The sequence below is a fragment of the Ictidomys tridecemlineatus genome, chromosome 8 (assembly GCF_052094955.1).
Source record: "Ictidomys tridecemlineatus isolate mIctTri1 chromosome 8, mIctTri1.hap1, whole genome shotgun sequence".
NCBI lineage: Eukaryota > Metazoa > Chordata > Mammalia > Rodentia > Sciuridae > Ictidomys > Ictidomys tridecemlineatus.
Window position 1 is genome coordinate 65,899,676 of NC_135484.1, and position 72,089 is coordinate 65,971,764.

Sequence of the window (72,089 nt, forward strand, 5' to 3'; positions counted from 1 at the left end):
TATTCTTTTCACAGAAGCTCAATCTCATAACTAACCAACTACCACAGTAATAGCAATAATTATTCATCTTTTCAAGCTTCTATTTTCTAATGCCATCACAGTGACAATTAAATTCTGACATGAGTTTTGGAGGGGACATTCAAATCATAGGAATCTCCAAATAAAATCCCACAGTTCTCAGGATTTATGAATGTCTTACACAGAGTATATCATAAACAAATTCAGTGACTCAGCCTTATTCTAAGCCATTATCTCCTTGTTTGTAAATTGAACATTTGGTACCACACTTTTGCACTTGGGAAAAAAATACATGGGCACTCCCCTACTAATGAAAATAAGTGGGCAGCTCTCAGAACCCAGGCTAGCTGTGGGGAATCAAAAGAAGGAATGCAATTATAAATACTTCCCTCCTAAATTGCAAGTACTAGTATTGACATAGATGAATCCATAGAAAATATCTGAAATGCCTCAGAAACAAAGTAGGCTGAGTGATGAAGGCTTTTCTCTTCTGAAAACAGTCAATAAAGACTAGAAACATTGCTTGCCTTTTAAAATTAAGAACAAAAGCAATAATTCATGGAATTATCAAGGCAAATATGCCATCACCACAAGAACCCAATAATTTTACAGTAACAAATCCAAAGAAATAAATATCTATGGATTTCTCAACAAGGAATTCAAAATAAAATTTAGAGGAAGGACAGTTTACTACAAAAGACTACAGATGATCACTCAATATTTTAAGGGGAATATTATAAACAATAAAGATATAAAATATTACAAAAGCATGAATTTTGGAGCTTAAGAATACAATGAATGAAATGAAGACATGCAATATAGAGTTTCAACCTCAGACTTAATAAACACAAGGAAAAATATCTCTGAACTCAGAGGTAAGCCATTTGAAATTATCCAGGTAGAGAGGAAGAAAGAAAAAAAGAAGAAAGAAGAAGAAGATTTTGAGATTCCATCAAGTGAAATAATATAAAAATTGTGAAATTCCCTTAAGGAACAGAGTGAGAGTGAGAGTGAGAGTGAGAGTGAGAGTGAGAGTGAGAGTGAGAATGAGAGTGAGAGTGAGAAAAAAAAGATTAGGTTATTATACTAAAATTTTCTGATCCCCTTTATATTCATTTAATTGGGAATAAAGCTGCCAGTCCAAGGAATGTTTGTATTTCCTAGTAAATATCCTTGGCATAGAATTTATGTTGAATAATAGTGATTTCCATAAAAACCATCAATACCTCACTTCTTCTTAAATCATATTCAGAAGCCTATAATTTCATATTAATTCTTACAAGTGATATACTGCAATTTGTATTTTCAATCAAGTCCTCATACAACTATAATGTTATCAATGATAATTCCAAATATTAAACTTCTTTGAATATAATTTTGACCAATAGAAATCATATGTAGTTCTGATAATCTGTACTACATAGATTTAAATATGAACAAATGTGTTGAACTGATGTTATCTTTCAAACATTTTTCATTTGTTTTACAATAATTTGACCAAGTTTTCATTGGGAACACCTAGTAACTTTGTTTTTTTTTTAATTATTATTATTATTTTTTAGAATGCAAGCTAGAATTTCACTTTTAAATAATCACCAGTTTTAAAACACATGCAACTATAGTTATGAATTAATCAACATTTTAGTCAGGTGTAAAAATAATACACTGAAATTTTTATGATTGTTTTTATTTCTCATTATATAATTAACTTTATCGTATTTCCACTGGGGACCTCATTTCAATCAAATGTCACATTCCTGGGAATAATATAAAATAATCATACTTTATTGGGAAAATATTGGAAGGAATTCATTAATTTTATATTTTAAAGTGAGAATAATCTTCATAACCTGCAAATTTAATATATGAAACTATAATTTGGCTTATTTTTATATCATTGATATAATTATCATGGTAAGTATCCAATATGTCATGTATTTATTGAAGGTAAATCTAGTATGTACAAGGATACCTCAAATTATTTCTTCATTGATTTGGGGATTCCCTAGTTAAGTTACAGCTATGGAGTTGTGTCTCACTTTTGAGGCATACTGGAAGACTATATTCCAATTGGCTCATGCCTGACTAACATCTCCGTAGGCTAGTACTTGCTGGCTTCTATGCCTTTGAACAAAGACATGATTTTATCCCCTTGACCTTTCCTTAACTGTCAAAGTTTTTATAAGTTATCCAGTCATAGGTCTAAAATCTACTCAATCTGTCCTAGCTAAAATTTTCATGAAGTATACTTAGAATTCTAGGCATGGTGTGTCCCTCCAGATGCTTACAAATATGCTCCTACATCAAAATAATGCTGTGGGGAATGGGGAAAACTATTCCAGATAGACTCTACCATTATGTATTCTGGAATTCTGTGAAATAAAATGATGTCAAAAAACTCAGATTATTCATAAGAAACAAAGAAAAAACCACTTCACTTTCTAATAACACAGCATATTTAACAGTTCCATCACCCTTGAGGGATCAAGGCCAAGAAATCATAAAAGGAATGGCTGCCTTCAACTCAGTAATCGTACCTCTGACTTTTTCATGATTCCAATCTCCCTACCTATCACAAAGACTCTGAGCAGGGATCTTCACTTGATTGGAGTAATCTAGTCTGGCACTTGATCTTTTCTCCCCTGTTCTATTACTAGTAAAAGTTGAGTGGTTTACAGAACTCTGAATTTAAATTGGTACAATCACTATAGAAAGAAAGCAGTATGGAAATCCCCAAGAAAACTTGGAATGGAACTAACTGTATGATCCAATCATCCCACTCCTAGGGTTTATACCCAAAGGATGTAAAATTATCATACTACAGCGATGCAGCCAAACCAATGTTTATAGCAGCTCAATTCACAATAACTAAACTATGAAACCACCCTAGGTGCCCTTCAACAGACAAATGGCTAAAGAAACTGTGTAATATATACAAAATGGACTTTTATCCAGCCATCAAGAAGAATGAAATTTTGGAATTTGCCAGTAAATGGATGGAACTGAAGAATATTATGCTAAGCAAAATAAGCCAATCTCAAAGAACCAAAGACCAAATGTTTTCTCTGATATGTGAATGCTATTCACAACAAGGGGGGTGAACAGAGAATAGAGGTACTTTGGACTAGACAGAGGGGACTGAAGGAAGGGGAAGTGGTAAATGGGGGTAGGAATGATAGTAGAATGAATTGGATATAATTACCCTATGTCTGTATATGATTACATGACCTGTGTAACTCTATATCATGTACAACCAGATGAAATAGAATTTTTATTCCACTTATCTGTGATGTGTCCAAGTCCATTCTACTGTCATGTATAACTAATTAAAACAAATTTAAAAATAAAATAAACAAGCTAACCAGAAAATTCCATTTTTTCTTTTTTATATATAAAAGTGGAATGCACTACAATTCTTATTACGCATATAGAGCACAATTTTTCATATCTCTGGTTGAATAAAAAGTATATTCACATCAATTCCTGTCTTTATACATGTACTTTGGATAATAATGATCATCACATTCTACCATCATTTATAACCTCATGCCCCCTCCCTTCCCCTTCAACCCCTCATCCCTATTTAGAGTTCATCTATTCCTCCCATGAGCCCTCTCCCTGTCCCACATGAATCAGCTTCCTTATATCAAAGAAAAATTTTGGCATTTGTTTTTTTTTTGGGGGGGGGGATTGGCTAACTTCACTTAGCATTATCCTCTCTAACTCCATCCATTTACCAGCAAATGCCATAATTTCATTCTCTTTTATTGCTGAGTAATATTGCATTGTGTATATATGCCGTATTTTTTTAACCCAATTATCTATTGAAAGGCATTGAGTTTGGTTTCACAGTTTAGCTATTGTGAATTGTGCTGCTATAAACATTGATGTGGCTGTGTCCCTGTAGTATTAAGTGTTTTGGAAATAGACCAGGGAGAGGGATAGCTGGGTCAAATGGTGGTTCCATTCCAAATTTTCCAATAAATCTCCATATTGTTTTTCATATTGGCTGCACCAGTTTGCAGTCCAACCAGCAGTGTATGAGTGTACCTTTTCCCCCACACCCTCACCAACACTTATTGTTGTTTGCCTTCATAATAGCTGCCATTCTGATTGGGAGTGATATGAAATCTTAGAGTGGTTTTGATTTGCATTTCTCTAATTGTTAGTGATGATGAATATTTTTTCATATATTTGTTGATTGATTGTATATTATCTTCTGAGAAGTGTCTGTTCATGTCCTTTGGGTTATTTGTTTTTTTTGGTGCTTAGCTTTTTGAATTCTTTATATACCCTAGAGATTAGGGCTCTATCTGATGTGTGATGAATAAAGATTTGCTCCCAAGATGTAGGCTTATTCAACTCACAGATTGTTTATTTTGCTGAGAATTCTTTAAGTTTGAGTCCATCCCATTTTAAGTCCTAGGCTAACATTATTCTAAATGGAGAAAAATTGAAGACATTCCCTCTGAAAACTGGAACAAGACAGGGATGCCCTCTTTCACCATTTCTATTTAACATAGTTCTTGAAACAATGGCCAGAGCAATTAGACAGATGAAAGAAATTAAAGGGATACACATAGGAAAAAAAGAACTGAAATTGGCACTAAGCTGATGATATGATTCTGTACCTAGAAGACCCTAAAATTCCACCAGAAAACTTCTAGAAATAGTAAATGAATTCAGCAAAGTTGCAGGATGTAAAATCAACACCCATAAATCAAAGGCATTTCTGTATATCAGTGATAAATCCTCAGAAAGGGAAACTACCCCATTTTTAATAGCTTCAAAATAAAACAAAATACTTGGGAATCAACTTAATAAAAGAAGTGAAAGATCTGTATAATGAAACTTTTGGAACCCTCAAGAAAGAAATCAAATAAGACCTTAGAAGATGGAAAGATCTACCTTGCTCTTGGATAGGCAGAATTAATATTATCAAAAATGACCATAATTCGAAAAGCACTATACATATTTAATGCAATTCCAATAAAAAGTCTTATCTCTTTTCTATGACCCTATATTTGTAATTGAAAATGTTTACTCTGTGCCTTTCTATATTTAATACCTGTAATTTTTAAAAAATTTTCATAGGAGCTCATAATGTGAGCTTGCCTTGAGTCTCAGAAGAGACTGGGCTTGAACCTTTGGGCAGTCTTGGAACTGTTGAGGCTATGGGGATTATTGAAAATTAACTAAATTACATTGTGAGATGGTCATGAAGTTTTAGAGCTCAGGGGCAAATGTTATAGTATGTATGTGAGGTATGCCCCAAATCTCATGACACAATGCAAGAAGGTTTAGGGGGGGGGTTATAGCCTTAACCAATCATTAAATTAATCCCATGATGGATTAACTATGTGGAAACTGATGCAATGCAGGTAGGGTGTAGCTGGAGGAGATGGGTCTGTGGGGATCATACCTTTGGGGTATATATTTTGTATCTGGCAAGTAGAGTCTTTCTCTCTGCTTTCTGCTCATTATGTGAGCTGCTTACCTTCATTAAACTCTTCTGCCATGATGTTGAGCCTAACCAGGAGTCCCAAGGAATGGATCTGGCTCTCTATGGACAGATCTCTGAAACTGTGGGTCCTGAAAGTTATTTTTGTCAGGTCTTTTAGTCACAGCAGCAAAATCTGACTAAAATATCTACCAAGATCATTGCTATATGTTGTCCTACAATAAAGGGCTTCCACTCCTGCTGTATCAAAGTACATAAGTTGTTCATCACCCCCCGGTTTTTTGGCTGCAGCCGGACTGCGGAAGATGGTGGCCCGTACCAGGAGCCCCGGGACACTCGGGGGTAAGTGACGAAAAAAAGCTGCCCATCCCTAGATAGGATGGGAGCAAATCTGCTCATCCCTAGGCAGCTAGAGCAAGAGGAAAAATAGCCATTTTGAGAAAATGGAAAAGATTGATACAGTATATTTGTGTCTTGTTTTATCTTGAATCGGTACAGCAGCTGCCACGTGTGGGAGCCCATCACAGCACAGCAAAAACTTTCCAAGCAATGGCAGCCAGCTCTTCCCTGATCCCTGCCTGGGGAACGGGATGCCACTGCCGGAGCCCAAATCCAGACCTGACCCGGAGGCATGGTCTCACAGGCTCTTGCTCCCTATGCCAGATGGCAGTTTGAGTCCCAGACACTCCCTGTCTGGGGCTGCCCGAGGTTGCTGCAGGTGGAGGACACACATGGTGCCCCTGAAGTTTGATCATTTCCAAGGCCAGTAACTACAATAGTTCTCCCACACCTGGAAGCTAATGAGTAATGAGCGCCATTAAGGCTTATTTCAAATGTAAAAAACCTTGAGATAATGTACTAAATCGTTCAGAAGGTTGTTTTCTTAGTTCCTGCTGGAATACTACAGGATTTTCTTTAGCCAGCATCCGCAGTTCCTGCCTTCTTCCCAGTGCCAGTGAAGACAAAGGTGAAAGAGAACTGGAGGAGACTTCGGATCAAGCTAGCTGCCTGCAGAACTTACCTGGACTATGATTTAAGCTAGTTGCCCGCAGAACTTATCTGGACTGTGATTTAAGCTAGCTGCCTGCAGAACTTACCTGGACTGTGATTTACCTGGACTGTGAGTTAATCTATTGAGACACTGCTTTACCTGGACTGAGACAACAAACTGTAATCTACAACAAATTGTAACTCGGTATCTTTGCTAACGGTGTCATTGCTGGTATAATTTTTCCAAGGGCTTCTTACATGGAGCCATCAATTGGTTTGGTATTGTGGCATTTTGTATCCCCCCCTTCTGCTTGTAACAGATTATTTATGGTGTTTGTGTTTGTGTAAAAACCACTATGGTCGTTATTTAAACTAAACAAAAGGGAGAAATGTTAGAGTCAGGATGGCGCCTGGCATTTTGCCAGAGAAATGTTAGGGTCTGTAAACAAGTCAAGATGGTGCCTGGAAAAATGCCAGAGGGAGTGGTTTGTGAAGTGACGCCAGCTAGCCATTAAGTGTGGAGATTCCTCATTGGTTGACTGCTGTATCTAGTTTATGTTAATTAAGATAAGCTGTGTGTAATGTATAAATACCTCTGTTGTCCTACAATAAAGGGCTCCCACTCCTGCTGTATCAAAGTACACAAGTTGTTCATCACCCCCCCCAGTTATTTGGCTACAACCAGACTGCAGAAGCAATAGAACTAGAAATGGGACCAAGCTAGGGAACTGTTTTATAGATAAAACTATTTTGTGTCAATTATCTGATAAATTATAATTTTCTCTTAAAGATGGCTTATATATTCTTGAAGCTTCATTAATCTAATAGATACTGTTAATAGAATAATTATTTATTAGGTTTGATAAATTAAACATCTGTTCTCTAACAATTAAAGTCACTAAGTGAGTGTTAATGCATAGTATGTATAAAGGTAAATATTTATGAAACTCTGTTTTTCATGTTTCAGAACAAATGAACTGGGTTCCATTTTTGTTTTTTGTTACCTGGAGGCACACATAGTTTAACTGATTTGCTTGTGATCATAAGCAGCCTTGGACTTCAAAGACTTAGATTTCTTTTCTTTATGTTAAATCTCTTGGTGTCTTTATAACTGACTCCACAGAATAACTTGCATCAAATACATGTTGTCAGAGTACAAAATTTAGTTATCCATGAAAGCATTACCATTATTCAATATACAATTTTATACTTTCTAGATCTAATTTGACATAATTTGCTCCAAGTAAAGACTGAGAAATTTACTCATTCATTGTCTTAAAGAGGATCTTGATTCTAATATTTAATAATTTGCTTCATAATATATAATGAGTCTTTTGGTTATAAACAAATTTTGCTATTTAAAGACAGTTGCCTTTTAATCACTAAATATAATTTGTTATAATATACAGAAATGGGTTGTAAAATGGTTGCTCTGAGGCTATAAAGAATTGCTATCATTTCTAAATTATGCAAGACATTTTGTAACCAGAAAGATAAAAATCATTTGGAGAGGTCAGTAACAAAAAAGTTATTTGTAATAGAAAATTTAATATTTTTTAAAGTATATAATCACTCATTTCATTAAAACCATGCTCATTGTCATCTATTTAAATGTTCAGGAGCATAAAATTTACCTTCTAGAATTTTCAACTTTCATTATCAGTTTATCCAAGCAGCTAAAGTTTTGTGATAATTTACTTTTCCTCTAAAACAATGCTTCTCAACTAGGGAAGATCTTTATTCTATGGTACATTTGCCCCAGAATTTTGTTGAATACCTCTTGAGGATGCAAATTTACGCCCAGTTGACAACCACTGGGTTAAAGGGAAATCACCAAGAGCATTGGTCACTGTTAATATTACAGGACAGTCTAAAGCAGAGCAAGGATGACTGTTGTTAATACCATGAATAGTTGAATACAAATTACATGTATATGCATTTTGTCATTGAAACTTAGAGGAAATATGTGAGGCTAGATTAAAAGGGAGGGGAGAAAAGTAGATTATTTTCATGCAAGTCTCTGATACATTCTTGTTTATACTACTTTTCTGAAGAAGAATGCTGAAAGTTTTTGAAGATATTAACTCTTTTATCACCTCCAGTGACCATCCACAAGAGTACATGGGTTCCTTTGCCTTGGCATTAATAAAAATGACAAGTAGAAGGAGAAAATAGAATTGGAATGTCTAGCTCCCGAGCATGAGGAATATTTCTTCACCAAAGACATAAAGATAAAATTGATTTTCAACAACTATAAATGGTGTTTTCCTCCAGTTCATAAAATACTGATTTTTCACAATTTACCACATGTCTAAAAGATCATGATTTTAGGAATCTTTGTAGACTCCATTGGGAAAAGATAATTTGATTTGTTTGAGTTTTTTTATTATCTCCAGCATATAAATATGACAAATCAAATTGCTTAGAAATCCTTCTCTCTCAGCATTTGAGTTAAAAATGTTATGAATTATTGAATATAAACAGATAAATCTCTTTTAAAAGAAAGCTTCATCCTTCCTTTTGTCCTTAAACATAAAGATCTGATATTTACAAGTCTTATTTTTATAAAATTTTTAAATAAGGTAAGTGAGGAAAATGCTTTTTAGTTATAGACTCTTTTATAAATGTAGAAAGATAATATCTATAATCTTTACAACCTCTCACCAATAGACTTCAAAGACCTTACAAATATGCAAATCTCATTTATTTTTCAGTTTTCAGCACTCCTTTTAAAATATTCACCAAGCAGAAGTACAATCAAATGACAGTTCAACTAGTCTGTTTAAAAGAAGTACATGCATCAAAAACCAAACCCTAACAAACTAAATAATATAGCACAAAATAACAATTTTAACTTTGCTAGCCCAGGAAGACACACTGTGCAAGTAAGCAACTATAACAATATTTGCTTAGTTGCATGAATAATACTGTAAAAGACCATGAAACATCTGCACAGAACTACTTTCAGGAGATACCTACCCATGATATTTTACACTTTCTCTTGAGGGTCATCTCTGACTCTGCTTCCATCCTAAATAATCTCCTTATATGACAGTTAATTCCAAGTGTTCTGAACCGCCTAAGAAATCCAAATGTCTGTCTGTGCTTGAAAGAATTTGTAAATCTCAGACACCAGTCATGATGTCTATATAGAACTCTGGTTTATCCAGAGCCATCATCTCTTCCCTTCTTCCTGCAGGATATATTTAGGAACAGCTGCCTGTATGAACCAATAAACCACTCTCCTCCTGCATGCTACCGCAAAACTTAATTTCTCTTTGCAATCAAGACTTTAGATATAATTCAAAGACTGGTTGGTAGCATATGGTTCTATAATGAGTATTAGAACCTGAAAAGTATGTCAGACATTGCAGAGGATCTTGCTTTCCCTTTGTTGCACAAAGGCAGAGTCTGCAGACTCACAGGCCTTAGTTTTATATCGGGAGTTTTAAAACATACTCATTAGCATCTTCAGTGTCTTTCTTCTTACCAGCCTGTCTCAGAAATGAAGAAGGGTGGTGCTGGTTAGGGGAAAGTGGGAGACACAGAGACTAGAAAAGGAAATGGACAGGAAGGAGGAATGCAGCATCAAAAGGTTGCTACCAGGGAGCTCTGCTTTGCTGAGAGGTGACCATGGCAACAAAGGAACTGAGATGATGAGAGAACAAACATGCTCTGAGAATGAGTGTTTTCGTTTTTTATCAGAGCTCTTGATTGCTTTCAGAGTTGAGACAGCCAAGTTCTGTATTGTACTTTCTTTCTCTGTGAAACAAATGAGGGTTTTGGCAGAATTACAATCAAGGAATACTCAGAAAGCCAATAACAAAAAGCAGTGCTCTGCATGATAGCCTGCTGGACTTCTTTTCATGGGTATTTCATTCAACCTGTTTAAAATTACTAACCAATATGAAAATATCTGGCAGGCAAGGGGTATCCGGTGCATCTGAAGCAATGCTATGGAAAGAGCAGGTGTCTGGATTAGCATTAGCTTATTTTCTGGCACCAGTTCAAGCCACTCTGCGCAGATGTTTCAGGGAATGGCAGATCCATTCCTTATTAATGACTTAGTTGCCCTAAATGCCTCACTGATTAGCCCATTCTCTGAAGTACTCTGGAGGGGCAGATGAAAAATGTGGCATAGCTTTCATTGAGAGAAAATACAGTTTGGGAAATACAACTTGTTTAAGACCAATATCTTGTTATAACAAATAGAATGTTTTGTAAAAAATAAATTTCTAATGTATCTTTGTGTTAATAACTTTTTAGAAGTGAATGGTGCATGCACCTCCATGTATGTGTATATATATAATCACAGATATTTTGTGGTCCAATGATATATTACACTTTTTTCTTTTCTTTTCTCCCTGCAATACTGGGGATTGAACCTAGGGCCTTTTATCACTGAGCTACATCCCCAAATCTGTTTATTTTTTACTTTGAGACAGTGTTTAACTAAGTTGCTAAGACTGCATGGGACTTGCAATCTTCCTGTCACAGTCTCCCAATTTACTGGGATGACCGGCAAGCACCATTGTGCCCAGCATAATTACACATTTAAACAGCACTGGGGCTTCTGATAGCACTTGTTTTCATACAGATGCTGAGACAGCAAGTTCTTAAGTCTGGATCACCACTATGAGGTCATTTATTTTTGGTCAGAGGAGATGAAAAATTTTCCTTACAGTGATGATTGACACAATGATGTTTCTCTAGTTGTGTTGATTGTTTTAAAAAATATAACTTCTAATTCGGCAAATATATCACAGGCATACTGATATTATAAAAAGAAGTCATAAAATAGCAAAGTATTTGAGTGACAATTATGTTACAAACACTTATAATTTTGGTAGTTCATTTGGTGAACTTGTTCGTCCTTTCTTCCTTCCTTCCTTCCTTCCTTCCTTCCTTCCTTCCTTCCTTCCTTCTTTCTTTCTTTCCTTCCTTCCTTCCTTCTTTCCTTCCTTCCTTCCTTCCTGTTACCAAGCTATTTTTGTCCTACCTACTCTGTAAACTGAAACCTATACCTGACTTTCTGATTTCAGAAATCATAAGAAAATTTGCTAACTTTAATTCCTATTTCTTTTTCTTCTCCTCTAACCATATCATAATTCTATTGTTGTTATATGCTCTACTTTTCTTTAATCCATGGTTTTTATGGAGATAGAGTTGGTGATATAAATAAAATGATATGTTGGGGAAAATGAGCGTTGGGAAAGTTTGCATTCTTCTGAAGTCTCTGCCTCTGAGAATGGATACCTGAAGTTAGTTACGTAGCTTTGAAACACCTTTTAGGGAAGTGTTTCCACCTCTCCTACAATGTGATAGGTATGAGTTATGGGTGCCAACCAATGTTTCCTTTATAACCTCTGTTCTGATTTTCAGCATGATGTTACAGTAGTAGGTGTTTATGTAACATTTTTCTAAGTTACACAAAGGTTTTTCTTGTCCATAACCTCTATTCCTACCTATATAGCAATAACAGTTACATAATTTCCGTGTCACAGAGAACGAATAGAAACATATTTATAAGATAATTTATCTATCATCATAGTGGTAACTGAGGCCTGACCCTCATTCCAAGTCTCTTACTCTTTGTTCTATTATGCAAACCCTTTGCTAAGAGAGTAATGAAGAGGGTTAAAGGTGAGAAGAAAGCAGAGCCAGGAGAGAGGATGTGATGGTATTGATTAAATGATATTCTGGTAGGTGTCTCAGGATGCTTTCATAAAATATCACCCTGACTCAGTGGATGCTCCTGGTCTGAAAAGACATCATAGCTGTACTTTTTATGATGCCAATGTACCATTCCTAATGTAGACACCCATGCTAGAACTGCAAAAAGTACACCTTGGTTTCCATCTTTGAAATTCTGTTGTGAAACTGCTAATACTGATTCCCTCCAGGGAGGAAAACTCAGTGAAAGGATGACTTCTCACTTCATATTGTTTTGTATCTTTTAAACAGTCAACTCTGTGACTGACACCTATGTAAAGAAATCATTAGGAAATATATTTTTTAAGTGTGTTTTAGATATGAAAATTTTCAGCTTCCCATACAGTCAAGATCTTGTTTGAATCACTAAAAAGGATTTCAAAAGCCGGGCTCTTGACTCAAAATTCATTGCTCTTTAAGCACTTCCTATAGTATTAACTTCAGCTTATAATTTTACTGGGGGATACACAGACAGAAATGTTCTAACAAACTGGCACCACAAAGTATACGAGGCATGTCAGAACCATTCATAAAACCCGTTTCCACCAGTGGAATTCCATGTTCTCCAACTCTGTAATTTACCCTCCCCTTTTGAGTCCTTCTCCCAAGCCCAGAGGGAAAGCCCCTTAGAATGCTATGGTGAGTGAGGTCATCACTGCTAATCAAGGTCTTGTGGGAACTTCTCTTTGAAGAATGTTAAGTTCTAGGCACAAGTGGACTTTCCAGCATGGAGTAAAAAAGAAGTCATGTTGGAGTAGGAAGGAAATACAAAAGAGGAAAGTAAGGACTCTGAAGAAAAGGTGAATTCTAGATTCATGTTCAAGGCAAAGTCACAGTCCTGAGAAGTGACCCGCAGACACCACTGAAGACATGTTTTCCCATTCTCTGTGCTCAGAGTATATTCTCCCCACTAAAAGTCATAATAGCTCATGTAAGTTCCCACTGCTACTGTGCAGTAAAATGTAGGATTGTTCCTGTGTTTTATTAACATTCTTGATTTTGTTAAAAATAACAAGTGCTTCAGGGAATAAGAATTTATGCCTCCAGCCTACCAGGTGAAATATCTGTCAGCAGCCACAGAGAAGATCTTTATTTATATGCATTAATTTTTAAGACTTAAATTGAATTTTCAATGTTCATTTAATTTCAAGTTGTGTTTCTAACCAAAACCTCTCCTGATATTTATTGGTAAGAGCCATAACTCCATTAGGAGACAGCATAAAGCATAAAATTCTGCCCTTGATGTATTTTTATTTCACCTTGTTTTGATTTGCAAATCCTTTATAAATGTGTTTCCCTCATGTTTACTGCCCAAGGAAACCGTTTGCCAAGGTGTGAACAGATTCACACTGTACGTTGACAGAGCTTGGCATGTCAGCAGAAAATTAATAGCTGCTTGTTTTTACTGCTGATACAACTGACTTTATGAAACTATTTAATTGTTTTCTGTTCATCTCAGAGTCTCACCACATTATTAACTTCTAATATTTCTTTCATTTTAATTATAAAGTTGGACAAAATCTATAATAATCATTTGTGTGGAACTCTGTTACAGTATGTTTGTATTGAGACATTATTTGTGTCCTTCTCATGCCTTCATCATGGAAATATATCCTAGCACATTTTTTTTGTTATAGATTTCTATGCTTATAGTACACAAGATATCAAAACCCTAGCATACACAAAATACTATCCAAATCATCTCTTAGATCTTTTTGGACATCACCCATTGAGAGAAGAAAATAATCCTGTACAGTGTATAAATTGTATAGAGAATATAACTGAAAAAAAATTACATAGTTCAAGAGAGTCTCATGTTTTTATCAGTGAAAATTCTTAGTCCAGAGACAATTTTATTTCTATCTTTCTGCTTCATGTCTCCTAACTTATTTTAAGATGATCTCTTGTATCTACCATTCTAGAGAAAGTTGACAAGGGGAAGGGCAATGTGCCAATTAAAATCATCTCTTCTCAAACCTTAATGAAAAGTTGGCAGTATTGTCATTTTTCTTGGGGTTCATAGAATTTGGTCAATATTCTCTAGACATAATAACTTTTTCTGTCCATATGATTTTAAAAAATATTCTTCAATCTCTTAAAAATAATGAAGTGTGTGTTGTAAATTAAGCAACTTCTGATTAAAGATGGTTATATAAGGATTTTTTTTTTAGTTCTATGTTTCTAAAAAGCCAATTGTCGAGAAAAGATGAACTTTCTCTTCATGGAACAAGAAAGTAGCTATGGCTACACAGCAAAGTTCTAAGTCCCACTGTGAAATATATTGATGTTTGAATGGAGGTTAGGAAGGATGCAAAGAGTCAATAAACCTCCAGCTGCAATATGTTACATATTTCATAAAACTGTTCTAAACCATTTGTTTAAACAATAAAATGACAAAGAAAATGTGGTGATAATTGAATTAAATGAGCTCTTCAAAGGTAAATAAAATGTTGAAAATGTCACTGAGGAAAGGGAGAAACAGTTTTAAGAATTTTGAACCGTCTGAGACTTGACCCTACTTGGAAGCTCAATAATCTTTCTGTCCAAATTCCAAAACAGAAAACATGAGACTTTCAGTTCAGAAACAAAAGAGTTTATTACTCATGGCAATAGTGGAAATCAGAATATCAACTTTTCTTCAATAATCTCCCTAACTTCGTTTCTATGGGTGACTCTAAGAGGTAATACCTGTGAATGTAGTAGCTTGTATTACAGAAAGGGAACTCTTTATTTAATATACAAATGTTTTTTAAATGGGAGATAATCATATGCTGGGTTTTTTTTTAACTTCTGGAGGGAGATACTATCTTTGTCTTATAGAACTTTAAGCAAACCTAGCCTTTGTTCTAAATACAAAAACTATCTTTATAATCCCAGATTGTTGGAAGTATGAACATTGGTAAAAGAATAGTCTTAATAAAAGGAATATCAGTGTCTTTCTTACAAGATATGAAATAAATCAGGAGATCCATAGAGAAATTATCTCAAAAATGACCCAATTATTGTTTCTACAATTCTTGGGATTCTGATAAAATATCCCAAATACTTTACTCTGTCAGTTACTCTGATTTGTGACTGACAGAGGTGGCTCAAATTTATGAAATTTGAAAATACCATCTGCATGTATTCTTGTCACTAGCCAGGTTGAGTTAATTGTGCTATGGAATGATTGAACAAATGTTATAGAAATGGGGGATAGAGAAGATATGCAGGTGCTTTGCATATCCAGGAACATATGCAGGCACATGCAAAACCCAATACTAACCTTAGACCTAAGATAGACTTCTCATTAAGGTTAAGAAGGATGGAAATTAAATTTTGGTCAGAGCTGTTTGGCAGAAAATAGAAGACCCAAAGTCAGTTAAAGTTAACATGTTGACGATAGCTTTGGAAAGCCACACAGGCATTTCCTTCCTGAAGATAATGCTAAGGCACATCCACAATGTTCTTCCCTCCCTTCACAGGTGTTAGGGTTATTATTGCCTCTCCACTGCCAAAGAATAGGTGTCTCTCATTCCAGAAATGGAACTTCACCTTTTTGCTGCAATATTCTCCTCTTTGCTTCTTTTGATAAGAAGAGCTAGATGGAAGAGAGAGAAAATGGTATAGAAACCTATAATTTTCTTTACTTCAATCCATGTGGACAACCATAGGGGAATACATTAAACTCTTCTAAGTGATCATAATGCTTAAGATCAAGGACCATGACATCCAACATGAGAATTCAGGTGACTTAAATAGAATTAAGCTAGAATCTTTCTGGCCCTTTTTTTGAAGTGTGTATAAAAGTGTGTCCTAAAGTGGCCATTAAAGGGGAAGGGGTGTCATGCCAAGAATCATGGGGAAAAACCTTCAAATTTTCAAAGTATTTTCATGTGACTTTCCAACCTCTTCCAACCCAATCAAAACCCAGGGAGTGGCTAAGGTAGAAAATTTCCTCCTGGAGCAGCCACAGTTAGTGGTCAAACTATCTTTCTAAAGTATACAGACCAAAAAGAGATTATGAAGGTAAGCATTTTGAGATGATTTTTCAATCAACCTTTTCCAACATTCATTGATACCAGATTTTGTGTATTGAAGGAGATAGGAAAGGTCCATCTAATAATTTGTCAATATGTAGCTTTATAACATTTTCAATACAAAGTGTATTATTGTTACAATGAAAATTATCTGAACAGCTGAGGACATGACACAGAGTAGTTTCAAGTTGATATATAAATGGATCAAAGATTGATCCTAAACATCAACTGTTATTTTACTTTACAGAAGGCTAGGATCATTTTCTCAAAGTTAGCCAGTGGAACCACACTCGAATTCTAATATATCCATTTGCTTTATATTTAGCTCAAACAAGCATATTTAACCTATTTATTTAAGTTGCCTGCTTTTCATATTCCACAAAAATCTTTCAACATATGGTAATCACAGATAAGATAAATCCTGGAATTATAGAAATACCATGTGATGGTTAATTTTCCATATCAACTTGACTGAACTATTAGGTGCCCAAATATTGGGTTACTAATAATTCTGGGCATTTTTATGAGGAGTTTTTTAGATGAGGTTAACATTTTAATGGATAAAATAAAACACATAGCTACCTTAATATATGTTGGCATCATCCAATCAGTTGAAGGAAAGCCTGAATAGGGGGATAGAAAAGACTCACCTACCCCTCCCTATCTAGGAGAAAATTTTCTAGCACATTGTCAATAGAATGGAACTGCAGCATTTGCCTTCCTGTGTTTCAAGCCTGACAGAAATACTGTTGAGGTAGAAGTTTAATGCAGGTTTCTTGATTCAGTATGCATTTAACCAATAATTTAATTACCCCCCAAATTTTATGAGTATTTCTTTTATCAAATACATTAAATTAGTCTCATCTTGTTGATATCTTCAATGCTGGAAGATAGAAAACCAAACTAAATATATTTTACACTAATTCAATCCCAAAATATTAAAGGAAAATTTACACTAAAGATATTGAATTATTAAAAAGTTATTTGGCCCGAAATTTTCATAAATTTAATAATTTAATTAGATAATACAAATAAAATCTTACTTCATTGGTATATTATTCTCTCTGAAAGAAAATCTATCAGTCCTATTTTTTATAATAATAGTCTTTATTCTCTAATTCCCAGTTCCAGAATATGTTTAACTATAGTTTTCCTTGTATCTTCTTTGTCTACAGTATGCTTTGTAAGAAGAAACCTAACTCTGATGGAACTTTCTGAAAGCTTAAAATGTACAATAATGACAAAAAAATCATTTCTAAGAAAAACCTTTTAATAAATGGAGCTCAAGATAATGTAACTATTTATAATAAATGTTCATTATTCTACAATATATGGCATATCCAACTGTTAGCAGAAAACAAAATGATTCAAATCCACCATATATTCTTTTCTCTATATGTATCTGTTCAACCACTCTTGATTTTCTAGTGTTACTCTAAGTTGTCATTTCAATCATTAACAACAATTCTAATACTTGGCCAGTAGACGTATAAATGATAAATATTATTGCAAACACTTTTTGCTAATTTAATTTGTAACTATTAATATTTTTATTCTTGTTATCTTTGGAGCAGCAGCAAGAAAAAACTTGCCTGTTTGAATCACAGACATTTAGAATATTTCATCAACTGAGCATATATTATCATTGTGCAGAGAGTTGAACCATTCTTTCAGCATGGAAGAAGAGTATGGCCTTAAGGACAAATAGGAATAGGTTCAATCTAACCCCAGTGTTTCCAGCTTGTAATTGTATTAGTCTGCACCCTTTTCTTTTTAAATTACTTTGTTTGTATGTAGTGGGGGGTAGAGACTGGTGCTAATGATTGAACCTGGGAACTTGTGCGTGCTAGGCAAATGTTCTACCACTGAGTTGACTTCCAGTCAGCCCAGGGCTGCCACAACAAAATGCCATAGAAAGAGTGGCTTGAAAACAGGAGTTTGTTTCCTCACAGTTTACAGGCCAGAAGTCCAAGATCAAGGTTCTGGCAAGGTTTTGAGAAGAGTTGTTTTGTATTAAGTTTTGTGTTCTTGGTTTACTGATAATCACCAACTCACTCTGTCCACACATGGCCTTTCCTTGGTGTGTGCACACCTTTGGTGTCTCTTTTTTGTATAAGAAAATCAGTCCTATCATACCAGGGATCCCACCTCCCCAGTAATCTCATTTAATGTTAATTATCTCCCTAACTTCTCTATCTCCAAATAGTCACTAGGTGTTCAGGATTCTCATATGAATGTGTAGGAGTATAATTCAGTTCATAACATTGACCCTAAGTAAATAATAACTGTGATCCTCAGTTTCTCTGTGTTTAAAGTAAAAGTGCTGATGATCACCCTTAATAACTATTCTGCTTAGTAAATGAGATACTATGTATCAAATTCACAGTATTCCATCTGGAGCTGTAGCTCAGTGGTAGAGCACTCCCCTTCCACACATGAGGCATTGGGTTGGATCCTCAGCACCACAAAAAATAAGTCAATAAAATAAAGGTATTGCGTCCATATACAACTAAAAACATTTAAAAATTCATGGTATTTATGATTAATGAACACCATATCTATAATGGACTGTACTTCAACCCCACCACTGAATCTCCATTACCTATTGTTCGTTACATAGGTATCAAAAAGCAAGGATAGGGGCTGTAGTAATCAAAATAAATCACAGAATTGCATTAAAATTAATATGAATCTTCTACAAATTAAACAAGATAAGTTTGGTTGTGGATTAGGTCTCATTTTGATGTCTGTAAAGATTTTAAAATCAACTCACTTCTGAAGTTTTCCTAAGTCTTTGTTCTGTTTAAAGACGGTAATGTTATGTAGCATATCCTTTGCAAACAAATGGGATGAAATAGGCTGAAAGAAAGATAAAATAATATATTGATGTAGTTTATTTGGCTTAAAACATCATGTAGAGATTCTAGCCTCCACATATAAAAGAACCTTTAGGTTAATTGAGTTTCAGGGTAAGATTGCATGGCTAATTTGTGACAATAATGAGACAACCACTTAGGTTTTCAAATTTCTTTCCAAATGTTCTAAAATTTGCTTTAATTGTTTGCCTTACTAGGTAAGTGATTTTTGAGTCTAAGTCCAGTTTGTTCTTTCATTTGTACAAGAGTGATAATAACAAGAGTGATCAATAACATTAAATTTTCATGATAATTTTACCCAGAATAATTAATTTACCATTATCTCCTATTTAGTGTTTTTCTCTCATGGTACAATTTATCACATTTAATTCTTTGAAGTAATTAACTACTTAATATCTCATTTCTTCAGTTGTACTTTTGAAACTCTATAAAACATGACCCATTTTACTCACTTGGTAGGCATTCATGCAACATACCAACTTGAACCCTGACTCTATTCATTTTTCCCCTCACCAATGTTATCACTGATTCTGTATAAGTCTCACTCTTAGAAACAGGACCCCTGGAAATGTCCCATAGAATTCTAATCATTTTAAAGGTGAATATCAAGGTTGCTTTTCCACTGGCCCCTTCTTTTTTTTTTTTCTTTTTTTTTATTGTTGGTTGTTCAAAACATTACATAGTTCTTGATATATCATATTTCACACTTTGATTCAAGTGAGTTATGAACTCCCATTTTTACCCCATATACAGATTGCAGAATCTCATCAGTTACACTTCCATTGATTTACATATTGCTAACCCTTCTTTAAATATTGCTATACATTTCTATTTTTCTGAGCTAATTTACTTTCTTATTCTATTTTAGTCTACTTCAGTTGAACCTGTATTCCATCATTTATCTCACATTCTCAAATAGAAATCATGTCTCAAAAGACTTTAAACACTCTTTTTGAAACTTAGCAGTCAGGTGAAAGAGTAAGAGAATGAGGTCTCAGCTAATGGAAGTAATGTTTTTAAAAACTCAAAAAGTTCTTTGAATAAGAAATATTTGAACATTTTTGGGCAACTGCAAGTACTTTGATATGGCTAAAGCAGAGTTCAGTGGCAAATATTGACATTGGAGTGTTACACATGGCAATGAATAAATCTATAACCCATGCTAAGGATGGGCATTTAGGGCTACCAGAAGGTTTTAAAGTAAAGGGATACTTTAGATTTAAATTCTAGTAAGATTACCTTGACTGAGGCATGGAGAATGATTTAGAGTTGTTAAGGAAGATAAATTTGTGAGGAAGACAATGGCATTACTCAAGGGCTCCTCCCTGATTTTGACTGTCTTTGTCATTCAGGGTTTAGCTCAAGTGTCATCTACTCAGACAAGGTAGAAAATCTTCTCATTTCCAATTCTTTTTTGAAGATCAGTTAGCTTGATTTTATATATGGTATCCACCAATACCCACACTTTCCAATTTATGTATTAATTGTCATCTTGTATTTAAAGGCAGATAATGAAAACAAAGACTGTATCTGCAAAGCAGTCTGTTCATAAACATAGGCTGAGATTTAGTAATCACCAAAGCTTTATTATGGAAAAAGTGAAACAATCCTTACCAAGTGTGATAAAACTAAGTAGGATAATGAATGGGCAGGGAAGATGGAGAGACATTAAAAGTTATGTATTAGCAGATAGACTCATTTATCCCCCCAGCTTTAGAGATGCTTGAGAAAATATCTTTTAGACAAGCTTCTAACAAAATCAACTAAAAAGATGCATTCCTTGATGATAAAAGTATCTTTTTTTGAGGTTCTTATGTTCTTAATTACCAATTCAAGGATGCTCAAACACGCTGCATCAGGTTGAGAAGATTGTTCATTTTGTATCTCCTAATCTATTGCCCGTAACTGAAATTTAAAAATCAGGATAGAGAGATGTGTAGCTCTCAGTGCTAAGTAATTAACAGTTCTTTTAAGGTGAGAGATTCTAAACCCTGGAATTACCCTTCAATGACATAGCCTGTTTCTTTTTAGTGTCTCCTTTGACCAAAGTACCCTCTAAGGTTATCAAGCAAATAAAATCTGCATAGATTTGTTGTAGCCTTTGTGATGCTGTCATTAGGCATCTTCCTGGCTTGTAGTCATATCACTCAGCAAATGTACTAAGTTTACTTATAGACTAGATTCAAAATGTGAACTTGAAATTCCATTCTGGTTGCCTTACAAAGAAGCCTGGATAAAAGAAACATTAAAAGGTAAAATAAATTGTATTAAAATCTGTATATTCTTCTTAATGTGTTCCTTTTCTTACTAAGCACTCTGTCACTTCCCTGGTGAAAGTACTCAAATTTTTCACATGGCTATTGTGATAGTCTCCTAACTGGTCTCCCTCATCTTGCACTTTCCCATTTAGTTTTCATTCTATTCTCACCCACAGAGTTAATGTCATTCCTCAACTCAGAATACTACATGGCTTATCTCACTCAAATTAAAACCCAAAGTGTACTTATCATGGCCTACAATATTCTACATGATTGTGCTTCCCAATCATCTTTTACTCCTTTTATTCTCCTCCTTCTTTCTGCTTGTTTGCTATTCCTTAGAATATCAGGCACTTACTAGCCTTGTTCCAGACTCTGGGATTTAGAGGAGTAGAAGAGACAAAAATTACTCTTCTTATAGATCTTTTCTTTTGGGAGGTAGATGGAGTTTGTTTTATCTATCTATCTATCTATCTATCTATCTATCTATCTATCTATCCATGTATGTATCTATTTTTAGAAGAATTTTTATGAGAGTGAACTCATGCAACTGTGCAGGCAAGCTGAGGATCACCCAACACTGAAAAAGTAACTCAGTTAATGTTCAAAGGCCTGAGAACTGCGGTTCCAGTGTTCAAAGAGAGAAAAAAAGTATGCATTCTAGCTCAAACACAGAGAGAAAATTTGGCATTCTTCTGCCTTTTGGTTGTCTTCTGTTTTTATGGGGGATTTTTGTTTGTTTGTTTGTTTTCTGCTGTTGTTTTGTCCTAATGCATTGGACCACATCTTCCCACATTGTCTATTGCAATCTTTCTTCCTCCATGTATGAATTTAAACGTTTGTTACTATCTTTCAGAAACAACCTTACAAACATTCCCAGAAATAATGTTTGACCAGCTTTCTAGGCATTCCTTAGCATAGTCAAGTTGACAAATATGATGAGCTATCATAGCATTGTAAATCAAGGAGAAATTTTAAAAAGTTATAGAGAAATGTACTCACAGATAATGGGTACTTGCATACCAAAGTATTCCTCTTGGATTTCAGAATAATGCAGTGGGAGAAAAACCTGGAAAATTAAGATGTAATTAAGCTTTTATAATTAAATTTTTGGTATAAAATGACATATTTATAAGTTGATTTCTGATCATAAAATGTGTTGGACATCTACTCAGCCCAGCATTTTATAAGAATAAAATTGTAAGTAAAACAAATAGATTCTGTATATCAGTTAAGTTTATGGATACAATGAGAGCTTGGTAACAATGAGAACAGTAAATGGAAAAATATATAACTTATTTGAAACTATTTCTAGAACACAGCTATGTACCAGTAACTTCTACCTGTTATTTCTAATTTTAAATTATGAGGAAACAAAATAAATGAAATAAATTCAGAATAAATAAAAATGTTTAATATATTCACTGTAGCTTATCATTTCATTTATTTACTCATTTAAAATATAATTGATGAATGCCTATTCTGTTTAGCACACAGTACTGCAGATACCAAACTAAAGAAAGATCTTATAAATCTAATGGGTAAGCAAACAAACAAAGAACAAAAAAATCCCAACAATTACAACAATGTAGTCAAATCTCCAGGAAAATGTCTGTGTAGAAGTTTATAGAAAGACTGTGAAGGATAGTCACAGTTTCCTGATATGAAAGAGTGAAGGGTATTCCAGAAATAGCTTTATTGAAAGAAGAGAAGCAGAACATTTGGAAGCAGGACAGATTGTAGGCCTGTAGTGCATATATTTTATGGCTCTCTTCAAGAAAAAATCACACACATTTGAGAATAAAATCAGATATAAAAGTGAATCTTTATTTGAAATGAGAAGTATAATCCCACTAATTTGTTTGATATTTAGGAGTCTTATGTGAACTCTTCAGGCAATATATCTGTAGTAGTAGGGAGGCAGAGATGGAGAAAGGGTTGCCAATACATACTAGGTTGTTGGTTGCAGAGGAGAAATAAGTTCTGTTCTTCTCTTACATAGTAGGGTTAGTACAAATAATGATGATGTACTATATATTTTTTAAAACACTATAAATGTTTCTGAATCATTTCAGGACAAAGAAAATGATAAACATTTGAGGACATAGGTTTACCCAGAATTTAACATTACACAATGTGTACATGTATAAAAATATCACATGGTAGCCCATAAATATGCACAATTTTATGCATCAATTAAAAAGAAAGAAAGAAAAAAATAAAAGAAATGTTCACATTGAAATGCTTCTTGATTGCAACCTGATTTCCAGGTCTTCACTCAGAACTTGAGAATTCTGAGCAAATTCCAGCATTCAAGGGCTTGTACAAGGACCGGTATATCAGGTTCATCAAGTTTATGATAAATCTACCCATGGATTGGAGTGGAAGGTTATATATGCTGAGAAACAGGGAGGGAGGGTAGGAGGTGTAGGGAAAGAGAGGTTACAAAAGATAAAATTGAAATGGGGAAAATGAGGTCAATCATTGGATACTTTAAAAGCCATATAAGTTATTTTGGTTTTATTCATCAAAGGAGCCTAAAAGGTATTTGAGGAACTGATCCATATATTTAAGGACTTATTTTCTTAAAATATAAAGCACAATGAAAATGATTTTCAGAGATATATCATTTTCTCTAGAGTCAAAGTGAAATATGCATTCATATAGGAATTGATTTGACCTCCACTCCAAACTAATGTGTGCTATTTATAGTGAGATGACTTATTACAGAATCTCAAAATCTATCTTCAGTGCTCATAAAAATGTATTTATTTTCATGCCCTAAAAAATCCACAGGTACTCAGCAAAAATAAATCTGATAGAATTTTTATTATTTATATTTCTTTAAAAGTAATTTTGTTTTAATGGCATTTAAGAAAATAATGGGATAAGCAAGAGAATTTTATCATGATAATTTGATGGAGGCAATTGCTTTCTTACTAAGCTCCTATAAATAACAGCAAACAGTAACAAAAGAATGATGAAATTTCATTTAAAAATAGCTTTCTTAACTATAAAGAAATATTCCTGAGAGTACGAGTTCATATTTGGGGAAAATGAAAAATTAAAGATAAAGCTAAGCAAGCCCTATTTTCTCTTACTTCCATCTTTTGTTAGAGTCCCCATTTGTACTCTAGAGGACAAGGATGATAAGCCCTACAGGATGACAATTACCCTTCCAGGTGATCCCTTAGAGGGGCCATGTATCGAACTAGATTTGGCTTCTACCAAATAAGGATTAACCATATTCCATCAATATAGTATGTTTCTATGTAAGGAGAGTGGGATGTTTGACAAGTATAGTGAGGTGTTTTCATGTTTCCATAGTCGGCTGCTGCTTTAATCCAACTATTCAATAGCAAATATTCACCCATTTCTCTGCTCTACCTCTGCTCCTCTGAGCATCACACTCACCTTTGTGTTCTGATAGGCTGCTTCTCTTATGCTTGTCTTGTTTCATGTAGCATAATGACCCCAGTTCCATTCATGTAACAGCTGAATGGATTATAATGTGCATATAAAAATATACTACAAAATTAAAGCAACAATAATAGCATGAAACTGGCATAAAAATAGATGCACAGACCAGTGAAACAGAAAAAAAAAGATTCTTGAAATAAATCCAGATATTTGGAGCCAACTGGCTTTTGATAGAAGTATCAAAAACACACACTGGTAAAGGTCAGTCTATACAATAAATTGTGCTGGGTAAACCAGATATGAACGCAGAAAAATGAAACTAGATACCCATCTCCTACCAGTTAGCAAAATCAACTCAAAATGGATTACAGACTTAAATTTAAGCTTAAAATATTAAAATACTAGAAGAAAACATTCGGCAAAAGCTTGATGACACAGAACTAGGCAAGGATACTTTGGATGCGACTTCAAAAGAACAGGATACAAAAACACAAACAGAGAAATAGGGTGACATCAAACTAAAAAGCTGCTGCTTTCAGTTAACAAAGAGATAATGCATAGAACAGGAGTAATAATTTTCAAAGTATGTAGCTGACAAGAGGTTAACATCCATAGTAGCTAAGAAACACAAACAACTCAGCAATAAAACAAACAAACAAAAAAACCCCCACAAAAATCCAATTAAAAATAGGCAAAAGAGCCAGAGATGGTGGCACATGCCTATAAATCCCAGCAATTTGGGAGGCTGAGTCAGAAGGGTCAGAAGTAGAAGCCAGCCTCAGCAGTTTAGCGATGTCCTAAACAACCTAAACAGATCTTGTCTCAAAATTTAAAAAATAAAAAAGTTTAAAAAATGCTGGGGATATAGCTTATTGGTAAAGTGCCCGTGGTTTCAATCCTCAGTGACAAAAAAAACTAACAAAACAAAAAACAAACAAAAAAATTGAAAATATTTTAATAGATATTTCTTAAAAGAAGTTACACAGACTAAAACAGGGATATGATAAATGCTCAAGAGCAATAACTCTGAGGAACATACAAATCAAAGCCACAGTGAGACATCACCTTACCCAATATAATGGTAATGTAAAAAAGACAAGAGCAATAAATTCTGGTGAAGATGTGAAAAATGGAGAATTCATGCTTTTGATTATAAATGTTAATTAGTATATATTTTATGGAAAACAGTACAGATGTATCTCAAAGAACTAAAAACAAAACTGCTGTTTGATTCAACATCGCACTGAGTATATGTGTCAAAGAATTATCTGCATCCTCATATTTACTGCAGCACTCTTTATAATAGCCAAAGCAAGAAATCAGCCCAGGTGTCCATCAATAGATGAGTGAATGAATAATGTGGTATATGTATACAGTAGAAAGTTATTTAGCCATGAAAGAGAATGAAGTCTTGTGATTTGTAGCAAAATAAATGAACCTAGATGACATTATGTTAAGTGAAAACAGCCATACCCAGAAAGACAAACATTGCATTCACTCAACCATACATGGAATATAAAAACGTTGTATTTATAACATTAAAAGAGTAGAATAGTGGTTACCAGAGACTAAGGAAAGAAGGGAGCAGGAGGCAGAGGGAGACACTGTTTAAGAAGTACAAAGTTAAGGTTAAATGGAGAGAATAATTTCTGGTTTTATTACACAGTAATAAAAATTTATATTTCAAATTATCTAGAAGATACTGTTTTGGATGTTATCACTCAAAGAAATAATAAATATTTGAGCTGATGAATATGCTTAGTTGCCCTGGTTTGATCACTATATAATGTACTCATGTAACCAATTATCACATGGTATCCCACAAATATTTATTATTATTATTTATAAAAAAATTCTAAATAGAAAATCCCAGCAGAAGACTAAATGCTAAACTCATAAAGTACAACTATAAAAGTGTATTTTATTATAGCACCTGAAAAGAAAATATTTTGATGAGGATGTTGTCAAGCAATTAAGAGTTTCATATTTGATCCACCCTGCAAATGTCTATTTCCAATATCTATTCCTGTGTCAATCCATCAGAATATATTTATTCATACTTATCCTTTTCAGCCCCTCATCTCTTCTTTATAAGCCAACAGCTAGAGGATAAACCAATACATGATGGAGCACTTATTTTTTTTTTTTTTTTTTGGTAATGGTGGTTCTGAGGATGGATGTCAGGTGCATGCATGCAAAAGCAAGCACTCCACCACTGAGCTACAACTCCAGTCCTGCTTTACAAAAAAATTATACAGGTGTCTCACAATTACCATAAGATAAACTTGTAGTCTTCCTCCTCATTCTCCTAAATAGCTAAGGTTATGGGCATGTGCTGACTCAGGTTTGGCTGAAGTTCAGTTATTTTACTCATGACAAGTAGCTTAAAATTTTCTATGTGTTGGGAAACTCTGACTAAAAAGGTAGGTTGATGAGGTATGAAGAGAGCTTCCATGATTGATCAGCATACTGATTTAAGTCATCAATATGCTAAGATCTTTTTTTTCCTTCAAACATGAGTTTATAGATTTGTACCTGAAATATTTACCTGCAGAAAACAAAACAAACAAAAAAAGCCAGAAGGAAGGTATGCTCCCTTTAGCCTCAGTACCACATGTGTGAGTTGCTATGAAGTCACATAGAAAATAATTTCACAGGAAAGAGTATAAAGGTATTGTAAGAAAAATAAGTGTATTTCACAAAAACAGTGATTCTAGTTCTTCAAAGACTTGCCTAAGAAAAGTTGTTTAAAAAATGGTGGACCTAAAATCACATTGAAGAATTTTGATAAAACTGCTACAAAGTCTGGGGAAAGGGCTGTAAGAATAAGCAATGAGGGGACAAAGGACCAAAGCACAAATTCCAGCAGGCAAATAACTTCAACAAGAAGAGAACATTCCAGCCCATAGAAGTGATGAATCAGTACCAAGAAATCCAATTGGGATGACTTCAAAAATAAGAAGAAAGAATTGAAGCCTAGCAGATGATTCAGTGACAAAACCAACTACATCATCGTCATTGGAGCAAAGCTGACTTGGGAGATCTTAAGAAGAAAAGACTGTGATCAAAAAAAAAAAAAATGAAGTTGATGACTGAATTGCAGAAATTGATTCAAGGGAAGATAAAATCTCTTGCTTTTTTTTTGGTACATGATTCAACTCATGTGATCCAGTGCTATATACAGTATGGTAACTAAGAACAGAGAAAACAGGCCTTTGAAGAACTGTGAGATGGTATGGTTGAATTAAATAATGCTAAATATTTCAGAAATGTTGTTAAGAAGTTTCTCATATATGGGAGTGAACGACAGATTACAGAGATCATCCGAAATTTTAAAGGCTATGCGAGCACGGTGTACTACACAGAAGGTCGGCCTTCCTGGAATACGCATGTAATGACAAAGCCATTTTGAGCAGAGGAAGTGCTGACAGAGGAGCTCTATAGTAGCACAATTCAGCTTTACAAGTCAGCATATCACCCGACTGTGGACAGAATGTTAGAGGTACAGCCAAAAAATTAGAGCTATATATTATGGATGAAATGAAATAGACTCTAAGGGCCCAAATGGAATTGTGATTAAGCACTCATTAGTCTATAAAGTATTCTTGGACTTTTTTTTTTTTTTAACTAACATACCCCGCAAAATTCAGATTAGAACTGCGTGAAACCATCCCCGAAGCAGTGGTATACCTGGCACACATACACCTGATGGCACCCGAGCAGCCAAGCATTGTCTATTGAAAGGCATACCCAATGAGGGTTTATTTCAAAAGGTGACTAAAGACCAGTGCTCTATTCAGTTTCACTGGATGCATTTGATTGTATTGACTATTCTAAGCTTATGAAGCACATAATCATCTCAGAAATTATCAGTTTCTTGACAAACATGGTAAACAACAAAAGTGGAACAAAGTTCTATTGCCTTTACTGAGCGCTGGAACTCCTGCATATAGGATACAAGAAGTCACTGAAGTAGTGCAAAAAGGAAATAATAATGCACACAGTAAGAAAGAGATACACTGTTGTGGTGTAAACTAATCAATAAAATCAGTAGGAGTATAAATTATAGGTTATAGATTAGTAAAAATATATATTATAGATATACAATTTTGATAAATTATAATTATAAAGCAAGAACTGTCACAGTCATGCCTAAGACTCTATTTTGTTACCTTCCATAAAAAACTGTTATAAGAGCTGTTTCTGAGAACTGGAAATGAAAACTGTTTTCTTATAATATATTGTCTTCTCTACTTTGTACCCCACAAAATGTACTCAACCCAGGATACAGTTGTCTAACACCTTCTTAAACCCACGATGTGATTGTCTGAGTTGCTCTGTTAACTGCTGTTTTAGCTTCTATGATTGGTTTGCTTGCATGACAAGAAGAAAAGTCCCTGAGCTGTATTTTTCATCCTTAAATTCCCAAGACACAGACCAGGAAATTGCTGTTCTCCTACAGAGCTTCAGTCTCTACGGGTGGTTGACAGTCCCTGGCCAGGTAAATAAAGCTCTCTTTGATTTGAATTTGGACTCAGAGTGTTTTCTGAAGAGACACCTCATAACACTGTTGTGAACTCTTACAATCTATTTCTCCAATTTTATTAAATTACCTGCCAGGACATGCCCAAGAGGTGGTTCTATATAAATCTGTATGGGCTCTGGTATCTAACATTCTGCAACTGGAGACACTCATCTGGTCTAGTGGATTCCATTGCAAGGTTGGAACAGCAGACTAATCCTGGTGGCAAGGGCAGAGAGCCTCAGTTACAGAACATGAGTTCTGGCCAAGAGGTTGTAAAAGAAAGTCAAGCTGGGCTGGAAAGCTGGATTCCCACATTGAAAAAAACAAAAATACCAACAAAAGAATGGAAAGTCTACCAGAAAAAAACTGATAGCATAGGTGGAAACAGTTAAGAAAAGAATGAAATATTTTCTCCCATTCTCTGTTCTCCCAACACAAAAAATGGAAACAGTCCATTTAATTGCTAGTTTAGGAGCTTTGTACTTGTGTTTATAAGAATCAGTTTATATAAAATTATTTCTAAAAATGGTAAAAGAAACAAACGACAATTAAAAAAAAACTGCCAACAGGCAGCCGTATTGCTGTTTTACTTTGTTTGAAAGGCAAAGAAGTGCTAAATTCATAGGAATTCATATTTTACCTCAATATACGAAACTTAAGAGCTAAAGCTGTCTCCAAAATGAAGTAGCATAACATAGGTACTAAGAGCACATACTTTGGATACAACTGGATTTGAGTTCCTTATCTTTCAACTCCTCTTATTAGTTTTGTGACCTTGAGCAAGTTAGTGAACTGTCGGAATTTCATATTTCTCAAAATGACAATGATGTTCTCTTCAAAAGGTTATTGTGATTAAGTATAATAATTATGAAGTACTCCATCCAGTACCCAAGGTAAGTGACCACCTTCATAAATGGTAAACAACTATGGAATGGTAAGTAAATGGTAGCAACTATGGAATGTTTTTTACATAGTTTCTAGCAGAAGGTGAATTACCAAGCTTGCAGATACGCTGTAGAATGTGAAATGAAAGAACTGCTGTCTATTTCTTTTCTATGAATCTTAGACCTAGAAAGCCCTGTGTTTTCTCTCTCCTCTACTTAGATGAAAACCACTTGAAGAAAATAGTTACATAGGGGAAAACAAAATTACTTTGATTACAAAGTAATTTTAAGATGCAGTTTTGGTAGCTTATCTTTTAGGAATCCATAAAACAAATCTTAAATATTCTCTTCCAACAGTAACATTTTTTTCTACTATGAAGCTCTTCCACATTTAGACCACTGCTTCTTTAATGATGTTTCCATCTCTCACAGCAAAATTCAGACATGGCCATGAATCCACACTCACACATACTATAATTTGATGTTTTGTATAAATCCTGTGAAGTTCATGGGGCTCTGCCTGGGTTGGCATCAAATGTGCCATGGTCTTTAGAAAAGAGTGGCCTTTTTCTATTTCAACATAATTTTCAGGATGTAGCTTTTACTTCTGCTATTTAGGTGATGGATAAAATATTTTAACAATCTGACTAGTTATTTCCTACCATTATCCAAGACATTGACATTTGCAGTCCTATATATATACTTTAACGTAATTTGTTAAACACTCTGTAGGAATCCAATAGGTGAAAATCTTTAAAACTCTCCTCAAAAAAATGTGATTTTAAATGAACAAAGAATAAGTGAAAATCTTTTTTAAACGTGGGAAAGATATTTTTCTTTTATGAAACCATATCCAAGACATTAACACAATTTCAAAATATTTTCTTGCTTTTGATCACAAATTCCACATCTTGTTTATCAGTCCTATGTACTCTTTGGCAAAACTGGTGTTAGAATAACAGCAGAAAGAGAATTTTTAAAAGTGAACTTTTAATATTTATTGTTTGTGGAACTCTTCAATTCCTGGCCAAGTAGATTCATTATTAACAATTTATTTGTTTTATTGTTGCCTGCATTTTCCTTCACAATGGGTAAGGGCCTTTTGGGAACCTCAAATATCAATACAGTAGATTCCAGCCAGATATTTACGGAGTCAGTGATCCTGGCTCTACAGCAGCATTCCAAGAAATGACTCAAGCAGACACTTGTGGGCATTCAATCAGTGTCAGCGGCTTTGGAGGCATTAAATTTTGACAATCAATGATGTTAACTCTGGATGGTGCTTCCACTTTGAAACCTGCACAGCTTTGTCCATTCCTTCCTGAGAAAAAGAGAACAATTGTATGCTATGTTTCAAGAAATCACAAACCAGTATTATAAATATATACAAACTACATTTGTATTTATATGATATTACAAGGGGAATACTGAGTCAGGGAGAAAAAACAACTTGAACTTAAGACCAAAATTCACAGGTAGAAATCCTTGTTTTCCATTTATTAGCTGTTATATTTTAGACAGCATAGATTAATGGCTAATGATTCCATTGGACTTACTTTGTAGCAATGAATCTTCTAAGAATTTCATATACAATATATTTATGAATATTTCATTGTCTTAATTTTACAGAAAAAGGAAACCAAACCAAATACAGCATAAATCCAAAGTAACTCAACTTATGTGAGAGGGAGCTGAGGTACCAATGGAGGCCGTCTGGCTCTGGGATCCTTATTCTTAACAATTATATACATACTGCTTAACTTTATCATTCATACATTACATAAGCAAGATGATAATATCTTTGACACTAACAGCCTAAGATTATCATTTTTCTCAAACATAATCATTTGGTGTGTTAATATTAGTGCTCTTATTAAACCCAAAGGATCTTATTATATAGAATTATGTAAAAGAGAGGGAAGAAACTACTGTTATTATTATTATAAGACTAGATACTTAAAATATAAATTTGCAGCATCTGTGTAGTTAAGAATTATAGCATTAATTCCATTTTACAGATGAGGAAAATAAAATTTCTGAGACATTAAGTAATTTGTCAACTATTCCACAGTCAAGGAGACACAGGCTGAGAGTCAACTTTACATCTTTCTCACTCTCAGTCCAAATTACTTTAATTAGATTATATTGACTAGTAATTTTAAAATATTTTAAAAACCTTTAGAATTTTAACTTTATGCTCCCATTTAGAACATTTATTCATTGAAAGTACATGTGTCTCTGGAAAAGTATATAGTAATTCTCTAAATTATTGAATATAATTAGGAGAAATGAAAACAGTTTTATTTATTCTGTTATGACTGAAATTTCTTAGGAACACAACACAATTTCTTAGTTAAGAACATTATAAAGTATGTACCTTAATTCAACTAAAAGTTCAAATTGATATTTTTGGCAATTATTGGAGAGAAAATAACATATGCATAAGATGTCTTCTCCATAAGGTAGACGATTGATTTCTGTAATTATAAATAACAGTTGGACAACAAACCTTTATTAGCTACATGAAGTCATCTTGAAAGAATCTTTGCCCTGTGCTCAAAAGAGTGCTTTCTTGTTAATTGCAAATATGTGTGTACATAAAGACTCTAATAGAGAGAGGGAGAAAAAAGAAACCCAGACATGGTGCAGAATCCAAATTCAAAGTTTCAAAAAAAAACTGAATACTAATTCTTCACAGGGCCATTGTTCCAAATCATGTCAAAAGGGTCATCAGTAACATATTCAGTATGTATAAATACTGCAGCAATTACTTTTTATAAGGTCAATTGGAGTCACATGGGTAGTTTAACACCTTGTAACTCCCTTAATACTCATCGAATAACATACTTGACTAGAAATTACTCAAATCAGCCTTAAATCAAAGTACTATTTTAATAGCACAGAAATCTAGGGGCAGAAGGTCATGAGAATCTGCTGTTAACTACTTAATTTTGCCACATTTATTATATCAAACTGGGTCTTTGACCGCAGTAGCAATAATAGAGTAAAACCAGCCATGGTTGACAATACCAATATTTCAGTTGTATAATTTATGAAGTCATGGCAAATAACTAGCAATTATGTCTAAAATCATTGGGGTGAAGTTGATTAAAGTGGATTTAAAATGACATTAGAACACAGATGTAAAAATAGCTGAGGACTTGCCATTCCTTCATATAGAATTCCTTAAAGAAAAAGTAGGCCCAGAAAAAGTAAAATCACCACTTTACTGCAAGTGGATTTTTTTTTTTAAACTTTCTGAACTCGGGGTTCAGAAGGATAATTTTTTTTCTTTTTTATTGTTGGTTGTTCAAAACATTACATAGTTCTTGACATCATATTTCACACTTTGATTCAAGTGGGTTATGAACTCCCATTTTTACCCCCTATACAGATTGCAGAATCACATCAGTTACACTTCCATTGATTTACATATTGCCATACTAGTGTCTGTTGTAATCTGCTGCCTTTCCTATCCTCTACTATCCCCCCTCCCCTCCCCTCCCCTCCCCTCTTCTCTCTCTACCCCCTCTACTGTAATTCATTCCTCCCCCTTGTATTATTTTTCCCTTTCCCCTCACTTCCTCTTGTCTAGAATCCTCTGTAACTCCTTGGTAGGCTAACTAGAAACAATGAAGCAGATTCCTAAGGTGAGTCCAAATGGGCCAAAACTGAAGCTCAAAGATCTTTTCAGCTTACATTGTTTCCAAATCCCAAACATGATTGCAAATTCCAATTTGAAATAAAAGTAGATCATTTATACCTGTTTAAAGAATGCAAGAAAAAGTGAATTTTTCCCAATGTCAAAGATAAAGCTGCTTTGATTTCCTGACAGATATTTTCAAGTCTTCTAATCAGTCTCTCTGAGTTATGTGGGAAAAAAAAGGATTTAAAGTAAAATGCTGCTAACATATAATCATTTTAAAATACCTCCCCATCAAACCATTACAATATTTTGAACTTGAAAAGTTTTAATAAAAACCCTCTTCTTGCAGATGATGTTGGGACTAAGTGGCAGAAGCAGGGAGCTGATAAGAACCTAAATGTCCTCCTTTAAGGGACAAAAAAAAAAAAAGACTTCCTTTGACTTTTCCATGTGTATTTATTAACCCATGAGGAAAGAGGGTTAATAATAAAAATCATAATTTGCCAGAAGTTGATTCAAATTAATAAATTTTCCCTGTGGGGAGACAATCACACATTATCAAAACTGCTTTTTGCTAGCCACCGGTGGGCTGTGTGTGTGAGCTATGTGCAATTTAGCATATGAGGGGACTGGTCTGTCATTGAGCACTGATTCGGCTGTGCCACTTAAGTGTACCTTTCCTCTAGCTCTGCCTATGATCCTACAGAGCAATATGCTTAGATGGGTGTGACTTGCCAAGATGTCAATCAATCTGCTGACCTCAGGACATCACCAAGAAAGACTCCACCTTTTAGAAAATCTATCCCTTGCCTTATTTGGGTGGAATGTTCTATCGAATGTCTACTCCCCAATAAATAGGGGGGTTCCATGTGTGCTCTCTGTCTTGCTTTTTCCAGTGCTATACAGCGTGGAGCTGACCCTTGGATTCACAGAGCAGTGTTAGTATTTTGCATGGTTTCTTTGCCGTTTTCTCAGTTTATTGCTGCAGTCAGCTCCTTTGAACCCAGCTCATCTTGCCAGCCTGGCCAGCTGGCGACTCCTGCTCACAAATCGTATAAGCACTGCACTACAATTCTTTTTTGGATTTTTGAATTGGAAAATTTATTTTTTTTTAATTTTATTTCCAGAGTATTTGAAGTAGTTCAGGAAAGTACACTAGGTTTACTCAAAATTTCCCGTAAGCATAAAACAAAAAAGTATCCTGAAGATAACTTCAGGATTCTCTTCTGCTCAACTAAGCTTCAGAACAAAATTTTTCTGACATATACCAGGGACATTAGAGTTTGAAAATACTATCAATCATGTGTACATAGCAAGTGTGTGGTAATGATGCATAGCAGGTAACAAAAGACAACTTTTGCAGATAGATTTTGTCCACCCGCAACAAATTTGAAATTCCCAATTTGAATTTTTTTCCTTTTTTTTTCCTTTTCTTTTTTCCAGAATAGTTGCCTTTCCTCCCTTGCTACTTATTCTACATAGCTTGAGCCAGATGGGTCTTATCTGCTGCAGCAACCAGAACCACCTGTCACTGAAACATGTAGAACTTCTCTACCCCAAATTGAAAATGTTTCACCACATTACTAATGGAGTCGATAGTTCCAAACATACCCATGGTTGATAAAGCCAATAAGATATTCAGATACTAATGCTACGTCAGTAAGATTTAGAATACACCAGCAGTAGCATCAAGTCATTATAGCAGTTTAAACTCAAGGTATCAATTTCTCTGTAATATTATTACTCAATCAGAAGTAGTAATGTTTCCAAAATGCTAATCCTAGATTGATTTGTTAGCCATAACACATAGCAGAAAAAAAGAATATATAAATATATATATCATTGTGGGTAAAAGCAAGTGGAAAAAAAGAAAACAAAATTATAGGGAAAAAAGATATGTTTATGGGTTTTATCCTCTAGTTTGTATTAATTGAAGATAGTAGTCAGATACCCACATTTGCAAACTTAAATTGCAATCAATATGCTTTCTGTTTCCTGGAGGAAACAAATTTTATTCATAAAATTAAGAAAATAAAAGCTAAAACACTTCCATAGTTTTGCATATTAAGACATGTGCATCTTAGTCCACTAGACTTTGCCTCCTAGTTTCTTTTTCTTTCCCCACCCTTCTTCCAAGTCTTAGTAATTTGAAGCCCCTGCCCCTCAGCACAGTCCTGTTTTCAGAACACTTTAAATACTTACCCTGTAACCTGAAGCAAATTACAAAAGTTTTCTTAAATTCCAATCATTCATCTAATAAAAGAGCATAGTAGTAACACTCTGCCTTACACAGCCTGTTAATGATTAAATGAGGTAATGTAAGCAATATGCTTAGTGCAGTGAATGCACACAGTAGGTATAGGACATGTTTTCAATAGGCCAGTCTCCAAACATATTTCCTGACTTTGAGGGTCTCCTCCTGTTGTCATTTTTGATTCTCTGTCTTCAGCAGAGGCAAAGGTGACAGACACCACAGTTGATGAAAAGAAATGACATGAGCTTAGGAATTATGGAAATATTTAATTTGTAGCATCATACAGAGTAGTAAACAACAGTTGTGCCATATGTTGATGCATTCTGCAATGATTTCCCTTTATCGAAAACTCCTACAATTCCATGCAGCAACAGGTACTGAGATTCTATTACACAATATCTTGGTAATTTTTCACACTTATGTCTGTTGTTTAACTTAATAACATTGGAAGTACTTTAATAAGACTGGAAGCTATTTGAAGCCAGGATCCTAGCATCTTGACTTCTTTGTTAATTTGTACTTTTAGTATATATCAGAGTACATGACATTTAAATGTTCATTTTCTTGATGTTAATTAATGGGGAAATCAGATATGGTTTTGTTTCATCTCTGAACTATTAAATGACAGTTGAGATCTAGTAAAGAGAGGACAGACACATGCTATAAGAAATGGTGAATTCAATGCATCATGTAATTGGTTTAGAATAGCACTAATGTGACACCGTTCACACTTTCAAACTATTTTGGAGTTGGTTTTTAGATATTATTATAGAGTCATAATTTTATTTAAAATAAAACTTCAAACAAATTACCCAATCAATAAGTAGGCTAAGAAACTGAACGGAGAAAACAGTTGGAAGATACTTGTAATTAAATTGTTATCTTGAAAGTCTTCAAATTTTATCTGTATGTTTGAAGGGCAATAACTTGACTTGGAATGTATACAAATGAATGGAAGTAATACTTCCATGACATATAGACCTATTGAAATGCTATTACAACCATTTTTTACTAGTTATGGATATGAGTTTTTAAAGCATTCACATCATAAACATGTATAGGGATACTTAAACATAGCTTTGGTAAATATATTTAGGCAAGCCTAAATGGAGATCTCTCCCAAAAACATTTTTATAATCTTGTAAGTTGCTAGGCAAAATTCTGTGATGTTAACTTAAGCCCTTTTTCAAGGGATATTTATTTTTGTGATTTTTTTTAGACCAGCCTACAATCAGTACAATGTTTTAGTGTTGATATTAGAAAACTTAGCTCAAAGAAACCAATTTCTTCAAAGTTTGGTTATAGTAAACCAAAGCATAACCACAAGAAGTCATCAAAGATTGACAATTATTGAACCACAAGGGAAAATCATTTTCCATTTTATTGAATATCTAATTAGAATAACAATGAAGGATAATATGAACTGATGTGGCTACAGCTCACATAATAAAAAAGAAAAAGAGGTTTCATCATAAATATAAACCACTTATGAAACCATAGTGGAGATAAGATGGTCACCCCAGCTATCCTTGAAAATTTGCATACCTGTAGTCTCTGGATAAAGCTGAAAAAAAAAAACTGAATGTAAAATAAGGGTTTATCAAGTCCTTTCTGTTACTTCAGACAAAAAGATAAGCATTAAAGATTGTAGATGATGTGAGTGCCCTAAGAATAGGAAGGTCATTCAAGGAATATTAACTTACCTCAATATCATATGTGCTTGGTACATTAAAGTTGTCATATATACAAGCAATCTGCATTTAATTTTTTTTTAATATTATGCTGTCAAAAGAGGACTTGCAACATGTTTCAGATATTTCCAAGAGTATTAAGAAAAACTTATAAGTAATGTATTATAATATATATTATATTAAGAGTATTAAGAAAAATATATAGTATATTTGTATTAATGGGTGATTCTGGTGGGAGCTCAGAAAACCGGAATACCATTAGGACTGTGCACAGTAAAGACTGGACTCATGAGATTTCAAATGAGGAAGAGGACTATAATGGATCTTGAAATAGAGGCCATTCATGTTTCACTTAAGAATTTTTCTGTATTTTGCCCATATCCTGAGACTTTCTGTAAGATTTAATTGATAGGTGATAGACTGCTTAATCTGGTTGAAGAAATTTCTAGAGAGCATAGTATTCAGGCAGTGACATGGATATTGCTGATGGCTTTTAGCTAAGTTTATTGTTATATTCAAGAGCAGAAAGCCGAACAGAAAGATTTGAAAAACTTGGACTTGAAAGGTGGGAGTAAAACTGGGGCTAAGGAGGTGGCAGTTCTTAAGGACATTACCACCGCATAAGAAATGCTAGAGACCTTGCCTGGATACAATAAGAAAAATGAGTTTAGGGCATCTCAGAAATTGGCAAGAACACACTCATCTCAGGCTCAAGGGAGTAAAAGTGAAAATTCCTTTGAGAAGAAACCAATGGGGCACCCTTCTTGCACAAGGGGGCCTAAAAAGTTTTTTCAATGTGTTCAGCCATGCAGACACTCAGAGGCTGCTGCAGCCAGGGTACCCGGAGGCTTGGCTATTGCTTGATAGGGTGACAGACCTTCCTGGGAACCATGTGGTGCTGGTTCTTCAGGAATGCAGGACACTGGAGTTAGGAGGTCATGAAATGTTCCACCAATATTTCCTTTTATTCTTTTAATATTTTTTTAGTTGTAGTTGGACACAATACCTTTTTAATTTATTTATTTATTTTTATGTGGTGTTGAACCCATCACCTTGCACATGCTAGGCAAGCACTCTGAGCCACAATCCCAGCCCCTCAATGAAGATTTCAAAGAAAGGCCTTGGAGGCCAGCAAAATGCAGCATGGTCAGAGTTCATGTGGGTGGCCCCTGAGAGGGCAATGCATGGAGATGTGAGGAATAGTGGAGACCCCCAAGATTAAGAAATGCCAGTACTGAAGGACATCTGGCAAGGAAAGCTTCAGGATTGATCAGAAACAAATCAAAAGAAAGCCTATATAGCCTGCAATCTGCAAGACTCCATGGGGCAGAGCTGCTCAAGCTTTTTGGAGGGAACATGTGGATGCCCTGTGACCTAGATGCTGGATGAGAAGCTACAGGACTTGTTTGCCCAGCTGTATTTTGGTTTTGCTTTGGTCCCATCCCTTCTTTCTATGCTCCTATTTTTCTAAATAGAAATGTTTATCTTGTACCTTTATATATTGCATGCATATAATTTGCTTTTGTCTTTTCAGTGTCTCAAGATGTGAGTTTGCCTTGAGTCTCAGAGGAGGTATTGGACTTAAATATTTGTGCAATGTTGGAACTGTTGAGACTATGGGAACTCTTTGAAAAGTACTAAACATATTTTGCATGGTGAAATGAGCAGGAGCTTTTGGAGGCCAGGGGCAGAATGTTATGTTTTAGATATGAGATGTCCCTGCAAAGATCAATGTGAAAATGCAAAATCACTGAGAAAATGCAAGAAAATTCAGAGGTCAAGTGATTGGGTTATGAGAGCTTTAACCCAGTCAGTGAATTAATCTTCTGATAAGGATTAACTGAGTGGTAACCAAAGGCAGGCATGTTGTGGCTAGAGGGGTTAGGCACTGGGGACATGACTTTGGGGTGTATATTTTCTATTTGGTGAATGGAGTCTCTCTCTTTGCTTTCTGGTGTGATGTCATAAGCTGCTTTCCTCTACCACTCCTCCTGCCACATTGTTCAGACTCATCTCCAGCCTGAGGAATTGAGTTCACTATCTATTTCCTCCTTTAATTTTTCTTGTCAGATTTTGGAATACAGAAGAGAAAAAAAACTCATTAAAGTACATATATATATATTTAATCATATATTTATTTTGGTATATTCATACATGCACATGGCATAGATCAGTAAATTTTATTCTCTAGTACTTCCTCCCTTCCTAGCTTTCTCTCATCCCCTTCTTCTGCTTTATTGGTCTCCTTTCTAATTTCATGAGATTCCTCCCCTTTTTAAATTCCTTTTATCCTCCACCCCCAAACCCTTCACATGAAAGACAACTATTTATCCTGAATTTTTGAGTCTGGCTTTTTTCACTTAGCATTATGTTCTCTGTTTTAATCCATTTATCATCAGATAATGTAGTTTCATTCTTATTTATGTCTGAGTAAAACCCCATTGTGTATATATACCACATGTTCGTTATCCATTTATCTGTTGACAAACAAGCACCTGGCCTGGTTCCATAATTTGGTTATTGTGAATTGCACTACTATTATCATCTGTATGCATCTGTCAATACAGCATAATGCTTTTAGTTGCTCTGGGTGAATACCAAGGAGTGGGACAGCTGGGTTATATGGTTGTCCCTTTATTAGCCTTTTGGGGAATCTCTACACTGCTTTCTAAATTGGTGTGTTTTTTTGTTGTTGTTTTTAAATTTTGTTGTTTGTTTTAAAGTGCTTAAATACTTGAAGATCAGGACAAGTAAAAAAAAATCTTTCTAATTCTGTTATTTGTAGCTTTTAGTTCATATATTTCTTAAAATTATTAATCATGTTTTCTAGGGTTATATTTAATGTTATTTATAATAAGATAGTCCTAGAATAAAAAATCATTAATTAATCTAAATTGGACACTTTCTGATAAATATCTAGACTATGAAATAACCAAGGACCAGTTATAGTTTTCTAATATCTGACATGAAGTAGATGAAGTGCACAATAAGATGTGCTACTTTTATGAGAAAAATATAGTAATCTTTTTTGAAATTAAAATAAGAAAAATATACAAAAATATTTTTAAGAGGAGATCATTATTTTTTATTTGTTCTAATTAGTTATACATGAAAGCAGAATACATTTTAATTTATTGTACACAAATGGAGCACAACTTACTATTTTTCTGGTGGTATGTGATGAAGAGTAGCACCATAATGTGGTATACATGAACTTAGGGTAATGATGATCATCTTATTCCATCATCTTTCCTGTCCCTATGACCACTCTCCTTCCTCCCTCCCCTTTTCCCAAAATTCCTCCACTCCTCCACTCCCCATTATGTATCAGTATTCATTCATCAGAGAAAACATTTGGTCTTTGGTTTGGGGGGATTGGTTTACTTCGCTTAGCATGATATTCTCCAACTCCATCCGTTTACCTGCAAATGCCATGATTTTATTCTCTTTTAATGATGAGTAATATTACATTGTGTATATATGCCACAGTTTCTTTATCCATTCATTTATTGAAGGGCATATACATTGGTTCCACAGTTTAGCTATTGCAAATTGGGCTGCCATGAACATTGATGTGACTGTGTCACTAAGTCCATTGGGTATAGACCAAGAAGTAGGATTGCTGGGTCAAATGGTGGTTCCATTCCAAGTTTTCCAAGGATCTCCATACTGCTTTCCAGGGTGGTTGCACCGATTTGCAGTTCTACCAGCAATATATAAATGTACATTTTTATCCACATCCTGGGCAACACTTATTATTGCTTGTATTCTTGAAAATTGCCATTCTGACTACAGTGCATTTCTCTACTTATTAGAAATGCCGAACATTGTTTCATATATTTGTTGATCAATTGTACATCTTCTTCTGAAAAGCGTCTGCTCAGTTCCTTAGCCCATTTATTAATTAGGTTATTTATGGGTTTTGGTGTTAATTTTTTGTATTTCTTTATAAATTCTGAAAATTAGTGCTCTATCTGATTTGCATGTAGTAAGATGTTCTCCCTCCCGCTCTGTGGGCATTCTCTTCATGTTATTGATTGTTTCCTGTGCTGGTTTTTTTTTTTCTTTTTTCTTTTTCTTTTTTTTTTTTTTTTGGTCACTGTGACCAAAAGACCTGACAAAAACAATATAGAGGTGGAAAACCTTGCTTTGGCTTATACTTTTATAAGTGTCAGTTCATAACTCCATTATTCTTTGTCCAAGAGGAGGCACACCATCAGGATGGAAAGATATGAAGAAAGCATCTCAGAATATGACATCAGGAAGCAGAAGAAAGTCTCTTCACCAGGGACAAAATAAAAATCCAAAAGGTACACCCTCGATGACCTATTTCCTCCAGCCACATACTACCTTCCAAATGGCTCTGGCTCAAGTTTCCCAGACCATTTTGAATGGAAGTGGTAATATCATCCTTGTCTTGTCCCAATTTTTAGAGGGAATGCTTTCTTTCTTTCTTTCTTTCTTTCTTTTTTTTTTCTTTCTTTCTTTCTTTCTTTCTTTTCTTTTCTTTTTTTTAGAATGATGTCAACTTTGGGTTTGGCATAAATTTTCAATAGTGGGTTATGTTCCTGTTATCTCTAGTTGCTCTAGTATATTGAACATAAATGTGTGCTGTATTTTGTCAAATGTTTGTTTTTTTCCTGCATCTATTGAGATGATCATGATTCTTGTCTTTAAGTCTATTGATGTGATGAATTGTGTTTATTCATTTCCATATGTTTAACTAACCTTGAATCTCTGAGATGAACTCCATTGATCATGGTGCACTATCTTTAATGTGTTTTGTATGCAATTTGCCAAAATTTTATTGAGAATTTATTAAATCTATGTTTTTCAGGAATATTGGTCTGATGTTTTATTTACTTGATGTGACTTTTTCTGGTTTTAGTATCAGGGTGATACTAGTCTCATAGAATAAATTTGGAGGCGTTTCTTCCTTTTCTATTGCATAGGATAATTTTAGGAGTATTGGTATTAGTTCTTCTTTGAAAGCTGTGTAGAACTCAGCTGTGTATCCATTTGGTCCTAGATTATGCTTGGTTGATAAGCTTCTGATGGTGTCTTCTATTTCATTGCTTGGTGTTAATTGGTTTTTGAAGGTCTTGTAGAACTTGGCTAAGAATATGTCTGATCCTAGGCTTTTCTTGGCTGGTAGGATTTTGATGGCATCTTCTATTTCATTGCTTGAAATTGCTCTGTCTAATTTATGTATGTCCTCCTGCTTTCATTTGGATATGTTATATGGATCTAGAAATTTGTCAATGTCTTTGAGATTTTTTATTTTATTAGAGTATTCATTTTCAAAATAGTTTTTAAACTTTCTGTATTTCAGTAGTGTCCATTGTGATATTTCCTTTTTTATCACAAATTTTAGTAACTGGATTTTTATCTTTTTTACTCCATTAGCATGGCTAAGTGCTTACCAATTCTATTTATTTATTCAAAAAGCAACTTTTTATTGTTGGTTTTTCAAAACATTACATAGTTCTTGATATATCATATTACACACTTTGATTCAAGTGGGTTATGAACTCCTATTTTTACCCCCTATACAGATTGCAGAATCACATAGGTTACACTTCCATTGATTTACATATTGCCATACTAGTGTCTGTTGTATTCTGCTGCCTTTCCTATCCTCTACTATCCCCCCTGCCCTCCCCTCCCCTCCCCTCTTCTCTCTCTACCCCCTCCACTGTAATTCATTTCTTCCCCTTGTATTATTTTTCTCTTTCTCCTCACTTCCTCTTGTATGTAATTTTGTATAACCCTGAGGGTCTTCCATTTTCATGCAATTTCCCTTCTCTCTCCCTTTCCCTCCCACCTCTCATCCCTGTTTAATGTTAATCTTCTTCTCATGCTCTTTGTCCCTACTCTGTTCTTAGTTACTCTCCTTATATCAAAGAAGACATTTGGCATTTGCTTTTTAGGGATTGGCTAGCTTTACTTAGCATAATCTGCTCTAATGCCATCCATTTCCCTCCAAATTCTATGATTTTGTCATTTTTAATGCAGAGTAATACTCCATTGTGTATAAATGCCAAATTTTTTATCCATTCGTCTATTGAAGGGCATCTAGGTTGGTTCCACAGTCTTGCTATTGTGAATTGTGCTGCTATGAACATCAATGTAGCAGTGTTCCTGTAGCATGCTCTTTTTAGGTCTTTAGGGAATAGACCGAGAAGGGGAATAGCTGGGTCAAATGGTGGTTCCATTCCCAACTTTCCAAGAAATCTCCATACTGCTTTCCAAATTGGCTGCACCAATTTGCAGTCCCACCAACAATGAACAAGTGTACCCTTTGCTGTGTCAAATTTTTGAATTGTTTCTTTTGTTTCTATATCACTGATTTCAATTTTGGTTATTCCTCATTTTCTACTGCTTTTGGTGTTGATTTGTTCTTTATCTAGGGCTTTGAGATTTAACATTAGATCATTTATTTGTTGACTTTCTATTTTTTAATGAATGAGCTCAATGCATTAAGCTTTCCTCTTAACATTGCCTTCATAGTGTTCCAGAGATTTTGATATTTTTGTATTGGTGTTCTCATTTACCTCTAAGCATATTTGTTTTATTTCATCCCTGTTTTCTTCTTCTTTCCATTCAACATTCAATCATGTATTATTTAGTCTCCAGGTATTGGAGTGTTTTCTATTTTTAATTTTATCTTGATTTATAATTTCATTCCATGATGATCTGATGGAATGCACGGTAGTATCTGCTTTTTTTTTGTATTTGCTAAGAGTTGCTATATGGCACAAGATATGGACTGTTAAATTCACCAGTATTGTTGTGCTGTGTTCTCTTTGATTCTTGAAATTGGGAAGGGTTTGTTTCATAGAGATAGATGCTCCATTGTTTGAGGAATAAATAGTTATAATTGTTGTCTTGTTGACATATGATTCCCTTAAGCAGTATGAAATGTCCTTCTTTGAAATCCACTTTATCTAATATGAGAATTGAAACTGCTGCTTGTTTATGCCATCCATGTGAGTGATATCGTTTTTTTCATACTTTCACCTTCAGACTGTGCATTTTTTTGCCTATGAGGCGAGTCTCTTGGAGACAACATATTGTTAGGTTTGGTTTTTAATGCTGTCTTCCTGTCTATGTCTTTTGGAACAAACTATTGACAAAGCAAAAAATTGTTGTGGTTTAAATATTAGGTGTCCCACAAAAAGCTCATGTGTAAGACAATGTAAGAAAAGTTTAGAGGTGAAATGCCTGTGGAGGTGGGCCATTTGAGGTGTGCCTTTGGGTAAATATTTTGTCTGTGATAAGGAGAATCTCCCCCTCTCTCTGCTTCCTGGTATCAAGTCCTTAGCCACTTTCCTCCACCACATTCTTCTGCCATGATATTCTGACTTACCTTGAGCCTTGATGATTGAAGCTGGCTCCCTATGGACTGAGGTCTCTGAAACCATGATCCCTCAAATAAACTTTTCCTCTAATTTTTCTTGTCAAGTCTTTTGGTCACTGCAGTGAAAAGCTTACTAAAACACAAATATTATGTATTTCATGATTCAATTTATATAAAATTGTTTAAATGACAAAATTATACAAATGGATACCTGATTTACTATTTGAGATTCCCAGCAGTGGATGGTTGGAAAGCTAATGTGACCCAAATGGAAAATTTCTGTGGTGATAAACAGCTTATAGTTTGATTGCAGTGATGATTTAACAAGTCTCCATCTTTGAAACAGTTACCTAGAAGTAAACCCCTATATTGTACCAATGTTGAATTTCTAGTTTTGATACTGTAGTTATACAAGTCTAACCATTTGGAGAAACTGGGTAACAGGTTCATAGAGATCAACTTCAGAATGTTTGTAACTTCATAGAAATTTTCATAATCTGTATCTACAAATAGAAACTTCACAAAAAGCTAGTGTGAAGGATGTGAAAACCTGTAATGATCATGATCATTATGAAGGTTTTTAAGGTAGACTTGGAGTAAGCACTTAGCAATGGAAAGAACTCTATTAGTGAAATAATTGGTTCCACCATAATGCTCTGACTTCCATCCCCAGTACTGCAAAAATTAATTAACTAACTAATTAATTAATTAATTAATTAATGACTAAAGCTAAATGCCAGTGAGGATGTAGAGTAAAGGGAATGCTTGCAAACAGTTGGTGAGAAGGTAAATTAGTAGAGCAATTAAGGAAAACAGTTCAAATTTTCCTCAAAATATTAAAAATAGAACTACAATAAGATCCAGCAACCCTAGTCCTAAAGGAAGTCAAATCAGTGTGTCAAAGAGACTGTTTTAGTCAGCTTTTTCAGTATTGTAACCAGAAGAACTGACAAAAAAATTTAGAGGAGGAAAAGTTTCCTTGGGGGCTCACAGCCTTAGAGGTCTCAATCCACAGATGGCTAAATCCATTCCTCCTGGCTCAAGCTGAGGCAGGACATCATTGTGGAAGTGTGTAGTGGAGGAAAGCAACTCTGATCATTGTACCAGGAAGCAGAGAGAGATCTGTGCTCAACAAGGACAAAATATAAGCTCCAGAGGCATGCCCCAAGGGACCCACCTCCTCCAGTCACACCCAACCTGCCTGTAGGTACCACCAAATTAATTCCTATCAGGGGAATGATGCACTGATTAGTGTAAACCTTCTATAACCCAATCATTTTACCTGGAAACTTTCTTGTATTATCTCACACATGAACTTTTGAGGGACCTCTCATATCTAAGCCATAACAGAACCATCAGCAATCCCATGTTCCTTCTTGTACTCTTAAAATAGCCAAAAAATGGAAATGACCTAAGTGCTCATCATCTAATGAATGGGGAAAATATATATAATGGCTTTGTATTCTGCCATCAAACGAATAAAATCATATCATTTTCAGAACATGGGTGGAAATGAATATCATTATGTTAAGTGAAATAAGTCAGGCACAGAAAGGCAAATATTACATTATCCCAATTATATATGGAATCTAAAGTATTTCATCTCATAGAAGTTGAATGTAGAATGGTGGTTACTAGACACTGGAAGAGTAGTTTGGAGGGAAGAAGGGCAGAAGTGGATCAATGGGTACTATATTATTGTTAAGTAGGAGTAAAAAGTTCTGATGCTATTGCACCTAGGATGATTATAGATAATGATAATTGCACTATGCATTTCAAAAAGTTAAAGGATTTTGAATGTTTTTACAATAAAGAAACAGTAAGAGTTTGAGGAGATAGATATGTTTAATCTGATTTAAATATTAAAATGTACACATGTATTCAAATATGTCACCACATTAATATGTGCAATTTTTAATTTCTATGTATCTGTTCAAAATAAGTTTAAGTGAAAATTAAATAAAGTTAAACAAAAAGATAAACAAGCAGAAGCTATCGATAACTGAGTACACAAAACTCAAGTCGCAAACACTCAGTTTAACTATCTTACATAGCCCCCATGAAACATCAAAGATCACTATTCACTTTCTCCTCTCCTCTGTTGTGAAATCAGTACTTAATTTAGCCCAACAACATACTGTCCTTGAACATGTGTGCTTAAGCTCTGCTTCTGTATTTTTCACTTATAATATTCTGTCCATCTTGAAAACCCCCTCTTCTTTTTTCCCCATTTTTTATGACACTAGCATACATATTTTGAGTGCTCAACTAGTACCAGTACATACGCTAAAAGTTTATAGTATTTTCTCGATTTTAATATTCACAAAGACACTTTCAAATAGGTTCTTGTTATTATTGGGCCTGTTTTACTAATAAGAAAACTGAGACACACAAAAATTAAGTGAAATTTCCAAGGTCAGGCAGATAGTGCTATAGCAAAACAGGAAATAAGATGAAAATCCACATAAAAGAAGGCATATATGGACTTTTCAAGGAGACCCAAGGAAGTCATTATCCTAAAAGTGTTTTGAATTTTATAGATAACTTTCATATTCTCTTTATTTCATTTTATTTCATTTTCCTCAATTTGATATCAGTAAAAATTGATATCTAATAAAAATGTATCACAAATTTTAGAAAATATTATATTAAAACTGAAAAATAGATTTTTCAGTTTGGACACAAAACAATAATACTATTAGTTCATTTTACTGTTTTAAAACCATACAAATAATAAGGCAAACTGCTAAAAGTCTAAAAAGAATTTCATTGGACTTCTGATTTTCTTCAAGAATGTGTAGAACTTTTGATATTTTGGACATTTTAAAGATAAAACCCAATGTTCAGTTGAACATAAATCCTGTGACAGGATATCTTTAATTGCAGGGTGCATCTGGTGGTTTGGTATTATTAAATCTTATACATGTATGTGTACACATATATTTTTAGTTTTATCCTTCAACTAGTTGACTAGGGAAGGCTTTCAAAAGATTTAAGAGGTCTTTGTTTGTTGAACAAACGTTTTTTATTCACTGTAGGGAAAGAGGTTAATCCCGCTGTGTCAATTAGCTTAATTGATGGGGAACTTCAATGGGTCCTGGGGTGTGTTAAATTCCTGAGGTGAACCTATTGAGAGAATTAGTTAGAGAAACTTTCACAGTTGGGAAAGCTTTTAAATGCACTTGACTTAATCTGAGATGAGTTAGCATACTTTCACACATATTAAATGCCCCAAATCCTCCTTCCTTCAGTGCCTTTGATGTCAGGACAAGCTCTGGCTGTCCTCCTACAGCTTTCTTCAAATGCCTTTCACTTAGACAAAAAGCACATGGTTTGTCCTCATGAATCCATGGGGTAAAATTAAGAACAGTGTTTGGAAATTATTGTCATGCAGGGAAGAACATTCTCCAGGTGGGCTCTCAATGATAGCATGTAGACTCAGACCCTGGGAAACAAATTTGAGATCCTGGCAGGTGAAAGATGTTGTGAAACTCAGTTAGGACAGTAGACATGCTTTATTCAGAGGTGGCATCAGCCCCCTGAGTCTTTCCTTAGACTTATTTTACGTGTAGGCAAAACAAAGAAGGCACAGTACCAATATCTGCTCACAAGCAGATACTTATGATCTTGAGAACACATGCTGAATTAGGGTGTTTATGACCTTCATTACATACTAAAAGCAGCTGGCCAGAAGTCTTGGTGAAGGAGCCTAAGTATTGCCACTTGGATCTGCGCCACATATGCCTCTGTATATTTAGGGGTAGGGGTTCATCCACAAACCAGTATAAATTCAAGTGGTAGCTGTAGAGACCTATACATTATTTATTTCCATCTTACAAAGCAATGAACCAGGCTCAGAAAGGTTAAATAGCTTTCCAATTTGCAAAGCAGAACCAGGGCTTAAAAACTTCAAAAGCTATGTGTTTTAATAAGCTTTGCATTACTGTGGATGAAATTCCTGATAATAATTTAGAGGAGGAATATTTGGGGCTCATGGTTTCAGAGGTCTCAGTCCATAGAAGGCTAAATCCAATGGGCCCAAGTGAGGTAAGACATAAAGAACACAGGACAGACTTGAGGAAAACAGCTGACCTCTTGGCATCCAGGAAACAGAGTGAGGAAGAGGGAAGGGACCACAGGGACAACACATCCTTGGAGAGCCTGTCCCCAGTGACCCACCTCCTCCATCCACACTCCACAGGCTTAGAGTTAGTCCATTAAACCTAGGATGGATCAATTGGTTTACAGCTCTCATAATCCAATCATTTTACCTCTGAATATTCTTGCATTAATACTGAAATTTTAGGAGAACACCTCATATACAAATCTAACAGTGTCCTTTTCTCTAAATCAAACTGAAAACATTAAAGATAGCTTAGAAGGCATATGCTAAAAGGAAATAAAGTCTTTGTTGTTGGGGAGGATTTGGACAAGGGTCTTCACAGTGTCTTGGAATGACTTAAGAACATATTCATTTTCTGAAGTGTTTGAAAATTAATGAGATCCATAAGTATCCAAGAATGCCTCTCTCTTTCTCTCCCTCTCTCTCCCTCCCTCATCGCCCGCCCTTCCCCCTTCTTTTGCTTGCCAGGATGTCTGGTGCACACAGGGCAAACAAAACAATGAAAAGTCAACTTTAAATCTCTGAAGCCTAAATTGTTCTGCATTTTTCAGCTAATTGACAGGACTCCTCTCAGCCATCCTTATTATCTGTGCAAAGGGTTGGTAGCTAGAAGAAAACAGAGGTGAAATGTTCCATGATTAATCGGGCAAAGATTTCCTGGCAATAACCCCTAAACCCAAGAAACAAAATAAAAAATAAACAACTAGGAATACATCCAACTTATAGCTCCTACACGACAAAAGAAACAATTAAGAAGAGTGAGAGACAACCCATGGGTTGGAACAAAGTATTTGCAATTAATATGGCTGATAAGGGCCTAATATACAAAATATGCAAGGAACAACTCAATAGAAAATAAACAACCCAATACAAAAACGGCCAAAGCAAATAGACACATCTCAAAAGAAGACATAAATAATCAACAGATTTATGAAAAAAAATGTGCATTGTCACACAAATTAAAAACACAATGAAGTATCACCCTATGCATGTTAGAATGACTGTTAAAAGACAGAGAACAAACGTTCATGAGGGTGTGGAAAAAGGTCATTCTTGTGTTTTGTTGGTGAGATGTAAACTAAGGGTCATTATAGGAAATAGGACCAAGTTTAAAAAAAATACAGTATAGCAACTCTGATCTAGAATTGTACTGCAGGGTACATAAACAAAGGAAATGAAATCAGCATGCTGAAGCCGTATCTACATTTTCACTGCAGCATTATTTACAATAGTTAAGAAATGGAGGTAGTCTAGGGTGTCTATTATCCAGGGAATAGACAATATTGTATACATAAATAATAGAATATTATTTTGCCAAAAAAGGAATAATTGTTGTCAATTATGGATGAGCCTACAGGACATTATTCTAAGTAAAACAAGGGAAGCACAGAACTGCAAATAAGCACTGAACATCATTCATATATAGAATTTGACAAAGTTGAATTCATAGAAGTAGAGTAAAATGATGATGACCAGAGGTTGAGGGGAGAGATTGTACAGGGAAAAGGAAGACATTGATTGAACTTACAAAGTTTCAGTTTGGAGAAACAAACTTAAATAATCTATGGCACAAGAATTGTAAATATAAGGGGAAAATTTACTGCATGTTTTAAAATTACTGGAGAAGTAGATTTTAAATGTTTTCATGACAAAAATATATATACGTGAATTGATGGAATCAATCAACATGATTTAATCATTCCACAGTGTAGGCATCTAACAATATATCACATTGTATTACATAAATATATATCACTATTTTCCCATTCAAAATAAAAGTACAAAACCAAAAAATGATCAAATGTTCCAAATACAAATAATAACATTTTGCTTCTAATTTGCTCTTTAATTCTCCAATAGGACAGACCCAACAAGAGCTTTTGGGTTTACCTTTGTCTTCTATCATTTGGTAAACTTCAGATTATATAATCTACAATTAGCTTAAATTAATGGGACTTAATCTCCTAAATATCTTCAGCCTCATTAGCTTTTCTTTTTGCTCTGACAGCAGACTCACCTCTTTTCTTACCAGATTTAAAGTAGTCACCTTCCTCAAGAGCTACCATCATAAAGTAGATCTGACAATATCTCTGCCATGCTAAATATATGTAAAATAAATAATAACTTTATTTTATGTAATCTCATTTGAAATTGTGGATTCAAAGACTATTGATATTTTAAGATGTGGAAATAAAACTTGAAAGTACACAAATATCTTTCTCAAGGTCACACTGTCAGTAAATTGCATAACTGAGTACCAATCCTTTCTTCCTACATCCTCTTTGTATTATCCCTGGGTCCACTGAAGACTCCTCTTTATATGTGGGTTAACATGAACATTCCTTCAAATGTGGCTCTACCTTGTTTCAAACCTACACATTTAATTAATGCCTTTTTTTTATTTTACCAAATGACTTGTCATTTCTTTCAAAAGCAAATCTTTAAAAATTTGCATATACTCACTTGCCCTTCTCTAATTCTCACACCTTTATTAATACTATTTAAATTGGGATGATTCAATCATGCACTGTGTGTGTGTGTGTGTGTGTGTGTGTGGTTACTATAAGAGCCTAATTCTCCAACATTATCTCTCGTCTCATCTCTTAGGACTTGGGTTGCTTTAGATTCTGTACATTATGGTCTCTGACTTCAACTCCCTTCCATCTTCATTTTCTGAAATATTTTTATTGGATTGCTTTCAGTAGTTCCATGGCAAATACCAAAATTCACATTTATGTCTTCACCATTTTCAGCAAATAGTCTTTTCTGCATTTTGCTGTATCCAAACTCCAGATTTCCACTCCATCTGTGGTCCTATGATAATTTGATATGTTTTTACCTACATGCCTCCTATCACACATTTTGGAGGTGAATTTGTTTCCTCTTTCATCCTTATTGCATCCAGATATTTTTTTGCTTTCTTCTTTCTAATCTGAATTTCACTAACAACACTAGTTTGTCACCACTTCTGCTGCCTTGCAGATTCCCTCCATTCCCCCTGATCTCTACTCCTGCCTCTATGATGCTGGCACTGGGTTCACTACCAGTCTCTCCAACATCACTTCTATTACAACTCTTACATTTCACTATCCATACAGATTCTGCCAACATCCATGTCTCTAAGCAACTTCAGCTCCTTCATTCTACCATATACTCTTATTCTCATGATTATATTCTAGTACTTTTTGTAACCAGTGACTACATAATCTCTCTCCATAATTTCAACATCTTATCTTCCACTTCTCCTTCTGGTTCATTCCTAATACTCCAACTTCAGATCTCCTCCAAAACTCAGGACATACTTGAATCTATGACTTATTAATATTCCTTAGCCCAATATTCACTTCTCTCTTTACTCATCATAAATTCCATATTCAATTATTATAATTATTTTGCTCCCATTGATACACACACACACACACACACACACACACAATCTTTTTGTACTGTGTTTTCAACCACACAAATAAATGTGTCTGGATGAAAGTACACAGATCATGCTGACTGGACACTCTTTATAATTATAATCATTAACCTGAAATTGTTTCTTAATGTGGCCTAGTAATATTTTATTTTGCTATTCCCATTCATGCTTTGCAGTTTCTTCTATATTAAAATTTCCAAATCCCCTTCCTTATTTAATCTCCTAATGGATTGTTAGCTTACTCTTTCAGGGTTGGCTCCATTATTTGGAGGACCTGGTACAAAATAAAAATTCAGTGCCTCTTGTTTAAAATCAGGGAAAAAGTGCCTTTAGAGGCATTAAAATTTAAAGATCTTTTCTTCCATAGTCTTTCTCTTACAAAATAGCATGATTTTTTAAAATTTAGGACTTAATCTATTCTAAGTAAAGAAAAATTAAATATGTAAGTTATTAACATGGATTCTTATTTTTATGTTGTAGAATGCCAGTTTGAAATGGAAATACAAGAACATTTAACACATATGAATAATTACCAAAATCATATAATTCATATTTTGGATCTCATGTATGCATGTGTGCTATTCCTACTACAACGGTGGAAATGCTGTACAAAATTCAACTGTTTCTTTTTCACTTTTTAATGTTCACACATTCTACTTTAATTCTACCTTCAGCATGCTAATGAAGAAGAAAGGACTGAAAGGAAATGGAGATATGTTGCCTTTTTATTTCCTTTTTTAGTATATATCATGGTTTTTAGTGGAAAATGTCAACTAAGACAGGGAATTAACATAAAAAAAGATATAATAGAATTTCTTGATCATTGTTTCTCAGAACATTACTGTCCTTTTCTGAGTTGGAAGCAACCTCTTATAAAAAGTGTGGCTTCTTGTAGCTGTTGATGCCTCAGGTGTGGTCATAAAATCATTTACCTGGTACATATTTTGAGTTGTGACTTCTCATTGTGGGTCTGCTTGAATTCTGTGTTCAAGGGCATCTTAAAGGCTGCATGTGACTGAGTTGGTTGGCATGGGAAAGTAATCCACGTGGTGGGTGTACATCTTTGCTCACACACATGCTCTTTTCTTTGTGCTTTACAAAAGTTCAAAGATATAATTGTTAATAATTTTGTAACATAAACAGGAGAAAATTAAAATTACTAGGAAGACCTTCTGAGTGGACCCTATGCAATGGCATTGGCTGCTCACACATGGAGCTAGCCTCATTCCATTTCCTGAGAACTTTCATCATCTACTACCACACTGTGATACCAACTTGCTTCTGTGCCCATATCTTCAACTCACCACTTATTTTGATGAACAGTGCATATTTCTGTTCATATTGAATCCTTCCTATCTATACTGAATTTCTTCCTTTCCAACTACTCAAAATATATTTCTCCTTTCTCTGGGGCTAGGTTATTCTCATCAGTAAGTATTTTGTTATTTCTCCCTATTAAAAAACAACTTTCTTAATCTTTCTATTCACTTAAGATTCCATAATATTAATCTTTTTAAAAAAATTTTTCTTAAAATGTTTATTTAGTTGTTGATGGACACAATATCTTTATTTATTCATTTTTATGCTGTGCTGAGAATCAAACTCAGCACCTCACATGTGCAAAGCAGGTGCTCTACCACTGCACTACAGCCCCAGCCCTATTTATCTGTTTTTAAAAGAAAAAGTCCATGGAAGAACAGTTTGTTCTTATTGTATCCAATGTTTTTCCTCCAGGTCTTCTTTGAATTTCTTCAGTTAGACATCACCATCCATGTGATCCTTGGTGGCATTGTTTGGCTAATTCAAGTGTTCAATTTATGCTTAAATCCTTAGCTCTTATTACTTTATCTATGGCAGCACTTGAAAAAAAATGATCTCTGTCATCTTTCAAACTCTATTGCATTCAGAGATGGTTAATTTGTGTGTTAACTTCACTAGGCCATAGATGTTTAATTTGTGTGTTAACTTCACTAGGCGATAGTAACTATTTGATCAAAAACAAGCCTATAATCTGGGGATGGTGGCCCAGACTTGTAATCCTAGCGGCTCTGGAAGCTGAGGCAGGAAGACTGTGAGTTCAAAGCCAGCCTCAGCAAAAGCAAAACACTAAGTAACTCAGTGAGACCCTGTCTCTAAATAAAATACAAAATAGGTCTAGGGATGTGACTCAGCGGTTAAAAGAGACTAATATTTAGTACAGCAGACTTTGAGTTTGGCAGACTACCCTCCATAATCTTGGTAGACCTTATTTAATCAGTTAAAAACTTAAAGAGGAAAAAAATTGAGCTCTGATAAAGAAGAGAAAGTTCTGCTTCCAGATTGCCATCATATTTGACCTATAGCAGCAAGTCTTCCCTGGGTCTGTAGCCTGATAGTCTACCCCAAAAAGTGCAGATTTCCCAACCTCTAGTTGTGTGTGAACCAATTTCTCAAAATAAATTGTTCTTTCACTCTCCTCTCTTCTCTCCATATAATACATGTATACACACACACACACACACACACACACACACACACACACACACACACACACACACACTATTGGTTCTGGTTCTTTAAGAACCCTAATACAGTTTCTAAAACACCAAAGTCAATGCCTAGCTTTTCTCTTAGCTCTCAAACTACTCCAACTGAATATTTCCACCACTTATTCTCCATTTTCCAATCTCCAAATTCAGCAGTATGTAGGATTTGTCCTTGGTATTCATCTTGTTGCTATTGATGTTCACTCTCTTGCTGATCTCAACGAAGACCTATAGGCATACTGGTGACTTTCTCTAGCATAGTCTCTCCTAAACTTCAGATTTTGTACAGTCACTTATTTTGCATCCCATGTGAATATCAAATGGGTGACTCAAATTTAACCTGTTTAATGATGAGCTCTTGACATATGTCTTCCCTTCAAATAACTGCATTTTCCTGGGCCTCTTCTGCCTCAGTAAATGAGGGCTCTGTGCTCTGATTGCTCAGCCCAAAACTGTGGAGTTATCCCTGACTCCCATCTTTCTTTAGTATTCTACATGAAATCAACAAATCCCGTTGGGTGTATTTTCAAACTAAAAACTATATCCCAGTAATTTTTTCACTGGACCATACCATCATCCTCTCACTCTTAGACTATGGAAAGAAACTGCTAATTGGTGACCCTGCCCCCATCACTGGCTTATACCCACTACTTTACTAGTCTCCCCTCCTGTCTAATTTCAATGCAAGATTCATCCTATCTGTCCTAATTCAGATCATTTTTTTTCTTTAAATTCTCATCTCCTCCCCAGAAAAAACTTGAAAGTCATTTTAAGACCCCACATCATATGAACCCTTGTTACCTCTATGTCTTTATCCCCTTAGTTGTTCTGCATCTCTCTTCTTTAAATGTATAGATTGCACTAGATCTTCAAGTCTTTGCATTTACTAGTCTTTGTAACAGCAATGATATCTGCCTGACTGGCTCACTCACCTGAATTAAGTCTTTATTCAAAATGTTGCTTCTTAGGGAATCATTCCTTGCTACTCCAGCCAATGACAAGCTTTCTCCAACCAAAATAGTGCACTTAACCTGCCTATGATTTGATGTTTTCCCTGACACTTCTTATTAGCTAATATGCAATATGTTTTACTTACTAATATTTATACTCATTTATTTTTCAGTTCTATGAGAGCAGAAATTCATAGGTGTTTTTCTTCACTAAGACACCTCTGGATCCTTAAGCAGTGCTTGATACATGGGGAGCACTGTAAATTAAATGATATAAGTAAATTAATTTACTGTAATGTAAATGATATAGTTAAATTAATGTAACTTATTTTTAAGACTACTTTTTCTTTTTCTTTTCTTTTTTTTTTGGGGGGGGGCAGGGTACTGGGATATAACCCAAGAATGCTTACCATTGAGCTACAATCTTTTTAAAATTCTATTTTTAGAAAATTCCCTGCTGTCTTTTACCTTAGTTAACAGGTAGTTGATTCTTGTCAGTTTACACATTTTATTATCCAGTACTATGTGAAATATTTTGTGTATGATTCTTTTATTTTCTGACACGTATACATGAAACAAGAAAAAGCATTTTCATTTAGAAAGTTGACTCCAACCAAAAATGCAAAATATGTTCCAATGGGTTTTGATTTCCTGGTATACTACTTCTAACTCTAAGGAAGAAGAAATGCATTTTCCACTTACACAACCACATTTCTGACACAGCTAAGTGATGGAAAAAATCTTAGAATAATCCCAAGTAAATATGGAAAGCCACAGCAGAGACAGATATCTAAGATTTCTTGAAAACATTGTTAAGTGGGAAACCACTAATCCTGCATTTCTGTGGGGTTCTTGGTACAAGTCCAAACCTCTCAAAGCTCTTCAAGGTATGGGCTACACAATAACAGATAAAATAGTAAGTCCAGTAGCGTGTAAATAAGAACCATGCAAATAATGGTAAGAGAAAGTCAAGGACCAGATGATGACACAACCCTTTGTGCTCCATAGTTGGAATAAGTAGTAAACCCTACATAATTTTATGCTTCTTGGCAGATGCTTGCTCAAATACAGTACATACTCTGATGCCTTTGGTTTAAAGAACTTTGTGTTCTGGGCACTCTCCTGGGTCCATGTTGAGTCAAAGGAGAGGGTGTCTTGATCTATATGGTGGGTGTATTTGTTATGACCAGGACATCAAGAGTTCTCAACCTGTGTGACTTTAGGAAGAATGTTTTTGTTGAAAAGATCCTCCAAGGTAGATGCATTGAAATCTCTCTTGAATACACTCTCATCCTTTTCCATGAAAAAGGAACCCAGGTGACAGTACTTGTAACAACTTGTATTTGCCCTTAACAGCTTTATTAGTAATGACTTTGCCATTTGCCTAAAGTTCAGCTTGCCTCTCTTCCTCAGTCAAGTTTTTCATGGGTTCAATTTCTGCTGTCTTTTTTTCAAGTGTTTCTCGCTCTTTTCTCCCTCTTGATTCTTTTTCATTCCCAAACTTTTGCATGCCTCATATTTCTCCTCATCCTTTTCATCATCAGTATTGAATGCATCCACTGCAGCCAGGGAATGCTGTTCTCCTCCAGGTCTTTTTTGGTCTCCTCTTTTACAATCTAGAATGTGTACATTCACTTTCCTTCAGCCATGCATTTTGCTTCCTGCTCCATCTCTTCCTGTTTCAATGCTTCAGCCTCATGTTTTTGAACTGTCATTCAGTCCTACTTTTGAATGAAGACTGGCTTAGGTTGAGGCTCTGTTATGATTTAGATGTGGTGTCCCCCAAAAGCTCATGTGTAAGACAATTCAAGAAAGTTCAGAGGAGAAATGATTGGGTTGTGACAGCCTTAACCCAATCAGTGAATTAATTCCTTAGTAATGATTAACTGAGTAGTAATTGGAGAGGTAGAGTGTGGCTGGGGATGGTGGGAATTAGGGCATGGTCTGGGGATATGGAGATAGATATATATATATTTGAATCTGACAAATAGAGATCTCTGTCTGCTTCTTGATCACCATGATGAGAACTGTGCCACACACTCTTCTATGATGTTCAGCCTCATCTTGGCCCCAAGAAACAGAGCCAACGTTTTATGGATTAAGACCTCTGAAACCTTGAGCTCTCAAACTTTTTCTCTTCCACAGTTGCTCTGGTCAGGTCCTTTAGTCACAGTAGTGAAAAAGCTGACTAAAACATGCTCCATCCAACTCATGTTCACTGTCCATGTACTCTACTCAGACACTGATTCTGTCTCCTCCTCAGATTACCCTTCATTTTGCACCTCTATGATATCCATCTTTTTGTTTTTGCTCTCCTGTGCTCACTGATACTTAATTTTTTATTTGGGGACAGGGTCTTGCTAAGTTGCTAAGGCTAGCCTCAAACTTGTGATCCTCTTGCCTGAGCCTCCTGAGTCATTGGAATAATAAGCATGTGACACCATGCCTGGCTTAAGACTACTTTTTTAGACCAGTTTGAGGTTTGCAGTAAAATTAGGAGGAAGGTACACAGATTTCCTTTATACTGCTGCTATCACACATCCATTTGTTACAACTGATGAATTTACAATGATTGACATCATTACCCAAAGCTCACATTTAAATAAATGTTCACTCTTGGTATTGCACATTCTATGAGCTTGTACAGATATTCAATGACATGTATTCACCAGTACTCTATCCTGTGTTGTTTGTTTTTCCCGTCCTCTTCTCAAACTCCTTGTAACCACTGATCTATTTCCATACTTTTGCTTTTTTCAGAATGCCATACAATTGGAATCACACAGTATGTAATCTTTCCAGATTGACTTATTTCACTAAGTAATGCTCAATTAAGTTTCCTTTACACGTTTTCATGGATGGATAACTCCTTTCTTGTTAGCAGGGAATACTATACCATTGTCTGAATGTATCAACATTTATTATCCATTCACCTACTGAAAGACATTTTCTTGGTCTTTTCAGGCTGCACTGACAAAATGACATAAGTTGGATGGTATGGAAACAAAAGAAATTTTTTTCCATAGTTTGGAGGAGGGAAAGCCCTAATTCATCAAGACACTGGCTGATTCAATATCTGATGGTTGCCAGTTTCGTTTCATGGATGGGACTTCCTTTTTTAAAACTTATTCTTTTTATTTTTCCCACATCTTTGCTGGTGAATTTTAGTTCTGCATAATGTTATAATGTGTTGTTACAAATTTGTGCATGCACACAATATAACAGTATAACTTGCCGATGTCACTCCCCAGCAATTCCTTCTTCTCTCTTTGTCCTCTTCCCTGACGTCTTTCCTCTCACTGAATTCCCATTGATTTTTTTGAGACTCCCTTTTCTTTTTCCTTTCTAGCTTCCACATATGAGAAAACATGTGACACTTGGCTTCTGAGTTTGGCTTATTGTACTTAACATAATTATCTCTAGTTCCATCCATTTTTCTGAAAATGACAAAATTTTATTTTTCTTTATGGTGGAATAAAACCCCTTTGTGTATATACACCACATTTTCTTTATAAGTTCATCCATTGATGAATACCTAGGTTGGTTCCATAGTTTGGTTGTTGTGAATTGTGCGGCTATAAACATGGCTATCCATCTATCACTATAGTATGATGATCCTTTGTAGTGCAGAAGTTTGTAATTGGATGTCATCCCATTTATTAGCTCTTGGCATTATTTCTGAAGCTTTAGAGATCCTATTGAGAAAGTCATTGCCTGGGCCTAAAACTGGAATGTTGACCTTACATTTTATTCTAAGAGTTGCATAGTTTCTGTCTCATTCCAAAGACTTTGATTCATCTTTAGTTATTTTCATATAGGGTGAAAGATAAAGTTTTTTTTTCATTTTTCTATTTATGTATAACCAGTTTTCCCAGTATCATTTATTTAAAAGACTGGCTTTTTTCCAATGTACATTTTTGGCACCTTTATCAAGGATCATGACTCTATTTGGTTGGTTTGTCTCTGTGTCTTCTATTCTGTACCATCAGTCTCTGTGTCTTTTTTATGCCAGTATAATGTAGGGTTTTTTTTGTGTGTGTGTTGTTGTCATTGTTGTTGTTTTGTTTTGCAGTATAATTTAAAGTTAGGTATTTTGATGTGAACAATACTTTTTTTGTGTGTCCTTACATGTGGCAAAAAGTTATGTCAGTTCACTGGGGGTTCTTTTATAAACTCAGTAGTTCTATCCATGAGGGTCTGTGCTCTTGAAATAATACCTTTCTGATTAGGTTTCAATATAAGAATTCAGGGGAAAACATCAACATTCATACCATAGCATATACTTGGTTCCTTCCAAGTTTTGGCAATTATAAATCAAATTACTTTAAACATCAATGTCCAGGTGTTAGTGTGGACATAAGTTTCCAGATGAGCTGGGTAAATGTCAAGAAGCAAAATCACTGGATAATAAGAGTAAGAGTTTTGGAAGTAATTGCCAAATTCTGACAAATTGACTATACCATATTCCATTCCCAACAGCAATGTATGAGAGTTCTTGTTGTTCAATATTCTCACCAGAAATTATTGTGGCCAGAATTTTCAAATGCAGCCTTCTGCATTTGGCTAACCTAATGTATTTTCCCTAATGACATATGATGTGGAACATCTTTTCATATGGTTATTTACCATCCCTATACCTTTGTTTGCAAAGTATCTGTTAAGATTGTGATCCATTTCTATTACTTGGGGTGTTTTATTTTCGTGTTGAGTTTAAAGAGCTCTTTATTTATTTTACAGGAGAATTATTGATTAGAAAAGTCTTTGGTCCCTATTTTATCCTTTTCTGTGACTTGTCTTCATTCTGTTCATTCTCTAGCAAAGTAGCATTTTTATTTTTAAATTTTGACTGAGTACACTTTACCAACTATTTAGTCAATAGATTGTGCCTTTAGTGGTGTACCTAAGGAGTCAAACTCAATGTTACATAGCTATTTTTTCCATTTTTTTGTTTTCAAATTTTTGAGCAGTTCTATGGTTTGCTTCTAACCTTGAATTCTGTGATCTATTTGAATTAAATTTTGTGGAGTGCATAAAGTTTGGGTCTAGATTCATTTTTTGAGCACATTAGTTTCCAGTTGTGCTAGTGCTATTTATTGAAAATACTACCTGGGTTGCACTGTATTGTCTGTGCTCCTTTGTCAGTGAGTCTCTCTGTGCTCTTTATTCTGTTCCTCTGATCTCTTTGTTCTTTCAGCAACACCACACTGCTTTGATTGATGTAACTTTATAGTAATTCCTGATGAAGATGCTGTTTTAATGCTTTACCTTATCTTTTGCCTTCTTGTCTGGTGAAACGTAAGCACATTCAGGTAATAACTGATGCATGACTCAAGAGTCCAGCTACCTTATCAGACAGAATGAGTCAGGCTCTTTATCTTTGTATTTTGAAAAGAATTATGCATTTCCTTCTACTATATAAAACAGCAGATCCAATATTATTATGTGTGTGTTCTTTTGCAAACAAGCCAGAGAAAAAGTTCTATTCATCTCTGTTTTCCAAACACCTAAAACACTGCCTGATACATAGTAAAAGCCATGACACATAAATCTGATTAGGAAGAATCATGAAGATGGAAGGACTGTGAGGAAATTAAGGATGTCTCTGATAACTAATCTGATTCAGGGGGAGTGATATCAACAAAGTTACATAAATCTGTGGGAAAACTAAAGAGATGGGAAAAGTACTGCAAGTTTCTTAAAGTAAAGTGATATACAATTTATCATCCTCACTGGAAGCCTATTCTAAAGTGAAAGAAAGTGCGTTTCATAATCAAGCTGAACCATCAGATGCAGTGGGACTTTTCCTGGCAGAATTAGAATTATATATGGTGATCCTAATTAGAGCAGAATTAAGTGGTATGGAAGATAATTACAAATGACACCTAGAAAGAAATCTGAAGTATGTGATTTTTATTTGAAATCACTTAAATATTTTATAAATTGAAATAATATTAGCATGAGCATATATTTTAAAGATTTTGCCTATTTCTGTATTAAGATTCAACATCATCAAAATCATAGTAGCAGAATACAAATAGAACTAACAAAAAAAGAGGTAGTCAGTATATAAGGGCACTTTATGTATTTCTGTAAAAATCATGACAAATAAAAAAGAGTGCTATTAGAAAAGGGTAGTGAAAAATATCTTGGTCCAGTGTGTGTCTTGCAGAAAAGGAAAAAGAAAACAAGGAGGGATGCCTAACTCACTGTTATCGGGATGTATGAAACATTGATATAAAAAGTGAGAATTGAAAACCAAATTGACTTTGTAAATTAAATGTCACTCTCTCCCTTATATCAGTATACAAAATAGAAAACAGCCTGGTGTAACCATTGTGGAAAAAATTCAAACAATCAAAGTATGTGCTCTTTTCTCAAGAATTTGTATTGTTCTTACGGGGCAGGCTAAGGATTTTGTGTTGATTCTCAAAGTAAATTTCTTCTCATTTTATCAATTAGAAAGCTGTGTACTCTTATGACCAGTTATCTGATCAGTCATCTGTGTCTAAAATTTTCTCAATTCCTATTTATAAAGCTTACAATCCAATCCCCCCAAAAGTTTCACAGTATCAAACTAGATTCATATCAAGTCTCCAATAGAACAAAAATATGAACTTATTTTTTTTAATATTTAAAGTCATTTTGTTGCATACATTTTAAGGCATACCACATGTTGTTTTGATGTTTTTACCTTGGTATACATAAACATAGCAAGATGATTACTACAGTTCAATAAATTAATATATCCATCATTTCATAAAGTTGCCTGTTTGTGTGCATGCACGCATGTGTGCATACATGTCTGTGTGTAGTAAAAGTACCCCAAATCAATTCTCTTAGCAAATTTCAGTAAATAATATACATTAGTGACTATAATCCTCATTGTTATATGTTAGTATTTCTAGATTTATTTATTCTATATAACTGAAACTTTGTACTTTCTTACCTAAATGACAAATTAGTTTTTAAATATGCATGATTGGCCCAAATTATCAAGCATGTGAGGAACATGAGTAACATGAAATGGAAAGTCCAAATGAGCCAAATAAAGACAAAGACCTGTGTGAAACTGATTCAGGGAACAGCAGAAAATGTTTTAAAAGATCAAAGTGACATAGAAGAATAACACATTCTGGGCTGGGGATGTGGCTCAAGAGGTAGCGCGCTTGCCTGGCATGTGTGCGGCCTGGGTTCTATCCTCAGCACCACATACAAACAAAGATGTTGTGTCTGCCGAAAAAACTGAAAAATAAATATTAAAAAAGTCTCTCTCTTCTCTCTTTTTCTCTTTACAAAAAAAAAAAGAATAACACATTCTAAACTTTGCTGTTATATTCAGAGAAGGTATGACTTCTTCATTTTCTGTACTTGAGATAATGTTCTTCAGATGTTTCCTACTTACTGGAAAAGAGGAAAGTTTGCAGGCTGGGCCTGTAGCTCAATGGCAGAGCACATGCCTAGTATGTGTGAGGCACTGGGTTCAATTCTCAGCACCGCATAAAAACTAAAATAAAGGCATTCTGTCCATCTGCAACTACAAAATTAAATAAATAAATAGGAAAGTTTGCCACGCAAACAAGACATGTTTTGTCATGTTATTATCCTCTTTAGCTTAAAACTATCACCTTCAAGTTGATATTAAATCTGCTCCAGTTTCCCTTTGTTACCTTTCTAGTCTCCAAGGTAGAGTGTGTGAAGCATTTGTAGAACATTGGAAAGAGGCTGTGGTATGAGTTTGAGAAATCTGGTGCTCTTTCAGCTTTTCTTGGCCTCTGAAGTGGCTGGTCCACTCAACTGGGTCACTTTATATCTACTCCCCATGAAGTGGTGACTGGCAAACATGAGGTCTGTTCTTATTCGGCTCACTCCATCAAGTCCTGAGATGTCCTTGAAGAATTGGCTCTTGGAGTTGTAAGGCCAGATTTGTGGGACCCCAATAGACCTCCAGGAGCCAAATCTGATGCAATCACACAAGAGTCTTTATTGCAAGCTCAAGCCTGGACTCACAACCCTTTCTGATGCAATGGTCCTGAGGAGTGAGCCCCTGTCCTTTGTTCAGTGAGATTTTATAGGTTTGGGGGACACTCTATATGTCACAACATCACACAGCAAATCATTTCACATTGTGGGAAAGTCAAACAACTCTTAACATTAATTAGCACATTCACTGGAGGGAACAATATGGGTAAGGGTGATTGGTTAGTACAAGAGGGGGATTTGTTTGAACTGATTGCTTTAATCCATGATGGGTGTACAAACTACATGGTTTCCTAACATATTGTCAACCACCAAGACTACTGGGGGGTCATCTGGCATCCCAGGTATTTTCCCTGACTCATACTGATTGGTGGTTGTTAGGTGGTTGCTATGGGTCCTCACCTAGCCTGAGTAAGGGACACCTGGCACTGCAGATCTCTCCTATTATTTGCAGACAAACAACTCAGCTGGGTGGCTATGTGCCTAGGAAGCTCTGTGGGTTTTTCCAAGGACAAGGGTCATGCCCCCTCCCTCTGGACAGGCCTAGAGGTAGAAGCTGTTTTCAAAAAATGGAGTCACATCAGTTTCTCACAATCAATATGGGTTTTTTTCCTGACACCTATCATTGACTAGAATCCCTTTTGATGTTTTTTTGAAATAATTTCAGACTTAAAGAAAAGTACACTTTTTTTTAATCATACACGCACGAGCACACACATGTTTACTCAAATGTTATTATTTCAACATATTTGTTTTATCATTTCCTTTATATGTGGCATGGAGGGTGGGGATATCAATTCTTTTCTGAAATTCTTTATAGTGTCACTTGTACTATACTCCTTTACCAAAATACTTCAGTATGTATTTTGTAAATTCAAGGGTACTTTCTTATGTACTATGATAAAATGATAAAAATCAGTTAGAAATGATATAATTATTTTATGATATTACTCTTAATGTAATAACCTTATGAAAATTTCATCAAGGGTCCCATAAATGTCTTTACACCAAAAGAAAAAGGAAAAAAAAAAAACCTAGTTCAGGATCACATATCACATTTAGTCATCAAGTGTTTTCAGTTTCTTTAGTACAGAACACTTCCTCAGTCCTTCTTTGTCTTTTTTGACATTGATATTTGAAAAGTACAGAGCATTTATTTCATAAAACGTCTCTCAGTTTGGGTTTGTCTGATGTTTCCACATGATTGTATTCAGGTTATGCATTTTTGGCAGGAACATCATGAGTGACTACATCCTGATTTCCAGCCTAAACGATTTGCCCTACAGCAAGAAGCAGCAAAGTCACTTTGTGCCTAGCAAAGAAACTTTTGGGCTTTTGAGTCACCACTGCTGGCATTCTTTTCTGTTCTTCAACAGACACAAAGGGATTCAGGAAGCCATCCATGCTTTCTATAAATACCATGAGTCTCTGAGGAGCGAAACTCTTCCCCTCTACAGCTTGAACAAGGATAATAGCAAGTTTTATCTGAAAATAGCCCTCCTCATATTTGGAAAGCAGGGATAAATATCCTTTTCTTCTTAATTTTCTTTTTAACTTAACACTCTGCTTAGATAGAGGCAAGAGGGAGTTGCGTATATAAAACAAGAATGAAATATGATGTTTTTTATAAAAGAGAACATGAAGGAATTTTTAGGAATTAAAAACATTGTTGAATTATAAAAAACAGTTCAAAGACTAGGTCTGAAAAATATTCAAGAACTCAGAACAAGATGGAAAAATATAAAGATAATAAACAAAAAAAAGAACAATTCAATTAATTAATAAGGTTGCAATACAGAGAACAGACAATTCTTTTTTTATTAGTTGTTCAAAACATTCTATAACTCATGACATATCATCTTTCATACATTTGATTCAAATGGGTTATAAACTCCCATTTTTACCCCAAATACAAGTTGCAGAATCACATCGGTTACACACTCAATGTTTTTACATAATGGCATATTAGTAACTGTTGTATTCTGCTACCTTTCCTATCCCCTGCTATCCCTCTTCCCCTTCCCTCCCATAGACAATTCTAATAATACTTAGAGTATTAATAAAAGGTGAGGGCGTTTTGTCAGATTTTCATTGCTGTGACCAAAATATCTGACAAGAACTATTTTAGAGGTTGTTTATGGTTTCAGAGGTCTCAGTCCATAGGTGTCCAACACTTTTGCTCTGGGCTTGAGGTGGGGCAGAATATCATGGTGATAGGTATGGCAGAAGAAAGCACTTGAGGGATGGCACCAGAAATTATATATATATAGAGAGAGCTCAGCTCAAAAAATATGTTCCACTTAAGGAACACACCCAATGATCCAGTAATCCCTATTAGGGGATTAATGCACTAATTAAGTTAAAGCTCTCATAACCCAATCATTTTACCTCTAAACATTCTTGCTTTATTTCATACATGAGCTTTTGTCTAAATCATAATGGAGTGTAACACAAACATTCTTAAAAATAAAAGAAATTAGTTAATTATTTCCCATTGTATCTATTGAAGTTACTTGAATATTACATTTCTTACTAGTGACACCCTTGATATATTGACAGGTTTATAGTCAGAGATCCTTGGTTAATAAGGGCTGTGGAAATAAAACAGTGGATACAAACTCCATATTTATGACCAATTTTGGGTATCTGGCATGAATAACAATTGTATGATTTTACAGAAAAATTTCAGAGCTATAAAAATCCAGGGACTCCATCTTGCCATAGATATCCTTCTGTCCATTATTATCATATTTTGAATCCCACAAAAAGGCATGTATGCCTCCTCTCACCAAGAAAACACGACGTCAAACTAAAACATTCAGAAGAACTCTTTTTTAAAAACTATCTAAAAGTCATTTTCTATTTATAAAGCAAGACACCACATGATTTTGAGAAATTGGTAGAATAAAAGAGAAGTTTCAAATAGCCATTAATGTTGTCAATCAACATCAGTGAATTGAATAGTAGTTCTAATAATGGCTCATGAGTAAGGATATAAAATTTCAACAAAATGTTTGTCTTACATTGGAAATATTTGCATGGTCATAACTGTTAGGAAACAATTTTCTATGGATCTTATATTTCTGTATATCTTAAGAAGCATTGATTTCTAATTTAATATAAACTATCCTTTCAAATACATATGTATTTTAGGCAGTTTTGGCAGTTAAAGAAGTCTCTCCCTAGTATAGATTTCATTACACTGAAGGGTAACAACAAGTAACATCTTATCTGGAAAGAAAGATGGACAGCCAGAACTGGAGATCTGAGGGCCAGTATAATGATGGTCTAATACATTTGTTGCTATAATAAACACTTTTTTTTCCTGACCCAAGAGTCCTATGTTGTTATGAGGAGTCACTCCAGAAAGCACTCTAAGTCCAAATTTCAAATCAAAAGAGGGCTTTGTTTACCTGGCTAGGGACTGTCACCCACCACAGAGACTCAAGGTCCATTCAAAGAGAATTTAAGCACAAAAATCACAACTCACTGACTTGCTTATCATCATGTAAGCTAGCCAATCATAGAAATTAAAAATTAATAAGTGGGACCTGTGGGCTCTAGGCAGGACTGGAATTTTCCAGTTGGCAAGCAAGTGATAAACGGAAGCTAAAAAAGCATTAGCTTTGCAGTTCGGTTGACCACAGTCCTGGGTTCAAGTAGGTGCTAGACAGTCACATCCTGAATTTGGGCGGGGGTTGGCAGAGCGAGAATCTACTTCAAAGTCATGTAGACCCACAAGGGAATTCAAACCCACGATGTAGCTCACCATGACCACTGCTGAATCCTGGATAGGGTACAATTTATGGGGTACAAAGTCCAGAAAGACTATTTTTAAAAAAAATTTGAAAATAGCTTTCATTTCAGTTTCTCAGAAACAGCTCTTGTAACAGTATTTTTTTATATATAAAAGGAAGCAAAATGGAGTCTTAGACCTGTCTATGACAGTTCTTGTTTTATAATCGTCTTATCTCACTTATCAAAACCTTATATCTATAATCTATATTTTCTACTAATCTATAACCTATAACTTATATTTTTATTGATTGTATTTATCAGTTTACACCACAATAATGTCTCTTCTAGAATCTCTAAAAAATCATCAGGCTAATTTTCTAGCTTGCAAATAGGGTAGAATATCAAACCTTTTGCAATTCCTGATAATAGCAATGCAATTGCTTTTCATATAGTCAACATTTAGAAAAATAGGTTGAACTTAATATCAGCACACTGCAGTGACACAGTCACATCAATATTTATAGTAGCTCATTTCACAAGAACTAAGCTCAGGAACCAACCTAGGTGCCCTTCAACAGATGAATGGATAAAGAAAATGTGGTATATATGCACAATGGAATATTACTAGGTCATAAAGAAGAATGAAATTATGGCAATTGCCAGTAAACGGATGGAACTGAATAACATTATATTAAGTGAAATAAGCCAATTCCAAAAAACCAAAGGCTGAGTGTTATCTCTGATATGTGATGCTAACACATAATAAGGGAGGAGGAAAGAATCGAAGTTCATTAGATTAGAAAAAGAAGAATGAAGGGAAGAGATGGGGAATGGCAATAGGAAAGATAATAGAATAAATCAAATATAATTTCTATTTTAATATAGGAATAAATGACTAATAAAACCTCACATTATGCTCAACCACAAGAACGGGATCCAAATTAGAATGTTATATTCCATGTACATATGTCAAAATTTTACTGCCATGTGTATCCAAAAAGAACAATTAAAAAATTGAAAAAAGCAGCACTAGATACAGAAAATACTAAAATATATTTAACAAAGTATGTGTAAGACATGTACATTGAAAAGCATAAATTAATACTGACAAGAATTAAAGTTGCAATAAAATGGAGAGATATTTTATAGTCAAAAGACTATAATGGTTTCAAGAGGCTTATTTTCTCCCAAATAACCCACAGTTAATTAAATTCCAATCAAATTTTAGCAGGATCTCCTTTTAGAAACTGATAAATTGATTTAAAAAAAGAATATATGCAATTGCAAAAACCTAAAATAATAAGAAAAATTGTGAAAAAGAATTTTCAGGGAGCAGTTACACCTTATCATCTCAAGATTTGTTCTAAAGCTCAACAATCAAAACTGTTTTTCAGATCTGAGTGTAAACCCATTTATCAGAGGAAATGAATAATTTAGAAGAGAACCACTTTATATGATGAGTTGAATATTAACAAAGGTATCGAGGTAATTCATTAAGGAGAAAATTCTCTTTCCAAATAGAGTTCAGGAACAACATATACAAGGAAGATAAAGATAGTTCTTTGCCTACCAGTATATACAACCTTTAACTTAAAATAGCACATAGAACTAAAGATAAAAACTTAAGCTATAAAAACTCTAAAAGGAAATAGGAGAAAATATTCATGAACTCAAGCTAGACAATTCTTACATATGACACAATCACTTACTTATCATAAAACTTGGATCATTCAAATTTCATCAAGATAACCTCCCAAACAAAGCAACAACAGCACCAACAAAAACAATAACAACAATATTTTTGTTCTTCCAAATACAAATTCAGGAAAATGAAAAGACCAATTAGACAGAGAGAATATTCTTTTTCTCTACACATATACATTCAGAGGATATCTGTCCAAGAAAGGAAAAAAAAAAAAAAAACCCTTACAACAACCAGAAGCAAACAAATATTAAATAGAAAAAAAGAAGCTATAAAAAAGTTTTTGAAACATAGGGAAAAAAGTGTTCATGTTTACTAGTTATCAAGGACATTAAAACTACCAAGACTTTTCACAGCACCCATAAACATTGCTAAAATTAAAGTCTGAAAATACTAAGTACTTTCAAGTAACACTTGAAATTCTCATAAACGAATGATTTGCCAGTTTCTTAAACATTTAACATATCCTTAATATATAACCATTATGAGTTAAATAATTCCCCTCCAAAACTTATGTGTTGAAGTCTTAAATCCCATACCTCAGAATGTGACATTTTTGGATATATGGTTGTTGCAGACGTGATTAGGTTGCTTCAGTCTGGCTGGGCAAACTAACCGGGGGATGACAAGGAACTTGTGAAGATTGATAAAGCGGGAGCTGATTTATTACGGGACAGAGAAGTATATATACATAACTGAACACACAGCTTGTTCTTAATTATCATAAACTAGATACAGCAGTCATCCAATAAGGAATCCTCATCATCTTAATGATTACACACAGCTTAACTTAATTGACATAATCTAGACACAGCCGTCAGTCATTAAGGAATCTCTACCATCTTAATGGCTCGCTGGCATTACTCAGAAACCACTCCTCCTAGCATACTGCCAGGCGCCATCTTAACTTGGTTGTGGTCCTCATCCTTAGGTAAGTGAAGATGAAGTGATACTAGAATTATATAGGCCTCTACTCTAACATGACTGGAGTCTCTCTGAAAATGAGAACTATGGATACAGAGACATACAGGAAGAACACTTTTTGAAGCTGAAGGGAGACATCAAAATGAAGCTTCTACAAGCTAAGGATTGCTGGCAAAGTACTAGAACCTGGGGAAGGAGCATAGAACAGATTTCCCCCCACAGGCTTCAGAAAGAACCAACTCTGGTGATTTGAAACTGTAGCTTTAAGAACAACGGTTTTACTGTTTTACCCATATAATTTGTGGTAGTGTGTTGCAGTCGTCCTAGCAAAATAATAGACTTCCATCAATTATCTGCACAGGAGAAATGAAAATATAAGTTCAACCAAGAACTGTACAAGGTCATTTGTTTCAGATTTATTCATAATAGGATTCCGACTGGAAACAACATGAATGTCCGTCAGCAGGTTAATAGATAAATATATGAATATATTTTGGCATGTTTATATAGTGAGAAATCTATGTGGTAACAAAAAGGACAAACTGCTGATGTATACATAAATGAATAAATTAAAATGACAAAATTATGCTGAATGAAAGAATTCAAATCCCAAAAGTTCCTTCTATAATTAGTCCATTTGTTTGAAATTTTAGAAAATGGAATACTAAACTATAGAATCAGAAATCTGATTACTCTTTTCCAGGAAAAGAGGCTGAGACACTGATTCCAGGGGCAGTGTGGCCTTTTTTCTGATGATGGGCTATATATTTTGTTTGTGGTGAGGCTTATGATTGTTACAACTCTTTGAGCACTATACTGAAAATGGGCACTTTTAATTCTGAAATCATACCTTGCTCAATTCGATTTAAAAAACAAAGTATGAAAAAAAAGGTATTTAACAGGAAGACAATATGTTTGAAAACACCAGCATTAGCTTTTATTGTTGCAATTCTTCATGTTTATATTGTTCATTTTTCTTAGAGAACATAAAAACATATCTAGCTTTCCAAAGTCATTTTGTGATAATAGACAAACGCAGAGTAGAGTTTTATACTTCTACCAAAGCTGTACACAGAGTATGTTCTTGGGCATTTTGTTACTAAGCTAAAAACTTGGAAAACAGATTGTAATGAAACCAAGTATAAATTTTTAAAAAGTACAATGGTTCCTCTGGTGGTTTAGGACTGTTAATAGGAACAGGATATTTTTCACTTAGAATTTGCTAGCAATATTCAGTGTTTGTTACTTTCATGCATTGTGCTGCTTGCATAAATATATTTTAAAATGATAACTTTAGGAGTGGTTTGCTACTAATACTCCTGCCACTTGACTATCTTTGCTTATCTTTTGAAGAGCTGGTTATGGAAGATTACCTCAATAGTATCTCTGAACAACATAAGCAAGTAACAGGGTTCAAAGCCATCAAAGACTTAATTGAGCCTATACTCTCATTCTCTATTATGCCTAAGTTGGTATTTCTCACACTTGGCTGCACACATAATTACTTTTAAGAAAAAGTTTACACTTGGAGCCCACATACTTTTAGCAATTTTTAATTGTCTAGAAAATGAAATTTTAAAAGCAGTTTATATTGATTAATGTGTATCAGCCA

The 72,089-nt window shown here is 34.6% G+C and overlaps 2 pseudogenes; one reads left to right on the forward strand and one right to left on the reverse strand.

Annotated features, from left to right (window-relative positions):
* Positions 1-5,784: 5,784 nt before the first annotated feature.
* Positions 5,785-29,493, forward strand: LOC101958524 (pumilio homolog 3-like; annotated as a pseudogene).
* A 27,670-nt stretch (positions 29,494-57,163) lies between these two features.
* Positions 57,164-61,461, reverse strand: LOC101958814 (microfibrillar-associated protein 1 pseudogene; annotated as a pseudogene).
* Between the last annotated feature and the right edge of the window lie 10,628 nt (positions 61,462-72,089).